General features: G+C 40.3%; 1 long non-coding RNA gene across 1 annotated transcript; it reads left to right on the top strand.

Annotated features, from left to right (window-relative positions):
* The first annotated feature begins 38,092 nt into the window (after positions 1-38,092).
* LOC108399467 (uncharacterized) lies at positions 38,093-61,134 on the top strand. The gene is made up of 3 exons (XR_012121734.1): positions 38,093-38,193; positions 58,529-58,704; positions 60,969-61,134. It is a non-coding gene; the product is annotated as an uncharacterized lncRNA (long non-coding RNA).
* Positions 61,135-72,089: the final 10,955 nt, after the last annotated feature.

Raw genomic sequence — 72,089 nt, 5'->3', positions numbered from 1 at the left:
TGATCACCTATTTTAATATTTGTGAAAAGAAGTTCACAAACAGGAAGAGGGGGCATGGCTGAGCAGAGGCTGTGCAGGATAGGAGGTCAGGACGTGGGCATCTGTTCCCCCCCTTGGTTGGATGATTACAGGATGGAGCTATTTCCCTTTGTTGTGCTTTTTGGGGCTCCAACTGGGGACTATGTTGATTCAGAAACCACCCCTTGTACATGGGAGGCTGGGAGAGATTGCAGAAATGGGTAGGCCACTCCAGTAGGTGGCAGGTTTAATAAGCAAGGGAACTTACATGTAACGCTTATCTTAGGCACTGGCAAGATGAGTAGATCTCTGCACCTGCCCACCAGAATCTTAAAAATTTATTTAAAGGCCTTAACATATTCAGTATTGAATTGGATGCCTTAATGTACACAGTCCAGATGGTCTCAGTGACAGCTTCATCTCTCAAGGCTGCATCCTTGGAACAGCTCCCTCTGTGGGAACGGTGGGCAGAACATACAGTGCAAGGACAGGGGAGGGGGGTCTAGGAGCCTCTGATTGTCTGGGTCCAGCTCTTGGGTCACCCGGCAGGCACACCCTCTCAATGACCTCCTCCAGTGGACTGCCATTGTCCTTAAACTGTGTGAACTCAGTCTGCATCATGAGGACAAGTGCAGCAGAGAGGAGAGGACTGGCAGCCATGCACTCCCAGGTGATGCCCATGCTCTTGGGATCCAGGAGCAGAAGAGCAATACATCCCCATAAACAGCGTATCGACCACCGAGGAGCTTGGTGCGCCTGGGTGCTCTTCCCTCAGCTTTCTCCTTCACACAGGTTACAGCTGGGCTCTATTTATTTCCTCTGTCTTGGCTTCTTGCAGAATCCATAGCCAGCAATGATTTCCTCCGACCAGTGTAAATTATACACTGGCAATTGTGTGTGTGGGGGCTGCTGTGGCAATGGGGCCAGCAGTTCCCAGGCATTCTGCCCCAGAGGCACCTTCATTACTCCACCCTTCCAGGGGGCTGATAATCAGACCCCAGTGCATAGGAAGTGGTGGCATGTTTGCAGATGAACAGGGAGTCAGAAATTCTTCTCTTGCAGAATTCTGTAGTGACCATAGGAAGAAAAATCACACCAGAAAGCATGAGTGTTGCCTTGCAGAAGGAGAGAGCCCACAGTGTTGATAGCACAGATGTTGGTGCCAGGCCAGTCTTGGTTCAAGTCCAGGCTCTGTCTCCTAATGCCTGTGTGAACTTGGTGAATTCCTTAACCTCTTAAACCACGTTTCCTTCATTTGGTATCAAAAATACCTCACTGGCTTGTCATGGGGATTAAATGAGATAAAAGATAAAATATTTCTTATACTGTTTTTAACACAATTCCTGGCAAGTTGTCCATAAATGATGGTCATATACATTGTTATTCCATGTACTTTCTTCTTTGTATTATTTTTAAGTTTTTTTTTCTCTCATGGATAAAGTTCTAGGAGAGCAAAGTGGGGCTTTTTGCATATCAAGAAAGTAAGATTAAGTCAAAGATGCTTGTGTTATTCCTTCTGCCTGTACACGTTCATTTATTCTGCAAGAATGAGCTTGTCACTTCAATCATTGTACTAAAGAGGGATAAAATAAAGCCCCAGAGGTGTCCCTGTTAAAGCATTGACACTGGCTACTTCTTGACTTTGTTCTGGAGCCAACCATCTACTGGGAACATTGATCTTGACATCTATCCAGGCAGGGCCTCAGAGCCTGACTGTTAGATGTGTAGGACTGAGTCTCCGAGAAAGGATTAAGCTGGAGACCTCTGTTGAGGAGTTCATCAGTGCAAGACCTAAACCATGGCTATAGGTGAGAGCAGAAACAGGACCACAGGGAGATCATGGACAGCACCAACATTTAAGAAATCCCTGGGGAATAAAGTCTTGTGATGGAGAATGAGGCACACTGGTCAGAGAGGGAAAGAGAACTAGAGACAGGAATGTCATGGGCTCTGTAGTTGGCAGAATAGTGACCCCCAAAGATGCCCACATCCCAATCTCAGAACCTGTGGATATGTCACCTTACATGGCAAACAGGAATTTGCAGATGTGATTCAATTAACCCTTTAGAGATGAGATTATCCTGGATGGGCCCCGTGTAATCATAAGGGTCCTCATGGGGAAAGAGGGATGCAGGAGAGGGAAAAGGATGTTAGGATGGAAGCCGTGGTCAGAGAGATGCGATCGTTGGCTTTGAAGTTGGAATAGGGACACAAATGAAGGGATGTGGACAGTCTGGAATAGGCAAGGAGTGGATTCTCTCTAGAGCCTCCGGAGAGAACTGCCTGACACCTTGATTTTAGACCAGTGAGACTCTACTCTACAGACAGTAAAGATTTGTTTTTAAGTGAAGATAACAAATTTGTATTATTTAGACTACTAAGTTTGTAGTAACTTATTATAGCAACAAAAGGAAACTAACACAACCTCCAGGGAATAATGTATTCAATGGAAGCAGGAGTGTTCAACAGGGTCCAAAGCCCCAGGTGCATGGGTGACAGCAGAGTGAGTGTCACTCTAAGTCTAGGTGGCGCATACACTGTCCGAAGGGGAAGGAGCAAACAGGTTGGGGACCTGGCTCAGGATGAGGGGCAGGTCTTCATTTACCTGGGATGTGAGTGGTAAGCCAGGCCAGGAGGGGTTGGGACGTGGCACCAAGCCTCCCTCCTGGGGCACACCAGGCTCTGGGGCAATCAGCCAGCTGCAGGGGCTCAGGGGCAGATGGAGGAAGGGCAGGGCAATCCTAGTTGCTTCCCAGGCGGCGCTGGCAGATGGGACAGCTGGGAGCTCTTTCAGTAGGAAACAGGCCAAGTGACTGACTAGGTTGGAGTTTAGAGCTTCAGTTGAAGATGGGGCCCGGAATATGACACAAGATTCCAATAGCTGGACTAAACCAGAAACCCAAGGACAGGGAAGAGCCCAGATGGGTACTTGTTTGGGTGAACCAGGTGCTAGTCTAGGTTTGAGAATAGGCTCCAGACTGGGACAAGCAGAGGATATTGACATGGGAGTCGAAGATGGATGTCAGCATGCTGGCCTGGAGGGGCTGGTTCTCCTCTTGCTTGAGCTCAGGTCTGGGGTTGGCAGGAGGGGATCCAACAGAGGGTGGCAGAGGTTGGGGCCAGGCAGGGCCTGCTAGAGTGGTAGAAATGAGGTAAAAAAAAAAACTGGGGATAAATAGACAGCAACCAGGGGCAAACCTCTGCCTCATCTACCAGCTCTTCAGCTGCTCCTGGCTGAGGCTCCCGTCAGAGGAAGGAGCAGATTGGAAAGTGAGGTGGGGAGGAGGGAAGGTGAGGGCGTGAATGTCCAGCCAGCTACTTCTGTTACAACCATGTTTCTCTGGTAAAGACACTGAGGCTCCAAGACAAGGTGATTTTCCCAGAGTCTGGAAGCTACTAAGCTGCAAAAGGAAGACACAGACTGTAGTCTCTGAACCCTTCAGCCTGGGCTTTCTCCCACACACAGCCAGCTCTCCAGATCGGGCCAGGGCATGATTTACATTTGGCTGAGACCAATGTGCACGTAATTTACAAGGATCCTACAATCTTGGCTCCACTTTGGTAGGGAAAATTCTATTTATTTGACGACCTGAGACCTGGACACTCGATTTGGTAAAGCTCTCTTGCCTTTTCCATATTGGCAATGAGTCACCTGAAGTTAGGATGAGGTGGGAAAGGGCTGGTAATTGAGCTAACACATTCCATATGGAGATATGACCTTGTTCTTTCTCTCTTATTTATAATTAGATGTCATCCCATGAAATATTTCTGTGATGAAAATCTCTCCAAAGAAGAAATCACTCATTATCACAGACAGTAGGATGAGATGTAAAAATAAATGAATCTGCAAAACAATATTTGCTGAGGAGCTGTTGTTCTGAGTGGGGTCAGTGGGAAAGACACAGCTAATTCGTGTATGGTGCTGTCAACATCGCGCAGGCCCAGGTGGCATCCTCCGAGATTGTGACTGGGTAGATTTGCAGGGGGCCCAGGATCCAAAAGCAGATCTCATGTATCAAAGATGGAGGACCCTGAATTTAATCTGTTCCCTGCAGCAATTTCACTTTAGGGGCTTTGATTATTCTCACAGGGCCCCTGTGAGCTCCATGGCTCACAGAAATGTGTGTAGAGGCAGAAACTGGAAACCAGTCCTGTGTGAGACCTACAGTGAGGGCAGTAACATGAGAGAGCCTGGCATTTCCCAGTCTGAGCACTGCTCTGTTAGACTCTGTTTACCTGCCTCATGAAGAGTCTAGCATTAGGCACACTTTTCTGGAGAAATGATATGACAGTGTAGTATTCATGAGTTTGAGGACTTGAATGTTTCTCTTGACAATGTCAAAAGCCTATCACCTAGTCTTTCCAAGTCCTCTCCTTGCTTACATGCCACATGCAGATTTCCCTTTCAGAACAAGTCACACGTGTTTTTAGAACATGTGATTCCCATTATCCTGCTGGCTTTCTCTGAGGGAGCTGCTTCGGTGGGTGTGCAAACATATCCTTCTTTCTTATTCTACCTGCTTGGCACAAGAAGGAAGAGGCAGGATATAAATTCTAGTCTATGATGATAGTGGAATATTTCCAGATGCTTAATGTATAATCCCTTTGGTTCTGCTGTGCCTGCCAAGCGAGAGCATAACAACTGAGTGCTACAGAATAGAGCAGAGAGTAAAACAAAGGTGTAACGCGATTCTGCCAGCATGCTGTGCTTGAGAGGAAATGAACACAATGTCATTAGCAGGCAAGCAGACCCACTTTTCTCCCTTTGCATGTACTTTCAAAGAATTTTGAATGGAAAGATTGTTGAGGGGAAAAGGTAAAAATGCTCTGATCGAGCAAAAAGTATCTATTAATGGTGTGTTTCTCCCGGTCTGATTCAAGGAGTTTCTTTGACAACTGTTGATAAGTGAATAGATTTGTGTTGGCCAGAGAGACAAGGTCACCTGGGAGTGTGGTTGGGGAGAAAACCTTAATGACTCACACTCTTCTTTCCCTTCATGGTGTTGGCTTGTTTGGGGAAAACTTTCTCAACCGTGGGGGCGATGGGTCATTCGCACAGGTATTTGGGAGAGAGGAGAAAAGTGTGCATCAGAGTGTATGTGTATAATAGAATCTGTCTGATGTCTGAGTTCTGGCTATGGGTGGTCCTGGAGTTCTGCGAGGTCTCTTGTGCTCAGAACTCTTGTAGCCCTTCTGGAAGTTGGTCCCCATTGCCTCTTGGTGAACATTACGCATCCTGGGCTCTGCCTTTCTCCAAGGCTGCTGAGAGGCCATTGCCAGAATTCCTGCATGGAATGTTGCATTCCTTCCAACTACTACTGCCACTGTCTGTCTATGGCCCCTGGGTCTTGATCAGTCCTACTCCCAACAGACAGCCCATCGTATGCCAGCATCCCAAACACAAACTTATTTTGCATCCTGTTACACTACCCCTGTACTTCGTTAATGCTTGACTTACATGATTTCTAGCTATCTTCATGGACAGTCACAAAAAGTCCTGGGAACTTGGATTCCCATTTTGGAGCCTCGGGTAACTTCTCTCTGTGTTGGTGACTTCATCCCCCTAAAAAGGACAGTAGAAGCCAAGCACAGTACACCTTTGCAACTTGATAGGCTACATAGTCAAAAGGCGCTTGATAAAAATGAGCTGCATGAGTGTCTTGGTGTGTTTATGGCATCTGCTTGCTCTTCTTTCAGAGTGTATTTCACCTCTCTGAGATGGCAGGCATCCTCAGACTGGGACTCGAGCCTGTGACTCAGCTTGGAGAGCGCTTAGGATAATTCAAAGTATCATCAGGCATTAATTTTTTCTAGTGAAATAATTTCATTAAAACTTTTCACTTCCATTTGCAATATCATAGTCTTTAAATGATAAATCTACTTTTTGGGTCTTTTAACAAAAAATTTCAGAGTCCATTATCACTTTTGTCCAAATCTTGATAACTGCTATTTGATAGTGATGGTGGCTCAGGGGCAGGGATATAGCAAGCATTTTTGGGAAGTGTAAATTCAGAAAATGCAGCGTGAAATGCATGGATAAATTCTTACCTAAGTTGTGAGTATAGTAAGTTTGGGGTTAAAATAAAGTACCAATGGTACCATGTTAATAAACTAGGACATCTTCTGTATTTATTGCTCTTAGGCAGGCATGAGATGAGGTGATGATGAAATCGCCTGTGTTAAATTCTTTGGCAGAATTACAGCGTATTTTTTAAAATTCTGTTGTATTTTAACCTTAGAGAAATTCACCTTGTATGTTAGCCCTCACTATCAGTGAAGATAAAACTGGCCACTTATAGTGTTTATCCATTAGTATTCAATTATATTTCCCAGATAAACAGCTGGAGGCCATCTCTTCAGTGACAAATGTGTTTGATTTGACTTAATCACCACCACAAGGCACATCGTTTACCAACATTTGCTGTAGTACAATTTTAATAAGTAAGGTGATGCACCCTGGGCACAGAGAGGAAAAGAATGCAAAACACAGAGACACAAAGAGCAGAAAAGGCAAGCACAGGGTTAGAAAGGTATCTGTGCCTTTAAAAAGTTCTGCTTTTATTGAACTCATAACCGTCATACAGAAGTGTGCACAAAACACAAGGGTACATACTGAGCCTTGAAACATCACAGTTTGGACATATCCATGTATCAGCTTCCAGGCCAAGAAATAGAACATACCAGCAGCACAGAACCATTTTCTCAAGCCCCTTGTATGCTTTGCTCTCCCAAAGTAATCAATTACCTCTTATGACTTTGTGTATTTCTTTTTAAGGATCTTGGCCCCTTGTGATTCTAGAAGTTTTTTAGCCAGTCCTTGTAAGGAAGTCCTTGGTTTGGAGTCAGGCGCTGGATTTGAGCACTGTGTCCTGAAGTTTGATAGTGGCTGGAAGGGGAGCAGGATATTGCAGTGGAAGAGCTCAATCTACTGTCCTTTGCCCTCCATAGTCTGGGAAGCCCCAGTGCTCTCTTCCTTCTGTACCCACCTCTGCAGAAGGGACACAGGCGGACACTGGGTCTACTTCCTCTCTGATTTGCTGTGGGGCTCTCATTACACGCTAGATGGGAAAATACTCAGGAGGATAAAGTGCTGTACAATTATTACCTCCTTTAATGTGATGGACAGACAATGATAGCATAGTGAGTTATGTTGAATAAAGAGGAAGATAGGTGAAGTGGACATGTATCCAAACCAAAAGAGGTACTGATCCTAGTGGCTTTAAATGGCCCTAAATGTTTCTCTGAATTGGGAGAAGTGCCATTAACTTCACTCTTCAGGGCATCATCCTCATAAAGCCAGAGTCATGTGGCAAATTTCATGTCTTAGACCAGTTAGACGGCTGTGACAAAAATACCATAAACCTGGTGACTTATAACCAACAGGAACTGTGAGAAGTCTGAGATCAAGGCACTGGAAGATTTGGTGTCTGCTGAGTATTAATGATTATTAATCTGATAGATTATGATTAGATTATCAGTGTTTCAGAGTGAAAAATCAAGATATATCTCCTACTAATAGGGAACTATTTTTACATGAAGAGCAGCTATTCTATCATTCATCATGTATGGCCCTCTGGTGGTTTGGTTGAACTCTGGCAATTTCTGTAACATACGGATCCTCTGGTAGGCTTTGGTGATAAAATGGTGAACAGAACAGTCATGCTCCTTGCCCAATGACATTTTAAATTCCTCAGCACATTTTTCTTATCTCATTTAGTTTCCTTCTTTTTTTTTGTTGTGCTTTCATTTCAGTCTGATCTCTTCTTCTGGCTTTCCATTTCCGGGTCACAGAGGTCAGAGATGGCCTATCAAGAATAAGTTTTCTAAACTTTCCCTCTTTACTTCAGTGATTGACATTATCTTTTCAATGTAGGTAGTGAAATTCTTCCCCACTTATTCTGCATTTTTGTTTTACTAGGTCTTCTATTGTTTTTATTAGTATTATTAATTTATTTAGTGCACGGTGGTGGTGGTGGTAGTGGTGGTGGTTGTGTCTCCGTATTTGTCCTTGACAAAAGGGATAAATGTTTGGTCTTGGTTCTCACTAACGGTTGGATATATGCACTGCCTGCTGGGTTCACTTATACTCTGGGTCAAATATCTTTCTCAGAGATTCAGTGAAAACAGCCCCCACGATCAATCCCCAGTGCACAACAGGTTTACTCTAGGGAGGTCTTGCTAACTAAGAAGGGGCCTTTCATTCCCACAGACTAGGATTTCAATAAATGTAGGAAGGGAAACCCTACCTACAGCTCCCAGAATATGCTGCTCCAGTAGCTCCCCTGTGCACCTCCTATCCCAAGGAGTCACCCTCTTGCTGTATCACATATCACACTCCTTTACTCCCAACACCTCTTCCATCCACAGGGCCCAGTTATTTTCTGAGAGTGCCAGGCTCTGACTCAATGTTGCAAAGAGCCCCTGATCTGAGCATAGACAGAGTTTGGAGGAAGAGGAATTGTGTTCTGATGGCCTCAAAAATCAGCCTTCTTGCAGGAGAAGGGATATTGCTTAGGTTTCTGATGATACATGCCTTGAACCAGGGAACAAATATGGGAGAAGGGAGGGATGATCTATGCCTGCTTTCAGCCCAAGCAAACCAGCAATTGTGTTTTTGCTTCCAGTTCCATTGCCTTGTAAAGGAAAATCTTTCCGGTTCTACCTAGAAGCAGGTCCTGGCTTTTCATGGAGTTGTGAATTTTATCTTTCCTGTTTTTTTTTTAAGGCATTTTACTTAAAAATTGGGAAAGGCTGTTTCAGAGCTGTTAAGTAGATGATACTTAAAACTTGAAACTTATAACTGTATTTATCATTTTCCCCCTGTACCTGTCTTCTTTTCCACTTAATAAGTTCTTTATTTTCTCCCATCACAAGTATTATTTCTGTTAAATACATTGAGCTTTTCTACTTCTATTTAAATACAGTCAGAAGGAAACTTTTTCTACTAGTCTAATATTGCTTCAAAATTAAACCTATTTAATGGAATCATTTTTTTTTCTATTCTTGATATAGTTGAACCTACAACTGTGTTTTTGAATCCTGATGGTAGAAAGGATGGGAGCTGTACAAATGGCTCCCTCCCCTCTTTCTAATCCCTACTTTTTGTTATACTTTTGTGTCTTGGAAACTACCTTAATTTTTTTCTTCTTTCCCCCTTATCCCTTCAGGTTTTCATGGTAATATGATACAGTTAATATTTAAGTTATTTATTTTAGGTAACCTTCATCCTTTTAATGTGTGATCAGGTATGACGGGTTAAAGAACACACTTCCAACATACTCTTTGATAAGTGATGTGAACAGGATTTGTCTTCCATCCTTAGAGATTTCCCCAGCACCCCAGTATTCAGTGGCATCCATGCATGTTGAGAAGCACCTGAACCCAGCCTTACCCCTAAAACCAGGCTTGCATATCCAACTGTCAGGCTTATATCTCCTCTTCTAGGTCAAAGAGATATCTCATAACAAAAGGCACCAAAGAAGAACTCTTTTCTTTTCTTTTCTTTTATTGAAGTATATACAATAAAATGCACAAATCTTAGCATACAGCTTGATGAATTTTGACATGTGAATATACTCATGTAACCATCACCCAGAGCAAGATATCAAACATTCTCACTAATTTTTCCTCCTTCACCTATTTCACCCATCCTCCCATGTGCTTCCCATATGGCAACCACCAGTCTGTATCTGTGTCTATGAGTCGATTTCTTTTTTACTTGTTTGTTCATTTTGGTTTTAGATTCCACATATAAATGAAATCATGTGGTATTTGTCTTTCTCTGTGGGACTTATTTCACTTAGCATAACATGCTGTGTAGGTCTATCTATGTTGTTGCAAAGGCCAGGATTTCATTCTCTTTTATGGCTTTATATTTATGTGCCACATATTTTTTATCTATTCATCTATTGATGGACATTTAGGTCAAAGGAAAGCTCTTAATTCTTCTTTCCCCACTTACATTCCCCTGTATTACATCTCTCTTGTTCTCAGCAACTCCATTTCACCAGTCATCTAGCTAAAAATATCAGAGCCACCTTGGATTCTTCTTTATGCAGCATATTCTATCCAGCCACAAATCCTGCCAGCTCTACTTTTAAAATCCATCTTAAATCTGAGCACCACTCATCACCAACACCTCTGCTTCTGTCTCTACCATTACCTCTTAACTGATTTTCCTATTTTTACTCTGATTCTCTGTAGGCTAATCTGTCCCCAATAGACAGAATGATCCAAATTTGACCTCAGATGCAAACTGGATCATGTCCCTCCTCTGTTTCAGCCCTGGGGAGCTCCCCATCTTGCTCAGGCTGAAATGCATAGTCTTCTCCATGGCTGTCCAGGCCCTATGTGATTTTGCCCCTGGCTCCCCCTGTCTCTCCCAAATCCCTTCCTATTCTCTGTGCTTGGGATATTCTTCTACCAGATGCACTTTCGATGCATGGCTCAGTCCCTCTGTCTTTTAGGTCTGTTCACATACCACTTTATCAGCAAAGTCTTTTCTAACCACCCTGTTAAAACAACACCTTCAGTCCCAATCCTGAGACCTTGCTTTGTGTTTCTTTGGAGCAGTCAACACGTTAAGTATTTATTACTTTGTGTGTTTACTGTCTTTCTTCCCCATTATTTTGCCCCCTGCTCTATCTTTAGTGCATAGAATAGCTCCAGGCACAGTCCATATTTGATAAATATATGAATGAATAGATTTTAAAAGATTAGGTTTGCACTTTCCAGTTTATCATATACTTTCAGTCTGGTTAGTGGTTTTCAAACTGTTTTTCCACTTTAGAGCATTCTCTGCAAGCAAAGTCTTGTGAAGAAGATGAATATGAGAAACTGATAGGATTGGAGTGACTTGACTGAGTGAGAGGGTGAGAGCTGGGATGGAAAAGTACCCCTGTCTCTGAGCTCCTTTTAACCCTTCACCCCTCATGGCAGTCCCTGGGTATGTTTGAAAACCACCAACAGAGGTCATGGTACTCAATCCCCGTAAGTCCTGTAGGAGGCAGATGTAATTACCCCCATTTCATAGATGAGGTGAATTTTCTTGGAATAAACTGACCAAGACAACAGGTGACTGAATAGGCGAGGCCAGCTGGCTGCCAACTGGCAGTGCCCAGTCCCAAGTCTGCTGACTCCAAATCCTGGTTCCTTCCCTCAGTACTACTTGGTAGGTCCCTGAACTCTCAGCAGTTAATTATCCCTTATTCTTGACATCCTGTTTTCTTTTTCTTTCTGTTTGCACTGTTTGTAATTACATGCTTTGGGGCTTTTCTTTTCGGGATATTTCTGACTAGAATCCTGAGAATTCCTTCAATTTGTCTACTGAAGTCTTTTTATAGAGGTGGGAAATGTTTTTCCAATTATTCCCTTAATTATGATTTCAAGGCTACCTACCTTCCCTATTCCTCCAGGGAGTCTTGTTACGTAGAGTTTGGATACTCTTGATCTATTTTTAGGGCCTTCACTTTCTTTCCCCTTGAAAATGGAGAGCTGTTTGTTAAAATCTGTTGTTTTGACATGGAAAGTGTTATTTGCTCTTTAGCATTAGGTTTCTTGGGTGTATTCATTATTCTCTTCTCTACTCACAGCATGGCCTTGAACCTGGACCTCTGCCCTTGGTTTCTCCTGACTAGCTCCTGGGGGGCATGTCAGTTTGTGTGACTGCTATGTCTGTGTGTGTAGGAAATTGCACTTCAGATAGAAAGTATCAACACAAACCTGCAAAAATGTTCTTTTTCTTCAAAAAAGAGTTATTTTCTAGATTCTACACTTGGTTCTTTTGTCTAGGAATTGCAGCTTTTCTAAAATTTCTCATGCAATTCTTCCATAAACACATTCTTTCAAAAGTGTTTCCACATTTCTTTCAGTAGTTTTGGCTTCTAAGAGATGTATAGCTACCACACACTCTACTATCTTCTTGAATGTCCTGAGTAAAAATCATAAATCTACCCCCAGCATAACACGATTTAGAAATAAATATTAAACAGCATTAAGTTGATAAATTTTAAACTTGAGACCATTTTACCTTCTAGAAACGTGATTGGCATCTTGACCATGAAGGCTTAGGCTTTTCTTCCAAATATTCCCCAACATTCTGTGATAGAAATTTTTGCCAGTTGCAAGAATTTTACAGTGAACACTCATATACCCACTACTTAGATTCTACCATTAACAATTTATTTTACGTGCTTTATTTCTTATCTGCTCATCCTCCAGATGAGTTTTTAAGTATCAGGAGCGGCTGACTTTCAACAGAGGAGAAACTTCATATGGAGTCTGAATAAATTACTTCTCTCTGAACCTCATTTTCCTCATCTGTAGAATAAACACTGGAGTAGGCGGTGGTTTTCTATCTGTGTTTCATGGAGCCCTTCAGTTCTGTGGAGGGGTCAGAGGGCTGCTGTGTGGGGCACAAAGGAGAACATACAGCGGTGTGGGTCACTTGAGCATGCCAGGCTTCAGGCTCCCGCATAGCTTCAGCCAGAGCACCTTGGCCTGATTTGTTTTATATTTTGAGTTTCCATGTGTTTGCACAGCTGAATCCATTTTTAAAACTCCTGGATAGCATAATTTTAAAACTCCTTTTCAGCTCACAGAGAGGATGTGTCTGTTCTTTCTAACTAGCTTATAAAATTTTAGAGAGGATAAATGAACAATCATTTTTCAGACTCTCCTGTGTGCCAGGCACTTTGCCAGATACTTTCCTATGTTATTGCATTTACTTCTCATAACAACCCTATAAGCCAGGGATTGTTAACCTTCCTTTATAGGTGCAAAGATCCAGGGCTTAGAAGTTGACTTTTTCAAACTTGCCTGCCCTGTAATTGGAGGAATTTAGGGTAGAACTGACACACTGGGCATCCACCTTATGGCAAGAAGGCATTTACCCTTTGGTATAATTGTAACCCAGTGGGCATCTCACAATGCTTTCTTCGAGGTAGACCATGAAACTCGGGGTCCAAAGATCTTCCATGATGTTACCTCAAAAGGCTGTGAATACAGAATTCTGCTTTCAGCCACAAAGGATGTTACAGAGACACCCTCTTATAGGAGAATGTGAGGCTGAAAATTCCAACTAAAAAAGTAGAGCAGGGTAAGATGGGGGCAGGGTCAAGATCAACATAGGCCTATAGTATCCCTTTGTAGAGGTGTTTGTCATCTTTATTTTTGCTTTCTAGAAACCAGCCTCCTTACCTTTCCTGGGGAACCATCGCACTGAGTGTGATGTTGACCTGTACTGTCTACAGAAAATGTAGATCCTGTATTGTGGCCCCATGTGACTCTAGCTCAGCCAGTTGGATGCCCTTTTCTGAGTCTCTGTCTCTAGAAACAAGTGAAACATATGTAAGGATCAATTAGAATTCATGCTTGGAAGCAGCTATGGAGGTGTCTAAAAATAGTGACAGCTAGAATGTCGTGGTCTCCTGGGTCACATTATGCTGTTCAAAGATGATCGTTTTACCCATTTCTTGATCCTCAAGGATACGATTTTCCTTCCATTCTGCTAGATATGGTGGCCACTGTCACTGTTTTGTGTCTTCTGCAGAATTGCTACTGTTGCTGTGTTTTGATGTGAAAATGGAGACAGTGCTCATTCATCTACTCTGTACTGTATTTTGTCACCTGCTGTGAAAACACGCATTTTTATCCTACAGTTGCATAAGGACCGTTGTATTGGTCAGGCTAGGTTAGTTTCTGCTGGCAATTAAAAACAACTCCAGAATCCCAGAGGCCCCAAACAACAAAGGTTAATTGCTCCATTACTACATGTCCATTGCTGATCATTACTGATGCTTTGCTCATCATAACCAGGCAGGGGCCCAGGCAGAGGGAATGGCCACCATCTGGAATAGTGCAGGCTACTGTGGCAAAGGGAAAGGGGGCCTGGGCAGATCAGCATGAGAAATTAAATGCTCAGCCTGAAATCGACATACATCAGTTCTACTCCCAGTTCACTGGTCAAAACTAGTTACACTGCTCCACTCACATAAAAAGGATCCAGGAAATGCTATCCTATCCTGTGTTTGTGAAACACAACTTTTATGGAAACAGCTTCTTCAGCTTTTTGTCCTGTGTCATCTCTGTCTAGGAGTTAAAAATGTGTTTACATAGCCTGATCAAGTCAGTTTCTATATCATCCTCTTTATTATTCTCCTTTCCATCTACTTCTACACTTGAACAAAGTTTCTCCCTCCTTTTTTACAAAATGACAACTCAAATCCCTTATACAACGACAAGGCAAGTCATGTATGTATGGAAGCCTGGAGGGGTAGTCCAGTGAGCCAGTTCCAGAAATTGCCAGACTCTGAATTCCAGTTTGAGCTCATTTGGAAGAGTGCTACAAACCTGCACACACAAATACATCTAAGAGGTGTGTGCTGTACACATGTGGAAGACAGATGTCAGCTATTATCTTGTTTCTTGGCCCCTTAGACAAACTGATTTTCTCACCCCACTCCAGTCACAGAATTTCAAGTTCTTTCCAAGTAATCCAACTTCTCAGAAGTTTAAGAAGCAATATAGACTTCAATGACAATTTTGTAGGAGGAATGGGGGAAAGGATATTATGGAGATATCTATACATTGCAATTTTGCCTCCTTATCACATTCGGTAGGTTTTTCAAAGAACCTGACCTTTACAAGCTCACTTGAATCCAGGGTGTCCCATGTGACTTCTTGATGACAAAGGAATGTGGGTAGAGTGATGTGTACTGTTTCTGAGCATGAGCTTTTAAGAAATGGATGTGCCTTCTCCAATGCCTGGTTCATTTCCCCCCAGCTGGAAGCCTTAGTGAGTGGCAGACCCACAAGGTAGGCAGAACCAGAGTCCCTGAATCACCGTATGGAGAAAAGCTATCCACTGACAAAGACCATCTGCATTAGAGTTTTATTTATTTTTTATTTCTTATTTTTTTAAAATTTTTATTAAGATATGATTGATATACACTCTTATGAAGGTTTCACATGAAAAAAATAATGTAGTTACTACATTTACCCATATTATCAAGTCCCCATCCATACCCCAGTACAGTCACTGTCCATCAGTGCAGCAAGATGCCACAGATTCACTATGTGCCTTCTCTGTGCTACACTGTTCCCCCCATGATCCCCAACACCATGTGTACTAAACATAATACCCTTCAATCCCCTTCTCCCTCCCTCCCCACCCACCCTCCCACACCCCTCCCCTTTGGTAACCACTAGTTTATTCTTGGAGTCTCTGAGTCTGCTGTTATTTTGTTCCTTCAGTTTTGCTTCATTGTTATACTCCACAAATGAGGGAAATCATTTGGCATTTGTCTTTCTCCACCTGGCTTATTTGACTGAGCATAATGTCCTCCAGCTCCATCCATGTTGTTGCAAATGGTAGGATTTGTTTCTTTCTTATGGCTGAATAGTATTCCATTGTGTATATGTACCACATCTTCTTTATGCATTCATCTACTGATGGACACTTAGGTTGCTTCCATATCTTGGCTATTATAAAAAGTGCTACGATAAACATATGGGGTGCATATGTCTTTTTGAATCTGAGAAGTTGTATTCTTTGGGTAAATTGCAAGGAGTGGGATTCCTGGGTCAAATGGTATTTCTATTTTTAGTTTTTTGAGGAACCTCCATATTGCTTTCCACAATGGTTGAACTAGCTTACATTCCCACTAGCAGTGTAGGAGGGTTCCCCTTTCTCTGCATTTCTCACTAGCATTTGTTGTTGTTTGTCTTTTCGATGCTGGCCATCCTTACTGGTGTGAGGTGGTATCTCATTGTGGTTTTAATTTGCATTTCCCTGATGATTAGTGATGTGGAACATCTTTTCATGTGTCTGTTGGCCATCTGAATTTCTTCTTTGGAGAACTGTCTCTTCATATCCTCTGCCTATTTGTTAATTGGGTTATTTGCTTTTTGGGTGTTGAGGTGTGTACATTCTTTATATATTTTGGAGGTTAACCCCTTGTCAGATATGTCATTTACAAATATATGTGCTCATACTGTAGGATGCCTTTTTGTTCTGTTGATGGTGTCTTTTGCCATACAGAAACTTTTTAGTTTGATGTAGTCTCATGAGTTCATTTTTGCTTTTGTTTCCTTTGCTTGAGGAGATGTGTTCAGGAAGAATTTGTTCATGCTTATATTCAGGAGATGTTTGCCTATTTTTTTCTTCTAAAGAGTTTTATGGTTTCATGACTTAAATTCAAGTCTTTAATCCATTTCAAGTTTATTTTTGTGCATTGAGTTAAATAATAACCCAGTTTCATTTTCTTGCATGTAGCTGTCCAGTTTTGCCAACACCAGCTGTTGAAGAGGCTGTCATTTCCCCATTGTATGTCCATGACTCCTTTATCATATATTAATTGACCATATATGGTTGGGTTTATATCAGGGCTCTCTGGTCTGTTCCATTGGTCTATGAGTCTGTTATTTTGCCAGTACCAAATTGTCTTGATTACTGTGGCTTTGTAGTAGAACTTGAAGTTGGGGAGCATAATGCCGCCAGCTTAATCTTCCTTCTCAGGATTGCTTTGACTATTCAAAGTCTTTTGTGGTTCAATATGAATTTTAGAATGATTTTCTCTAGTTCATTGAAGAATGCTGTTGGTATTTTGATAGGAAATGCATTGAATCTTCAGATTGCTTTAGGCAGGATGGCCATTTTGACAATATTAATTCTTCCTAGCCAAGAGCATGGGATGAATTTCCATTTATTAGTGTCCTCTTTAATTTCTCTTAAGAGTGTCCTGTAGTTTTCAGGGTATAGGTCTGTTACTTCCTTGGTTAGGTTTATTCCTAAGTATTTTATTTTTTGATGCAATTGTGAATGAAATTGTTTTCCTGATTTCCCTTTCTGCTAGTTCATCATTAGTGTATAGGAATGCAACAGACTTCTATGTATTACTTTTGTATCCCGCAACTTTGCTGAATTCAGATATTAAATCTAGTAATTTTGGAGTGGATTCTTTAGGGTTTTTATGTACAATATCATGTCATCTGCAAACAGGGACAGTTTGACTACATCTTTGCCTATCTGGATGCCTTTTATCTTTTTGTGTTGTCTGATTGCCGTGGCTAGGTCCTCCAGAACTATGTTAAATAAAAGTGGGGAGAGTGGGCATCCTTGTCTTGTTCCCAATCTTAAAGGAATAGCTTTCAGCTTCTCACTGTTAAGTATGATGTTGGCTGTGGGTTTGTCATATATGGCCTTTATTATGTGTACTTGCACTCTATACCCGTTTTGTTGAGAGTTTTTATCATGAATGGATGTTGAATTTTGTCAAATGCTTTTTCAGCATCTATGGAGATGATCATGTGGTTTTTGTCCTTCTTTTTCTTGATGTGGTGGATGATGTTGATGGATTTTTGAATATTGTACCATCCTTGCATCCCTGGGATGAATCCCACTTGATCATGATGGATGATCTTTTTCATGTATTTTGAGTTCGGTTTGCTAATACTTTGTTGAGTATTTTTTCATCTATGTTCATCAGAGATATTGGTCTGTAATTTTCATTTTTTGTGGTGCCTTTCCCTGGTTTTGGTATTAGAGTGATGTTGGCCTCGTAGAATGAGTTTGGGAGTATTCCCTCCTCATCTACTTTTTGGAACACTTTAAGGAGGATGGGTATTAGGTCTTCACTAAATGATTGATGAAATTCAGCAGTGAAACCATCTGGTCCAGGGGTTTTGTTCTTAGATAGTTTTCTGATTACCAATTCAATTTTTTTGCTGGTAATTGGTCTGTTCAGATTTTCTGTTTCTTTCTGGGTCAGCCTTGGACAGTTGTGTTTTTCTAGAAAGTTGTCCATTTCTTTTAGATTATCCAGTTTGTTACCATATAATTTTTCATAGTATTCTCTTATAATTCTTTGTATTTCTGTGGTGTCTGTAGTGATTTTTCCTTTCTCATTTCTGATTCTGGTTATATGAGTAGACTCTCTTTATTTCTTCATAAGTCTGACTAGGGGTTTATCTATTTTGTTTATTTTCTCAAAGAACCAGCTTCTACTTTCATTAATTCTTTCTATTGTTTTATTCTTCTCAATTTTATTTATTTCTTCTTTAATCTTTATTATGTCCCTCCTTCTACTGACTTTGGGCCTCATTTGTTCTTCCTTTTCTAGTTTCATTAATTGTGCATTTAGACTGTTCATTTGGTATTGTTCTTCTTTCCTGAGGTAGGCCTGTATTGCAATATATTTCCCTCTTAGCATGGCCTTCACTGCATCCCACAGTTTTTGTGTTGTTGAATCATTGTTGTCCTTTGCCTCCATATATTGCTTGATCTCTGTTTTTATTTGGTCATTGATCCATTGATTATTTAGGAGCATGTTATTAAGCCTCCATGTGTTTGTGGGATTTTTCATTTTCTTTGTGTAATTTATTTCTAGTTTCATACCTTTGTGATCTGGAAGCTGGTTGGTACAATTTCAACCTTTTGAATTAACTGAAGTTCTTTTTGTAGCCTAGTATATGTTCTATTCTTGAAAATGTTCCATGGAACATTTTCAAGAATAGATCACATACTTGAGAAGAATGTGTATCCTGTTGCTTTTGGATGGAGTGTTCTGTATATGTCCAGTAGGTCCATCTGTTCTAATACAGTGTTCAGTGCCTCTGTCTCTTTACTTATTTTCTGTCTGGTTGATCTGTTCTTTGGAGTGAGTAGTGTGTTGAAGTCTCCTAAAATGAATGCTTTGCATTCTATTTCCCCCTTTAATTCTGTTAATATTTGTTTCACATATGTGGGTGCTCCTGTGTTGGGGGCATTGATATTTATAATGGTTATATCCTCTTGTTGGACTGACCCCTTTACATTATGTAATGTCCTTCTTTGTCTCTTGTTACTTTGTTTTGAAGTCTATTTTGTCTGATGTAAGTACTGCAGCTCCTGCTTTTTTTTCCCTGTTAGTTGCATGAAATATCTTTTTCCATCCCTTTACTTTCAGTCTGTATATGTCTTTGGGTTTGAAGTGAGTCTCTTGTAGGCAGCATATAGATGGGTCTTGTTTTTTAATCCATTCAGTGACTCTCTGTCTTTTGATTGGTGCATTCAGACCATTTACATTTAGTGTGATTATCGATAGGTATGTACTTATTGCCATGGCCAGCTTTAGATTCGTGATTACCGAAGGTTCAAGGGTAATTCCCTTACTATCTAACAGTCTGATTTAACTCACTTTGTGTGCTATTACAAACACAACTGAAAGGTTCTCTCTTTTTTTTCCTCCTTTTTCTTCCTCCTCCATTCTTTGTATGTCATGAATCATATTCTGTACTCTTTGTCTATCCCTTGGGTGGCAACTATTTATCCTTAGGAACACTTCCATCTATAGGAGTCCCTTCAAAATGCACTGTAGATGTGGTTTGTGAGAGGTAAATTCTCTCAACTTTTCTTATCTGTAAATTGTTTAATCCCTCCTTCAAATTTAAATGATAGCCTTGCTGGGTATAGTATTCTAGGTTCAAGGCCCTTCTGCTTCATTGCATTAAATATATCATGCCACTCCCTTCTGGCCTGTAAGGTTTCTGTTGAGAAGCCTGATGGGTTTTCCTTTATATGTGATCTTTTTTCTCTCTCTAGCTGGTTTTAAAAGTCTGTCTTTATCCTTGATCTTTCCCATTTTAATTATTATATGTCTTGATGTTGTCTTCCTTGGGTCCCTTGTATTAGGAGATCTGTGTACCTCTGTGGCTTGAGAGACTATCTCCTTCCCCAGATTGGGAAAGTTTTCAGCAATTACCACTTCAATGACATTTTCTATCCCTTTTTCTCTCTCTTCTTCTTCTGTTTCCCCTTAATATGAATATTGTTCTGTTTGGATTCATCACATCAGTTCTCTCAATATTCTTTCATTCTTAGAGATTCTTTTTTCTCTTTGTGCCTCAGCTTCTTTGTATTCCTCTTCTCTAATTCCTATTCCATTTACTGTCTCTTCTACTACATCTAATCTGCTTTTAAATCCCTGCATTGTATGTTTCATTCAGATATGGAATTTCTTAATGATTGAATCTCTGACTTAAATTCACTCCTGAGTTCTTGAATATTTTTCTGTACCTCCATAAGCATGTTTATGATTTTTATTTTGAACTCTCTTTCAGGCAGATTGGTGAGTTCTGTTTCATTTGACTCTTTTTCTGGGGTTTGTGAGATTTTGTTTTGAACCATATTCTTTTGACATTTCATATTTCTCTGTGGTGCCCACTAGTGCCCAGAAGCTCCGGTCTCTGGAGCTGCTCAGCCCCTAGAGTGAGGTTGGGGGTCATAGGGGAGCAAAGCTGGTGCCTGGGGTGAGGAAAGATCTGTTTGCTGATTCCTGTCTGTGGTGCTTGTCTCCTGTGTCAGAGCCAGTGGACCAAGCACACAGGTGTAAGCCTCTGTGCTTTGCCTCTCTAGCTGTTGTAGGCAGGGCCTCCCTCTGGCTGGCCTGATGCCAGCACAGTGACTGCAGTTTTGTGAACCGGTGTTGGCAGGCTAGGAGGAAGGTGAAGCAGGCTGTGTGTCACAGTGGAGGGCCTCAGAGCTGAGTAGGCAGCCGGGGGGATGGGGCACCTGAAGCTCCTCAAAGTTCCCAACCAGCTGGGCAGAGCACACCCAGACAACCTTGTCCAGCTCTCCCCTCCCCCAAACAGCAAGCTCTGTGCAAACCCCACTCCTTCTGCAGCCCTCTCGCTGCTAGGAAGCCTCTTAGACTGCCTGCTTTTCCCTTCTTTCAGAGTGGCTGGGTGTGGATCCCCTCTTCCACAAATGGCCAGAATCTGTCTCTCAAGCACTCCACCTGTCTGAGCTCCCCAACGTCCAGAGCACCACACAGTGTAGGTTTCTGCTCCCAAAGGAGACCTCCAGTGCTGGGTGTTCAGCAGTCCCAGACTTCTACCCACTCTTCTACTCCATTTCTCTTCCTCCCTCCAGTGAGCTGGGGTGGGGGAAGGGCTTGTGTCCTGCCTGATTAAGGCTTTTGAACGTTACTCTGTTTCTTGAGGTCTGCTCTGTTGGTGAGGTCTGTGTGCAGTCTGGTTCAGCCTTCTTTCTTGCTGTTGTTTCAGGGTTAGTTGTATCAGTTAAATACATTTTCACACTATCTGTGGTTTTGGGAGGAATTCTCCATCTCACCTCTCACACCACCATCTTGAATGTCCAGAGAATTATTTGGAAGCATAGACATTTATAATGGTTATATCTTCTTGTTGGATTGACCCCTTTATCATTATGGAATGTCCTTCTTTGTCTCTTGTTGTGACTTTCTTTGTTTTGAAGTCCATTTTGTCTGATACAAGTACTGCAACTCCTGCTTTTTTCCCTCTACTAATTGCATGAAATATCTTTTCTATCCCTTCACTTTTAGTCTGTGTATGTCTTTGGGTTTAAAGTGAGTCTCTTGTAGGCAGCATATAGATGGGTCTTGTATTTTTTATCCATTCAGAGACTCTATGTCTTTTGATTGGTGCATTCAGTCCATTTACATTTAGGGTGATTATCGATAAGTATGTACTTATTGCCATTGCAAACTTCAGATTTGTGGTTACCAAAGTTTCAAGGTTAACTTCCTTACTATCTAAGAGTCTAACTTAACTCACTTAATATGCTGTTACAAACACAATCTAAACGTTCTTTTCTTTTCCTCCTCCTTTTTCTTCATCCTCCATTCTTTACATATTAGGTATCATATTCTGTACTTTTTGTCTATCCCTTGATTGACTTTGGGGATAGTTAGTTTAATTTTGCATTTGCTTAGTAATTAGCTGTTCTACTTTACTGTGGTTTTAGTACCTCTGGGGACAGCTATTAAACCTTAGGAACACTTCCATCTATAGCAGTCCCTCTGAAATAGACTGTAGAGATGGGTTGTGGGAGGTAAATTCTCTCAGCTTTTGCTTATCTGGGAATTGTTTAATCCCTCCTTCAAATTTAAATGATAATCTTTCTGGATAAAGTAATCTTGGTTCCAGGCCCTTCTGCTTCATTGTATTAAATACATCATGCCACTCCCTTCTAGCCTGTAAGGTTTATGCTGAGAAGTCTGATGTTAGCCTGATGGGCTTTCCTTTGTATATGATCTTATTTCTCTCTCTAACTGCATTTAATAGTCTGTCCTTATGATCTTTGCTATTTTAATTACTATATGTCTTGGTGTTGTCTTCCTTGGGTCCCTTGTGCTGGGAGATCTGTGGATCTCCATGGCCTGGTAGACTACCTCCTTCCCGAGATTGGGAAACTTTTCAGCAATTACCTCCTCAAAGACTCTTTCTATCCCTTTCTCTCTCTCTTCTTCTTTTGGTACCCCTATAATGCAAATATTGTTCCTTTTGGATTGGTCACATAGTTCTCTCAATATTCTTTCATTCTTAGAGATCCTTTTTTCTCTCCGTACCTCAGCTTCTTTGTATTCCTCTTCTCTAGTTTCTATTTATCGTCTCCTCCACCATATCTAATCTGCTTTTAATACCCTCCATTGTGCTCTTCAACGATTGGATCTCTGACCAGAATTCATTCCTGAGTTCTTGAATATCTTTCTGTGCCTCCATGACCATGTTAATGATTTTCATTTTGAATTCCCTTTCAGGAAGAGTCATGAGGTCTATGTCATCTTTCCCAGGAGTTATATTAATTTTATTCTGAACCAGGTTCCTTTGGCATTTCATATTTTTATATGGTGCCCTGTAGTGTCCAGAACCTCTACTCTCTGGAGCTGCTCAGCCCCTGAAGCAATGTTGGGGGTCTCAGGGAAGTGGTATTGGTGCCTGGAGGGAGGAAAGAGCTGTTTCCTGCTTCCCAGCCACTATGCCTATCTCCACTGCCTGAACCAGTGGTCTGAGCACACAGATATAAGCCTCTATGTTTTGTAGTTGCTTTAGACAGATATTCCCTCTGGCTGGCCTAACACTACGGTAGGGTTTGCTGATTTGTGAGCCAGGTGGGGCTGTCTGGGAAAAAGGTGCAGAAGGGTGCGTATCATGGAGGGGGTAGTTGGAGCTGTGTAGCCAGCCAAGGAGCTGGAGCACCTGAAGATCATGAAAGCTCCCAACCTGCTGGGCAGAGTGCACCTTGACAATTTTGTCTACCTGTCCTTTCTCCTGAGCAGTAAGCTCTGTGCAGTCCTTGCCCCTTTAGCAGCCTTCTTGCTAAGGGCTTCCTTGTTAGGAAGTCTCTCAGGCTGCCCACCTTTCTTTTGTCCCAGAGCCACTGGATATGAATCCCTGCTTTCCACAAGTGGCTGGAATCTCAGTCTCTCCAGGAATTCTGCCTGTATTAGCTTTCCAATCCCCTAATCATGAGAGTATCATGAAAGCACCGTGAAATGTATGTTTGTGCTCCCAGAGCAGATCTCTGGAGTTAGGTATTCAGCAGTCCCAGGCCTCCACTCCCTCCCCACTCTGTTTATCTTCCTTCTGCTGGTGAGCTGGGGTGGGGGAAGGGCTTGGGTCTTGCTGGACTACAGCTTTGGTATGTTACCCTGTTCTGTGAGGTCTGCTCTTGTCTCCAGGTGTATGCAGTCTGGTGCAGTCCTTTTTCCTGTTGCTCTTTCAGGATTAGTTGTATTAATTATATCTTCATATTATATGTGGTTTTAGGAGGAAGCCTCTGTCTCATCTCTCACACCACCATCTTTAATCCTTGTCTCTACCTCTGCATTAAAGTTTTACTTAAGTGAGAAATTGTGTTCAGCACTGAATTTTTGGAATTTATTTGTTTTACCTGATAACATTGCTCTAACTAGCATAGGGTTTATATCCAATGCAACTCAGCCAACAATTGAAGAATCCTTAGACATTTTTCTTCTCTGAAGTCCATTATTGGCCACACTGCTAAGCTTCCCCTGCACTCCTGTTCTTTCTCAAATAATGCATAGTTTTACTAGTTTCTCTCCCTTTCTCCAGGATTATGACCCGCTAATCTGAATTTTATGCTTCTGACCACTCTGTTAAGCAGAGATGTTCTATCACATTTCCTGACCCTGAACTCTATTCTCATACTCAAGAAGTAAGTCAGAAAAACTCCATATAACAGGATCTATTCTTTGAAAATAGCTGAGAAACTATCTTTAATTCCTTGAACTTACCTTTTGGGTTTTCGACTCTATCTTAAATGGATCAACTTTCTTTCTAACACATGATGTACTGTTCCCAAGGGATTGATTCCAGAGAACATTTTATATTCTCCTTCTTGTTACATATGCACTCCCTGATATGTGAAAGCACTGTGGGGTGACAGACACAGCTCAGCCAGGGAACTAGGAGACCTGGGTTCTTGTCCTAGCTCAGTATCTTAGCAGCTGTATGACTCTGCATAAGTTATTCATTTCTCTGGATATCAGTTTGCGAAGCTTAGTCCAAGAGGGTGACTATGGAAGAAGCAACGGTGCTCCTCCCACTCCGGCCCTTCCTAGTTCTTCATTGGTTCTGTGCTTGGGGAGGTGGATGACACTAGGTTTTCTACCACCCTGCTTTTGGAACAATCAAATGGACATAACACCGGACTGAAATTCAAGGTGCTGACTCATACAATTGCATTATTTTGATGCATATCAGCTTTGCTTTAAGGGAAATTCGTAAAAGCTGTTTTATCTTTTTAAAGTACCAGCTGCTTTTTCAGGTGTCTTGAAAAAACACAACTGTAAACCTTGTCTTTAACTTCCCCACTTCCCCCCTTTCACCACACATGGACACACACAAACACACACACACACACACACACACACACACACACACACACACACACACACACACCATAAGCCTTTAACCCTAGTATGAAAAGGCAGGTTGGCTGCTTTGAATCTTTAATTGATTTAGACATGCTTTTGGTGAGTGACTGACAGTGATACTGAATGAAGCTTTCTGAGATAATAGAATAAATGAAATTGAAACATGAAGAGGAAAAAAACTTCTCAGGAAACGTTTACGGAAACAGTTTCTGTCTCATTTGGGTTGTATACCCTTGTCTATGGGGGACAATGCAGAGGGTAATCTTAAAGACTGGAGAGACAGAGCCTCCTGAGCATGGTGGCATCAATGAGACCTCATTTCACTGCTTGATAAAAGTTAAACGTAAAAGACTTCCTGCTCTACAGAAATGGAAATACAAGCTTTTTTGAACTGAGAAATGCTACCTCTCGTAATTGAGCCTCTAGATTACTGTCCCGCCTTGCTTCGGGATAATGGTCCATGGCTTCAGAGGCATTTGTTCATCATTGAAGGTAATTGCTCATTATATCTCAGAGGGTTTGCAAACACATCTGCCCAGAGTCTTAAAGCCTTGTCAACAGGATTTCAGGAAAACCCTTTACCATTGGAATTCTCTTTGCATGGAGTCATTGACTCCAGTATTTAGTCTGCTTTGTGATCTTGGAGCAGGAGCTCTGAAAATAACATTTGCTTCATTAGGCTCTGCCAAAGCTGAGCTAGACAGAGACTGCAAGGGGAGGAAGAGCCAGAGAACTACTTTTTCCTGTCTGTTTCCTGTGGTCTTCCTATCTGTTTCCTGTGGGCTTCCTCTCTCTTTCCTTGGACTTCCTGTTCTTGTTTGTGTCACCCCAACAGTGGTGGTTTCTTCCTGTAGTAGGAACTGAATCCAGTTTGCAGTTTTCTCACTCTTGCAGAAAAGCTTCATTGTGCCTCTTGGTGTCACCAACATCAGCTGGCCATTCCTCAGAGGTTGTGAGCCTCAAAGCCTCTTCTTTGTGTTCTCTAAGTTTTAATAATTCCAGTGTCTTCTCTTTGTTCCTCTGGCTCTAGAGGTGGTAGCTACTTCCTGGAGTTGCTACTTTTGTGATAAAGAACTTCCAGTTATCTAGGTAACACCTCTATATATAGTTAACCATTTCTTTTTATTAAATTTCCTGTGTTGAAATAATTGTTGTGATTTTTGAGTCCTGTCTGGTCTCTGATACACCAGTATGAACCTGTTGATTTTTAAGTTGCTGATTTTTTACTGTGCATTTATGCATACACATGCATACACCTATGTATTACATGTCTTCATTATAAGGACATGACAATTTTTACAAAAGTGACATTATATTCTTTGCCCACTGTTCTGCAGCTTTTTCTTTTCACCTAATTTTAAATATGAAGAAATAATAAGAAAAAATATAATCTGAAGAACTTTTCATGTCAGTACATATGAAGCTTCTTTATAACATTTTATGTCTGCATAGTGTTTCATAATTTGTTTAATGATGATGACTCATAGGCCCTTTTGTTGTTTCTAATTTTTTGCAATTATAGGAAAATGTTTTAGTGAATATACTTATACACAAACCCACACAGATAAATTTTTAGTGTATGTTTTAGTATTTATCTTTAAGATAGATTTTTAGTATTAGAATTACAAAGCAGGCACTCTAATATTTTTTTTGATTCTTAAATTGAATTATAGTTATATTGGTTTCAAGTATACAATATAGTAATTAAACAGTTATATTATTAAATGCTCACACCAACAAGTAGTTACTGTCAACAGTCTTTTCTATTGACTGTATTCTCTATGCTGTACTTTCATCATCATGACTAATTTATGTTATGATTATGATTTTGTGCCTCTTTATCTCCTTCACTTATTTCACCCACCTACCCCAACTTCTCCTCCATGGTAACCACCAGTCACTTCTCAGTGTCTATGAGTCTCTATTCCTGTTTTGTTCATTTTGTTTTGGTTTTAGATTCCACATATAAGTGAAATCATATGGTATTTGTCTTTCCCCACTTGGCTTATTTCACTGAGCATAATGTCCTCTAACTCCATCCATGTTGTCACAAATGGCAGGATTTCTTTCTTTTTTATGGCTGAATAATATTCTATTGTATATATGTACCACATCTTGTTTATCCATTCATCAATTGACAGACACTTTGGTTGCTTCCATACCTTGGCTATTGTAAATGATGTGACAATAAACATAGGAGTGCATGAATCTTTTCAACTCAGAGATTTTGTTTTTTGGATTGTACGGTATTTCTATTTTTAGTTTTTTGAGGAACCTCCATACTGCTTTACATAGTGGCTGCACCAATTTACATTCCTACCATCAGTGTAGAAGGGTTCTCGTTTCTCCACATTTTTGCCAATACTTGTTATTTCTTGTCTTTTGGATAGTGGCAAATCTGACTGGTGTGAGGTGATATCTCATTGTGGTTTTGATTTACATTTCCATGATGATTAGCAGTATGGAGCATCTTTTTAATGTGCTTGTTGGCCATCTGCATGTCGTCTTCAGAAAAATGTTGATTCAGGTCCTCTGTCCATTTTTTAGTTGGTTTATTTGTTTTTTGGTATTGAGTCATGTGAGCTCTTTATATTTTTGGATGTCAACTCCTTATCATATATGTCATTTATGAATATGTTTTCCCATTCTGTAGGTTGTTTTTCCTTTTGTTGTTGATTTCCTTTGCTATATACATAAGCTTTTTAGGTTTATGTAGTCTCATTTGTTTATTTTTGCTTTTGTTTCCCTTCCATTAGAAGATGTGTCCAGAATATTAGTCACACAAAAATCAAGAGATTTTTTCCCTATGTTTTCTTCTGAGAGTTTTATGGTTTTGTGTCTTCCATTTAGGTCTCTCCTTCTCTTGCATGTGGCTGTCCAGTTTCCCCAAAACTGGTTGTTAAAGAGGCTGTCTTTTCCCCATTGTATATTCTTGCCTCCTTTGTCCTATATTAATTGATCATACATGCACGGGTTTATTTCTGGGCTCTCTATTCTATTCCATTGATCTATGGGTCTTCTTGTGCCAGGACTATACTGTTTAGATTATGGTAGCTTTGTAGTATAGCTTGAAGTCAGGGAGCATAATTCCCCTAGCTTTGTTATTTTATCTCAAGATTGCTTTGGCTGCTTGGGGTCTTTTGTGGTTCCATAAAAAACTTTAGGATTATTTGCCCTAGGTCATTGAAAAATACCATTGATATTTGATAGGGATTGCACTGAATCTGTAAATTGGTTTGGGCAGGATATCCATTTTGACAATATTAGTTCTTCCTGTCCATGAGCATGGGATAGATTTCCATCTATTTGTGTCTTCTTTAATTTCTGTCACCAGTGTCTTACAGTTTTCTGAGCACAGGTCTTTCACCTCCTTGGTTAGGTTTATGCTTAGGTATTTTATTCTTTTTGATGTAATTGTAAATGGAGTTGTTTCCCTGGTTCCTCTTTCTGCTAGTTCATTGTTAGTATGTAGGCACATGACAGATTTCTCTGTATTAATTTTGTTACCCACAATTGCTGAATTCAGTTATTAGTTCTAATAGTTTATTGTAGGAGTTTTTCTATATATAGTATCATGTTATTTGCAAATAGTGACAGTTTAATTTTTCCTTGCCAACTGGATACCTTTTATCTTTTTGTCTTGTTTGATTGCCATGATTGGGACCTCCAGTACTATGTTGAATAAGCGTGATGAGAGTGGACGTCCTTGTCTTGTTCCTGATTTAGAGGAAAAGCTTTCAATTTTTTGACATTGAGTATGATGTTAGCTGTGTGTCTTTATTACATCGAGGTACATAACCTCTATTCCATTTTGTTGAAAGTTTTTATCATGAATGGATATTGAATTTTGTCAAATGCTTTTTCAGCATCTTTTGAGGTGATCATTTGGTTTTATTCTTCTTTTTGTTAATGTGGTGTATATTACACTGATTGATTTAAAAATATTGTACCATCCTTGCATCCCTGGAATAAATCCCACTTGGATATGATTGATGATTTTCTTGATGTACTTTTGAATTTGGTTTGCTAATATTTTGTTGCAGATTTTCACATTGATGTTCCTCAGGGATATTGGTCTGTAATTTTATTCTTTTTGTATTGTTTTTGTCTGGTTTTGGTATTAGAGTGATGCTAGCCTCATAGAATGATTTTGGAAGTATTCCCTCTTTTACTTCTTGGAATACTTTAAGAAGGATGGGTATTATCTCTTCTTTAAATGTTTTGTAGAATTCAGCTGTGAAGCCATTTGGACCTGGAATTTTGTTTGTTGGGAGTTTTTTTTTATTACAAATCAAATTTGTTGCTGGTAATCGGTCTGTTTCGATTTTCTGTTTCTTTCTTGGTCAGTCTTGGAAGATTGTATGTTTCTAGAAATTTTCCTGTTTCTTCTAGGTTGTCCAATTTATTCAGACATACTTTTTCATAGAGCCCTCTTATAATTCTTTGAATTTCTGTGGTATCATTTATAACTTCTCCTTTTTTGTTTATTTGTGTCCTCTCTTTTTTCTTGGTAAGCCTGGCTAAGGGTTTGTCTATTTTATTTATTTTCTTGAAGAATGAGATCTTGGTTACACTGATTTTTTTCTATTGTTTTATTATTCTCTATTTTATTTATTTCTTATCTGATCTTTATTATCCCCTTCCTTCTACTATCTTTGGGATTTGTTTGTTCCTTCAATTGTGAGTTTAAATTGTTTACTTGAGATTGTTCTTATTTCTTGAGTTAGGCCTGTATTGCTATGTACTTCCCCTTTACCACCACTTTTGCTGCAAAACAGATTATTTTGAACTACTGTGTTACTGTTTTCACTTCTTTCCAAGTATTGTTTGATGTCCTCCTTGACATGTACCATTGATAATTTAGAAGCATATTGTTTATCAGTGACAAAATTGAACTGGTAGTCAAACAATTCATAACAAACAAAAACCCAGGGCCAAATGGCTTCACATATGTTTATGGGTATATTTTTGTTTTTTTCAAGCAACTGATTTCTAGTTTCATACCACTGTGATCTGAAAAGATGCTTTATACAATTTCAATATTTTTTAGTTTACGGAGGCTCTTTTTGTGTCCTAATATGTAATCTATTCTGGAGAATGTTCCATGTGGATTTGAAAAGAATGCATATCCTGCTGCTTTTGGGTGGAGAGTTCTTTATATATCTCTTAAATTTATCTGCTGTATTATGTCATTCAATGCCTCTGTTTCCTTATTTATTTTCTGTCTGGATGATTTATACATTGATGTAAGTGGGGTATTAAAATTCCTTAATATGATTATGTTGCTGTCTATTTCTCCTTTTAGGTCTTTTATTATTTGTTTTATAAATTTAGGTCCTCCTAATCAACAAGTTAAAAAAGAAATTAAACAATAAATGGAGACAAGTGAAGACAAAAATTCAACATTCCGAAATTTGTGGGATACCACAAAAGCTGTACTGAGAGGGAAGTACATAGCAACACAGGCCTAACTCAAGAAACAAGAACAATACCAAACAAACAGTCTAAACTCACAGTTAAAGAAACTAGAAAAAGAACAAATGAAGCTCAAAGTTAGTAGAATGAGGGACATAATAAAGATCAGAGAAGAAATAAAAAAAGTAAAGAAGAAAAAAAAATAGAAAAAAATCGATACCAAGAGCTTGTTCTTTGAGAAAATAAACAAAACAGATGAACTCCTAGCCAGACTTCTCAACAAAAAGAGAGAGAGTGTACAAATAAACAAAACCAGAATAAAAAATGGAATAGTCACAAGACGTAGCACAGAAATACAAAGAATTTTAGAGGGTACTATGCAAAATCATATGCCAATAAATTGGACAAGCTAAAAGAAATGGACAAATTACTAGAAAAATACAACAAAAAGTATGACCTAGGAAGAAACAGAAAATCTGAACAGAACAATTATCAGGAACAAAATTGAATTGGTAATCAAATAACTCACAACAAACAAAAGTCCAGGGTCAAATGGCTTCATATTTGAATTCCACCAAACATTTAAAGAAGCACTAATACCCATTCCTCTTAAAGTATTCCAAAAACCAGAAGAAGGAATACTTCCAAACTCATTCTATGAGGCTAACTTTACTCTAATACCAAAATCAGGCAAAGACACTATAAAAAAAGAAAATTACAGACTAATATCCCTGACGAACATAGATGCAAAAAAGCAAATTCAAAAATACATCAAGAAAATCATCAATCATATCCAAGTGGGATTTATTCCAGGGATGCAAGGATGGATACAGCATTCTTAAGTAAATCAATATACCAAATTAATAAAAAGATGGATGAAAATCACATGAGCATCTCAATAGATGCTGAAAAAGCATTTGACAAAATTCAATATCCATTCATGATAAAAACTTTCAACAAAATGGAATAGAGGTTATGTACCTCGATGTAATAAAGACACACAGCTAACATCATACTCAATGTCGAAAAATTGAAAGCTTTTCCTCTAAATCAGGAACAAGACAAGGACGTCCACTCTCATCACGCTTATTCAACATAGTACTGGAGGTCCCAATCATGGCAATCAAACAAGACAAAAAGATAAAAGGTATCCAGTTGGCAAGGAAAAATTAAACTGTCACTATTTGCAAATAACATGATACTATATATAGAAAAACTCCTACAATAAACTATTAGAACTAATAACTGAATTCAGCAAAGTTGTGGGTAACAAAATTAATACAGAGAAATCTGTCATGTGCCTACATACTAACAATGAACTAGCAGAAAGAGGAATCAGGGAAACAACTCCATTTACAATTACATCAAAAAGAATAAAATACCTAAGCATAAACCTAACCAAGGAGGTGAAAGACCTGTGCTCAGAAAACTGTAAGACACTGGTGACAGAAATTAAAGAAGACACAAATAGATGGAAATCTATCCCATGCTCATGGACAGGAAGAACTAATATTGTCAAAATGGATATCCTGCCCAAACCAATTTACAGATTCAGTGCAATCCCTATCAAATATCAATGGTATTTTTCAATGACCTAGGGCAAATAATCCTAAAGTTTTTTATGGAACCACAAAAGACCCCAAGCAGCCAAAGCAATCTTGAGATAAAATAACAAAGCTAGGGGAATTATGCTCCCTGACTTCAAGCTATACTACAAAGCCACCATAATCTAAACAGTATGGTCCTGGCACAAGAAGACCCATAGATCAATGGAATAGAATAGAGAGCCCAGAAATAAACCCGTGCATGTATGATCAATTAATATAGGACAAAGGAGGCAAGAATATACAATGGGGAAAAGACAGCCTCTTTAACAACCAGTTTTGGGGAAACTGGACAGCCAGAGAATTATACTGTGTTATTGTCTAACTCCATAAACAAAAGTAAACTCAAAATGGATCAAAGACCTGAATGTAGAACATGATACCATAAAACTCTTAGAAGACATAGGCAAAAGTCCCTTGAACATATGAGCAATTTTTTTCTGGGTTACATCTCCTCAGGAAGGGAAACAATAGCAAAAATGAACAAGTGAGACTGCATCAAACTCAAAAGTTTCTGTACCACAAAGCACATCATCTTCAGAACAAAAAGGAAACTTGCAGTGTGGGAGAATGTATTCATAAATGATTTATCTAATAAGGGCTTAATATCCAAAATATACAAATAACACATATGCCTCAACACCAAACAAACCAAATAACCTGATTGAAAAATGAGTGGAGGACCTGAACAGATATTTCTCCAAAGAAGACATACAGAAGACATGAAAAGATGCTCCATATTGCTTATCATCAGAGAAATTCAAGTCAGAACAACAATAAAATATCACCTCACACCATTAGAATGGCTGCTATCCAAAAGACAAGAAATAAAAAGTATCATGCTATTTGCAAATAGTGACAGTTTAATTTTTCCTTACCAATTGGATACCTTTTATCTCTTTGTCTTGTTTGGTGAGGATGTGGAGAAAATGGCACCCTCCTATACTGGTGGGAATGTCAACTGGTACAACCACTGTGGAAAGCAGTATGGAGGTTCCTCAAAAAACTAAATATAGAAATACCAATTGATCCAGTAATTCCAGTTCTAGGAATTTACCAAAGAAAACTAAGTCCCTGATTTGAAAAGACATATGCACTCCTATGTTTATCACTGCATTATTTACAATAGCCAAGATATGGAAACAACATAAGTGTCCATTAACAGATGAATGGATAAAGAACATATGGAACATATACATAATGGACTATTATTCAGCCATGAAAACAAAAGAAATAGTCTCATTTTTACCAATATGGATGGATCTAGAGGTATTATGCTCAGTGAAATAAACCAGGCCAAGAAAGACAAATACTACTCACTTCTTTGTGTAATATAAAAACAAAGCAAGACAAAAGTAACAAAACAGCCATAGACTCATATATACTGAGAAGTGACTAATGGTTACCATGGAGGAGAGGTTGAGGGGGTTGGGTGGGAGGGTGAGGGAGATAAAGGGGCACAAAATTTCTCAATCATAATATAAGTTGGTCATGGGGATAGTAGTACAACATGGAGAATATAGTCAGTGATTCTGTAACATCTTTCTAGGTTGATAGATAGTAACTCTACTAGTGGGGGTGAGGATTTAATAAGATGGGTAACAGTTGAACCACTGTATTGTCTATTTGAAAACAATATATGATTGTATATCAATAATACTTCAAGAAAAATTGAGGTCCTTTTATGTTGGGTGCATAGATATTTACAGGCGTATCTGCGTGGACTGATCCCTTTATCATTATATATTGTCCTTCTTTGTCTCTGTTAGTTTCTTTGTTTTGAAGTCTATTTTATCTGATATAAGTATTGCTACTCCTGCTTTTTTTCCCCTCTTATTTGCATGAAATATCTTTTTCCATTTCTTCACTTTCGTTCTATTTATGTCTTTAGGTCTGAAATGAGTCTCTTGTAGGCAGCGTATAGATGAGTCTTGTTTCTTTATCCATTCTGCCATCCTATGTCTTTTGATTGGTGCGTTCAATCTATTTACATTTCAGGTGTTACTGATAGGTGTGCACTTACTACCATTTTATTGTTTTCTAGTTGTTTTTGTAGCTCCTCTCTGTTCCTTTCTTCCTCACTTATACCCTTGTCTTGTTATTTGATATTTTTCTGTAGTGTTATGCTTAGGTTCCTAAAAAATTTTTTTGTTTCTCTTATAGGCTTTAGGTTTGTGGTTACCATAAGGTTCATAGTTTCCTAAATATATAGTAGTCTATATTAAGCTGATGGTCACTCAATTTTGAACATATTCTAAAAATAACTACTTTTTGTTCTTCCTCCTTCTCCACACTTTATGTGTAAGATGTCATTATACCTTTTGTGCATCTCTTGACTAATTTTTTGTGAAGTTGATTTTACTACCTTTGTTTTTTTAACTTCACAGTTGCTTAGTAAGTGATTGGTCTGCTACCTTTACTGTAGGTTTATTTTCCTGATGAAAAATATTTAGACTTAAGAACATTTCCATCTAAAGAAGTCTCTTTAACATGTCCTGTAAGGCTTGTTTAGTGGTGGTAAATTCTTTTAACCTTTATCTATTTGGGAAATTTTAATCATTCTTCAATTCTGAATGATAACCTTGATGGGTAGAGAATTGTTGGTTGTGGGTTCTTCCCTTTCAGTACTTTGAATATTTCATACTACTCCCCTCTGGCCTGTAGTGTTTCTGCTGAAAAATCTGCTGATAGACTGCTGGAGTTTTCTTTATAGGTAACTACTTCTCTCTTGTTGCTTTTAAGATTCTCTCTTTATCTTTGCTGTGTTAACTACTGTATATCTTTATGTTGTCTTCCTGGGGTTCCTTTTGCTAGTGACCCTGTGCATTTCCCAGGATTGGGGTGTCTATTTTCTTCCCCAGACGGGAAATTTCCAGCTATTATTTTTTAAAATAGACTTTCTACTCCTTTGTCTTTCTCTTTTCCTTCTGGGGCCCCTATTAGGCAAACATTGTTTTATTTGGAGTTGTCACACAGCTGTCTTAGGATGTTTTCATTTTTAGAAATACTTTTTTCTCTCTGGTCCTTGGCTTGTTTACTCTGCTGCTCCCTGTCTTCCTCCACTGATTCTTCCCTTTGCTTCCAGCAGTCTATTCATTCCCTCTATTGTATTTTTCATTTCAGTTATTGTATTCTTCAGGTCTGAGTGGCTCTTTTTCATATTTTCTATCTCCTTGTTGAAGTTCTCACTGAAATCATCAATTATTTTCCCCAGTTTAATGAGCATCTTTACAACTGTTACTTTGAATTCTTCATTTTCATTTCATTTAGCCCTTTACTGGTGTTTTATCTTGTTCTTTTGTTTGGAACATATTTCTCTGCCTCATTTGTCTGGGTTTTTCTGTTTCTTCCTTTGCATTAGATATATCAGCTATGCCTCTTGGTCTTGAAACCAATGGCTTTGGAAGTGAGCATTCTGTGGTTCCCAGAAGCTCAAAACTGCTCACCTGTGCCTGGTTCTCTTCTGTGATGGAGCCACAGTTGCTGGTGGTGGGTTATGGGTGGGGGCAAACGTTCTGCCTGTCTACCAGCAGTGGCTGATCACTAGAGCTCGTCTCCGCCTGCCCTTTGTGTTACATGAGGCACTTCTGTTGTGATTTATTGTGGATGGGGCTATCCTCTGCCTTCTGGTCAGCAGTGCCAGGCTGCTGCTGGGACAAGTGTGCTTGGGAGGGCAGCACACTTTGGGGTGTTTGAGTTGAGGCAGTGGGGCAGGTGGAAGGTTTGTAGCTGGCTCCTGCAAGCATCTGACAGTGGGCTGAGGAAGGGCCAAGAGAACCAGGAGACTGTAGTTCACCCCCTGCCTGAAAGTAAACACAACAGACTGCTGCTGGGCAGGATGGGTGTGCAGGGGAGTTCTGTGCAGGGCTGAGTGGCCATCATGGGACATGGAAAATTTCAGAGCTAGATCCTGCAAGTGCCTGACTGGTTGGGCTAAGGGAGGGCTGAGGAAGCATTGTCTTCCTGCCTTTTCTTCTCTGGAGAAGGCTCTCTCTGACTCCACTTCTCTGGCACACTTTCTGCTTCTGGTAAATCTTTCGAACAGCCACCTCTGTGTTGGGTCTCAGTGGGGATAACAGAGCATTTCTGTCCTCCACCAGGGGCAAGAGTCTCAGCCTCCCAGAGTGCTTCAACTTGCCCCCCTGGTGTCCAGCCCCATTAATCACCATAGTCCAATCCAATGCAGTGTGGCCTTGTATTCCCAGAGCAGATCTTCAGGGCCAGGTGTGCAGGATTCCTGAGTGTTTATCCCATTCCCACTCTATTCCTCTCTCTCTCTTGCTTGTGGGCTGTGAAGGGGGAAGGGTTTTGGTCCCAACTGATCATGGCTCTGCCCCTTTATTCTTCTCTGTGTGGTCTTCTCTTCTTCACCAGGTGTAGATGGGCTGTTCTGCAGTCTTCAGATCATTTTCAGGGTTAGTCTATTTGCCATAGTTGCTTTCTTGGTATGTACATGGTAGGAGGTTTTCATCTTGCCTTCCTAGTTCACCATCTTTAACCTGAAAATCTGGTCTACATTAGCATTTTTTTGGATACATGCATTCAATGCCCTCAAAAAAGGCCACCTGACATTGCCACCAATAATGTACAATTGTGCCTAAAATGAAAAATTCAGTGTTTTCCTCTTGCTGTAGGGAAAAGCCTCAGTTCATTCCATCTCCTGTGTGTTTCTTAGTCCTCACACAAAATTCTTCATTTCTGATACTTCCTGTCACCAAATACGTGGGGGTTCTGCCCATACCAAACAATTCTTTGTGATACTTACCTGGTGTCCAGAATTTAACTCAGTTCTAACACTATCTACCTGGAGATAGCATCAGATCCCACAGGTGAAGGGCTCAGCCCCACAAGACTGCCACACCCAGCCTCCCAATATACTTCAGATGCCAGTTTCAGGCCCACATTACCACCTGTGCTTCTGATCAACCAGCTACAGATCGAGGTTCCAATGACCACCTATTTGGGTTTAATTAAATTGCTAGAGCAGCTCATAGAACTCAGGAAAACATTCACTTATGTTTACCATTTTATAAGGGGTGTATTAAAGATATAATGAACAGCCAGATGAAGAGATACACAAGGTGAGGTCTGGAGGGTCACGAACGCAGCGGTTCCTGTTCCTGTGGAGTTGGGTCATGTGACCCTCCTGGTACATGGATGTGTTCACCAAGATGGATGATTTTGAGCCCCTGCCATTAGGATTTTATGGAGGCTTCCTCACATAGGTTTGATCAATTATTAACTCCATGTCCATTCTCCAGAGGATGTGGCTGGGGCTGAAAACTCCAAGCTTCTGATCACGGCTTGGTTTTTCTGCTGGCCAGCCTCCGCCCAGGAGCCATCTAGGAGCCCACCTGGAGTTGCCTCATTGGAGTAAAACAGATGTTCCTAATGTTCTAATCACTTAGAAATTTACCAGGGTTGTAGGAGCTCTGTGTCAGGAAATGGGGGCAGAGACCAATATATATTTTTTCTGTTTTCTCACAGTACCCATCTGCTTTCTCTCTTACATGAATTCCCAAAAGCTTCTCGTCTGCTGATGACACACCTTCTCGTATTTCAGTGATAGTACTGATTTTCTGTTTCTTCTTGGGTAGAAGGAGTGACCAAAGCATGTGCTCAGCTGCCGTCTTGATCTAATTTTTCCAAATATCAGTTTTCCCCTATGATCTTGATATTATCCTTTCAGTAACTCTTTAAGTATCCAGTTGCCAGCAATCTTGCTTTCAGGGCAGTCTTGAAAATGTTTTGGATTTTTCTCACATATGTACAATGATTTGAAAACTTTTTTCCCACATGAGTGACTTTCTCTTTCCTTGAAGGATGAACCCTTGCAAGGAGTATTAAGAAGGAGACTTATGGCCAAGAATTAATAGTAACTGTAATAAAAAATAGCATTTGTTGAGAAATTTTTTCCTCTACATGATGTTAAGCACTTTTACATTGAATATATAATTTAATACAGCAATTATGTTTTATAGACGTGGAAACTGAGGCTTATGGAGTTGTTACTTGCCATGACCACACAGTTACCAAGTGTTAGAGCCAGAATGTAAATCCAAGCAGTCAGGCTTGTTTTTACTACTGAACCAAAGCTTACTTATCAATATGTGTTAAGTGAGCACTTAGTGGGTTAGCCAGCCTCTAAGATGGCCTCTAAAGATCCCTGCCTACTGGTGTTCACCAGGAGGTAATTTTCTCCCACAGTGAATAAGACTGACCTTTGTAACCAAGGTGATATTGTAGAAATAGCAGTGAGTGGCTTCCAAGTCTACATCATAAATGGCATTGTGACCTCTGCCTGCTCTCCCTTGGCTCAGACCTTCTGCCTGCAGCCATGACAGTGAGCTATCTTGGAGACTGCAGCCCCAGCTGACTTCCTGCCTGTAATCTCACGAGGGCTCTTGAACCAGAACCCCTCAATTGAGCTGCTCTCAAATTCCTGACACACAGAAACTGTGAGATAATTCCTGTTTCATGTCATTTTATGCTTCTAAACTTTGGGGTGGTTTGTTGTACAACAATAGATAACTATTACATTTGCTGTGTGTTAGGCATGGCCCTGGGTGTTGGAGATATAAAAGTCAGTAATACAGACAAGGTTCTTGCTCTCAATGGGACTTAAAGTTCTCTGGAGGAAAAGGATAATAATCCAATTGTGATGCTTAATTTAATTTGTTGATTTGCCACAGAATGCCCAGATTAAATGTAATTTCTAGATATGCCTTTGGTGGTGTTTCTGGATGAGATTAGAATTTGAATTGGTGGACTCAGGAAAGTGCTTTGTCTGCCTTAATGTGAGTAGACATTGTCCAATCCATTGAGGATTTGAAAAGAACGAAAAGCAGAGAAAGGAGGAATTTGTCCCTTCTTCTGTTTCAGTGTTTGGGCTGGGACACCTCACCTCATCTTCTGCTCTAGACTGGGGTTCACACTATTGGTACCCTGATTCTTAGACCTTCAGACTTGGATCAAAGGAAACCACTAGGTGTCCTGGGTCTCCAGCTTGCAGAAGACATATTGTGGAACTTTTCAGCCTCCATGAAATCTCTGTATCTACCTATCTGTCTGTCTATCATCTATCTATCTATCTATCTATCTATCTATCTATCTATCTATCTATCTATCTATCTATCATCTATCTATTGTCTATCTACCATATTTATCTCCTATTGGTTCTATTTCTCTGGAGAACACTGACTAATACACAAACAAATAAATAAAGGATAAATAATCCAATAAATAATAATCTAAGAAAAAAATTTGTTTTGTGCAAATATTCCAAGTACAGTGAGTTGATGAGGTCATTTAGCTTGAATAGGTGGTGGAAATACTCATGGAGATGGTAATATTTAGGTTGAAATCAGCAAATTACAGAGGAGCCTAGAAGGTGGAGAGCGTCTAGAGAGAGAGAATGTCTAGTGTGAGGACCCAGATGAAGGAAGGGGCTCGGCCAGTGTGGCTCATCAGAGAGAAAGGAGGGCAGGGTGGAAATGAGGTCCAAGAAGAGGCACAGACAGGGTTACAAAGGACTTGTGGCATTTTCAGGAGTTTGGATTTTACTGGATGTACAATGGAAAATTGTTGAAGTAAATGCATGATGCAATTAGATTTAATTTTTAAAATAACATTATGACTTCAGTATGGAGAATGAATGGATTGCAGGTAGGCAAGATGGGCATGGATATCATGCTGATAGAGAGGTGAGGTAGAGAACAGTTGAGGATTCAGGGGAATATGAAATTTTATTTTAATCAACTGGGAAAATGGATACCATTTATTAAGATGGGAAAAGAGGGGAGGAGCCGGCTAGTGGAAGAGTCAAGAGTTTCATTTGACCATGTTAATTTTGAGTTGTCTGGCTTCAAGTGAGGCCTGGAGTTTCTAGAAGTCAGGGCTGGAACCAGATTCCAGAACTTCTGATCTCAACCTATATGCTGTGGTATATACAAGGGTTTTAATAAAGTGTACTAAAGGTCATCTCAAAGAGCAGCCTCTGTTCATGAATGGACAATGGAGCAGGGAAGTGGTGAATGACTTGCTTAAAGTCATACCTGGATTAATACTGACAATTGCATTTTATGGTTGTCTCAGCTGTTTTGAAAAAAGCAACTTAGCTGTTTAACTCAAGCAGCCAGCACTTCCAGGAGCAGAGTATAGCTGCAGCATGTTAGGGTGTTAATGAGGGTATTGTTTAAGCAGGAGATGTGAATACAATCTTGAAACTATTCAGAAGTCATATGTGGCTTTAAGCTGCATTTTCTATAAGGTGCATAATTCAATAAACATGCATACCAGGCTCCCCTCTCTCTCCTTTCCTCCTCCCCTCTCCTTCCCTCCCTCCCTCCCTCCCTCCATCCCTCCCTCCATCACCTTCCATCACCCCTAAGGAGACCCCATACCTATCAAGCAGCCATATGCATTCCTCTGTTCTCCCAGCCCCTGGCAACCTCTAACCTGATTTTCCTCTAATCTATGGATTTACCTATTTTGGATATTTTATATAAATGGAGTCATAAAACACGTGGTGTGTTTTGTCTGGCTTCTTTCACCTAGCATGTTTTTAGGGTTCATCTTTGTTGTTCCATGTATCTGTACCTTGTTCATTTCCATGGCTTAATAGTATTCCATTGTATTTTGTTTGTCCATTCATCAGTTAATAGACATTTGGGTTGTTTACACCTTTTGGCTATGGTGAATAGTGATAATATGAATATGTATGTAAAGGTTTTTGTTTGACCACCTGTTTTCAGTCTTTTTGAGCATATACTTAGGAATGGAATTGCTGGGTTACATAGCACTTCTATGTTTAACTTATTGAAGATCTACCAAACTGTTTTGCCCAGTATCACAGTGTTGTTACATTTTTGTGCTTCCTGGCAAGGCCTACCTTAGTTTATGATACTGTGTTTGAAATATCAGTCTTTTAAGGCATATATTTGCTTGAATTTCTGTTTTTCTATATGACCTGTACATATTGAAAGATATGAGTTATAGATCTCTAAAAATTGTGTTTTGATGGTAAATAATAATACATTTGGTGGTGCTTCCAGGTGTTTAAGTCATTCTGATAATAACATTTAATTTGAAATTTAAACAAAATATTTTAAAAAGAAAAAAAAGTCACTGATAATTCTACCATACTTATTTTGGAAACAATTTTCAGTTTTAAATTCTGTTTCAGGTGGTCTCTATGCATATAAGCATATTTTATACTTGTAATAAAAATAAACACATAAATGTAAATTCTATATTTCTTAATGCTTTACTAGAAAATTTCTGTAATGTGACATGTTCTCATAATTATTTTTAATGGCTATATATCATCAAGCTGATTTCTTCTCTTAGCTATTTCCATATTACTAGATATTTATTGTTTGTTATCTCCCAATGTTGAACATAATTCTGAGATCTTTATTCTAATGCATGTAGATTTTTGTTTCTCTTACATTATTTCTTGAGAACAAATCTCTCAAGTGGAATTACTGTGTTAAGAGGTGCATTTATTTGGTTTACTCCTCCCTCCCTCCCTCCGTCTCTCCCTTCCTCCCCCTCTGGTTCTTTCTTTCCCTCTTCCTTTCTCTGCCTTCCTGCTTTCCTGCTTTCCTGCTTTCCTTTCCTTCCAGCTCCACAGGGGTAAAACAGCACTCTGTGGTTGCTTTGATGATCATTTTTCCTTATCTCACCACTGCTTCAGAAATGTCTTTTACTTTGAGGGTAGTTTGAAGAGGTAGACGTTATGAGGCAATGACAAACAACTGGCAGTGCGAGGATTAGCAGGGTGAAGACAAACTGTGTGGAGTCTAAGGGGCTTCAGGAACCAGTTATCGTTCCAGAAGCTAATGAACATGACCCATCCCGGGTGCCCCTCCAGAGCCAGGTCTCATAAGAATTCCCTTTACTCTCCCTGAAAAATACGGAACTAGAAGGAGAGACAGGACTCCTGATATCTTTCAATACCTGATTTTCATTAGGTTTGAAGCAGTTCTTTGTTGTAGTTTAAATTGGTTCTTTTGTTCAGCTTGAAACCTGCCACCCACTCTGCTTTGCAGGATGAGAAGGCCCACAGGGTTCAGTGGTAAGTTATACGTGTGGGATACTTGCTCCCCAACTGGTGCGAATGAAGGATTGGGTGACAGGTGATTAGCCAGCTGCAGCTGCAATTGCCTTTGGACTCGCCTACCTCCTGCCTCCAGGAGAAAGCATTCAGGCCTGGGGAGTGCCGTGCTCCGCCCCGGGACACTGCCCAGGAGAGCACAGGAAAGGAAGCAGAGTGGAGGGTGTGTGATCAGCTTCTACGTTAGAAAGACCCCCTGTTGCTTTCCTATATTCAAAATAAAACACTGTCTACCTACCACCGCAATTCTTTCCTTTTCTTATTGTGTACAATATACAAACAGAAAATATACCATCTTAGCCATTTTTAAGTCATTCAATGGTATTAGGTACATTCACATGGTTGTGTAACCTTTGCCACCATCCATCTCCAGAACTTTTTTCATTTTCCTAAACTGAAACTCAATACCCATTAAACACTACCTCCTCCTTCCCGCTCCCCCAGCCCCCGGCACCCACCATTCTGTTTTTTTTCTCCGTGAATATGACTACTCTAGGTACCTCGTATAAGCAGAATCATACATTCATCCTTTGTCTTTTCTGTGACTGGCTGATTTTACTGAGCATAATTCAAGGTTCCTCGTGCCACAGCATGCGTCAGAATTTTCTCCTTGTTAAGGCTGAATACTATTCATTGTGTGATGTATCCCTTTGCTCTTCATCCACTCAGCTATTGATGGCCCGGAGGGTGGGGGTGTTGCATCTGCCTCTGGCTACTGAGAATAATGCTATTGTGAAAATGGGTATATGAGTATTTCTTTGAGTCCTTGCTTTTAATTCTTTTGGGCATATACCCAGAAATGGAATTTCTGGATCCCATGGTAATTCTATTTTCATTTTTGGAGGAACTCCATACTGTTTTCCATAGCAGCTGCATTGTTTCACTTTCCCACCAGCAATGCACAAGTAACTGCCACCTCAATTCTGAATTACTGGGGTTATATAAACATGGCAAGGTAGAAAGAGGCTGACTTTCCCAGGTATCCTCTGCAGGACAGAGACAGGAGAAATTAAAACACAGCCAGCTATGACAGATCAGATCCACTGGGTCAAAGTTGCTCAGAGTCCTTTCAAAATGCTGGAGCAGTGGCATATCCGATGCAATGTTGTGCCTCTAATTCTGACACGTACAGCCACTTTGGGAGGCCAGAGGGGTCTATTCTTGAATAATATGATTACGGGTTTTTTAAATATTTTAATTAAGTGTAGCAGAAAGGTTTATAGGTTTTCTTTAGACTGTGAAGAATAAAACCTCTCTTTATTCATCTTAAAATTGGGTACTCCAAATTCTAGTGGCTGCCAAAAATATGTTTTCAGTGATTACATATTTAATGAGGTTATTAAAAATAGTGTTCTCTCATCTTCCTAGGTAAAATGTTCCCAAAGTATGTTCCTTTGGACATTAGTTCTTCAGGATATTGGTGGACAGTACATGAAGGAAGGACTTGGGTTTGAGACAGATTTCTATTTAAATCCAGGAGCATTTGTGAGACTTTCCAAGGAGGCTCCACCACACCTTAGCTCTGGCACTTACTTTCCTTGGATCATTATTTTCAAGGATCATCTCAAGGTAGCAGTATTGCCGAGGACATATTTTGAGACACACTTTTCTACACAGATGAAGCCTCATATTTTGACTTTTTCCTTATATGGCAATTTCTGAATTCCACAGGGAAGCAACACTACTGTTTTAGACTCAGGCAGAATTGAGTCCAAATCCTGCCTCTTCTATATGTTAACTCCCTGAGTGTGGCAGAGTTCTTTAATTTCTTCAAGTCTCAGATTCCTCTTTTGTGAAATGGGGAAATTTTAGCTTCTTCAAAGGATTACATAAAATAATGAACATGGGTCACCTTCTTCCACCCACTTCACCTGCTGAGCTGTTGATTCTGTTCATGGCAACCGTCAGATTCCACTGGAAGGGGATGCGTTTTTGTTGTTGTAGATACCATGTTCCTTTCTTGGGTTGTAACAAGATCTTCCAAGGCTATTAATAGGGAGTTTGGGTCAATTTTTGTCAGATGCCGTCATGACAAAATTCATAAGCTTGAGGAGTCAGATCCACCCAGGTCAGCCATCTGGTCTGACCCATGACAATACAATAGAAGGCTGTCCAATTGGCCCATCCAGATGCTGCAGACTCTCACAAAAGTCCATTGTTTTGCCCCCCATCAGCCCCTGCTAGCTCTCATCTGGCACTGACTCATGAAATCTGATTCTTGTACTTGGTGGGAGGAGATGTGGAATTTCTTGTGTAGACCCCATATCTAATCTCCCCCACGTCCCATCCCTGCAGACCTCCATCCCCAAATGACCTCATTGACTATGTTCCAAATTTCTCTCACTTTTCTTTTCTGTGCTTGCCTAAACCTTAAACATTTCTTCTGCTCCACTGGCCCTGTCTTAGTGATGACAGCTCGTGGAGACCTTGCCTCCCTACATAGATAAGCTAGGATGTATCTTTCAAGATCTTGCCTTTAACTTGCTTACTTTTCTTTCTGCTTTTATACTTTGTGAGCCCTCCAGCAAATACTTGCTGTATATTTTAAGTGGTAGATAGCTTCCAAAGATGGCCAGCAGCAATTTCTGCTCTCTCTGTCTCTCTGTACATCTTGTTGCTTCTTTCAACCAGGAGTGGAGAGTCCTCTCTTCTTCAGTCTTGACTGGCCTGTGAGGTGCTCTTACCAATAGAACACCATGGAAGCAATGCTGTGCAGGCTCTGGGCCTGGATAGCTTCAGCTTTTTTACTCCCTTTCTTGGAAGTTTCCATAAAGAAACGTGGGATGGTCTAATGCATGATGAGGGGCCAGAGAGAGAGTCTGCACGGTGGAGAACTGAAATACCCCAGATGTCAGCACTGAGGCCCCAAACATGAGCAGACCATCATGGATGCTCCAGCACTAGCCAAGCTCTCAGATGAGTACAGCTTTATAAGTGACCATGTAGAAGGAAAAACACCTGCTCAGCTGAGCCCAGCCAACCACAGAATTTGGAGAAATGATAAATCACCATTGCATTAAGCCAAGGGCTGGCAAACTTTTTCTGGAGAGGGTGAGACAATAAATATTTTAGGTTTTGCTGGAGGGCTTTATAGTCTCTGTTGGAACTACTCAACTCTGCCATTGTGGAGTGAAAGCAGCTATGGACAAAATGTAAATAAATGAGTGTGGCCACATCCCCACAAAACTTTATTTACAAAAAGAGCTGGCAGGCTGGGTTTGCCTGTGGACCATAATTTGTCAACCCCTGTGTTAAGCCATGAAGTTTTGGGGTGGCTTTGATCATGTGACCGCTAACTGAAACTGCCTCTTCATGGGCTCCAGGTACTGTGGCTCATGCTGAGATATAATTGTCAAATGACAAACTCATTCCTGCCTTCAGGGAGCTTGCAGCTTGTCCTAGCTTTATGATAAAAGGGAGTAGAGCCGGTAATTCCTATCCAGATAACCTCCAAGGCTCCAGGTCAACTAGTAAGAGTTCAGGAAAATGGATAGCTATTGAAGGAATGAGCAGAGTTGAAGCTGAGATCTGTTTTGGTAACTACTGCTGCATAAGGGACTGCTCCAAAACTTAATGACATAAAACAATAATTTGATTATGCTTGTGAATTCTATGGGTCAGGAATTAGACAGGGATGGCTTGTCTTTGACCCATTTCATCTGGGTTTCAGCCAAAAAGACTCAATAGCTGGGGAGGTTTGTCATCTGGAGGCTACAGTTGCACTGAAGCATCCTCACTCAAATGTTGGGTGGTTGATGTAGGCTGTTGGCTGAGCTCTTAGCAATGGCTGTGGACAGGATACCCCCACATGGCCTGAGCTTCCTCTCTCAGGATGGCTCATATGGTGCAGGGCTCAAGGGTGAGCATCCCAGCGAACAAGGCAGAAGAAGCCTTGGAAGTTGTCATGCTTTGTCATTTCCAAGGTGTTCTATTAGTTATATCACTAAGTCCAGCTCACACTCAGAAAGGGGGCACAAGGTGCTGCCTTTCCATGGGAGGGTGTCACAGAATTTATAGATGTGTTTTAAAATTGCTTCAGTATCCTCTATTGGCTATATGAAGAGGATTGAATAATTCAGTTTTGAACAGGCCTGTGAATTTTGAACATTTCTTGTTAAGGCTGATCAGAGTTCACGATGATCTGTTCAAAATGACTTTGGGGAATAAATATCATAGGAAATTATGCCTATTGATGGTCACAGTTTTTGCTGGATAAGACCTGTGTTTTTTGCTTTTTCTGATATCAGCACAGAACAGTGATTGAGAGCCTGAGTTAGTCCTAAACTACTGTCCCAGCTCTGCCATATGCTTGCTATGCGACCTTGGGCTAATTTCTAAAGATTCCTAAGTCTTAGTTGCTTTATTTAAAAAACAGAAATAATATTATCTTTCCAAGAATTGCTGTGAAATTCCAATGAGACAAATCATGTAACTATTAACTGGGGGGTGCCCAATAAATAGAATAATCTTACAGTAGATTATACCATGACTTTTGAGCAGTTAGTAAGTTTTAAGGGCAAGGATAGTGGTAAAATAACATAGAAAAGAACTAAAGAAAAGTAAAAAATAACTGAAAAAATATACTTATTCTGCAAGTAATTTTAATCTTGGTAAATATACATTCAAAAGGCAAAAGGTCTCTATGTCTCTTTATATTTAGAGACATGAAATTACACACACACACACAAATATCTATACAAACAGAATTTTATGCAAATGGCATAATATTCATGGTATCTTATAATCTTAAAAATATTAATTATTAAACTTATTTAAACTAAACTAAAAGAAAAAAAACAGTCCACCCATTCTTCTACTCCCGCCCCACACATCTGTCTTCTGTATGTACAAACTTTTTTTTTCCCTGATAACCTTTTAAAATCACACTATATCATGCATATCTTCCCAGAAAAACAGATAGCTGTCCACCACTATTTGAAGAACCAATAGTAGCCCACTGTCTGGACTTACAGACAGTGGTAAGTGTCTTAGTTACCCCTCATCCTAGTTGATGGACATTTAGGTCACTTCCGTTTGTTTGCATCCAGCAAAGTGGAAATTCTGCAGTGAAAATGGTAATAATGGTGCCCTTAGAAAGTGAAATCTACAAACTAAACTTGGTCACAGCCCAGGGTGTTCAGTGGTGTCCTGATCCCTTCAGTTGACAGCTCTGCCTTTTATTGGGAAGTTAGGATGCAATATAAACAAGCTCTCAGGTACCCTGACCACCCACAGGCCTTGTCATGAGCCCACTATACTCATCCACATTGCTCTCCAGTTCCAACCTCTGATGTCCATGTCTCCTGACTCTTACTCATTCCCTGTCTCTGGAGGTTCCCTTTCTCCTAATATGACTCCTTGAGCAAACACATGCTCCTTGTGGTGCTGGCATGCACAGGCCCCTGGCTTCCAGCAGTTCCAGAGACATCCATCATGAGTCACATGGCGGGCACTTCTACCAGTTGGCCCAGCCTCAAAGAAAGGGGAGCTGCTTATATGAAAACCTATAATGATGTGTATTCCATAAACCCAATTTCACAGAGACAGTGAAATCATTTTAATGGTAGAATCATTGCATATCACTGCAGAAAATGCCCCAGGGCTTTTATGGATTTCTCAAGGGACCTATGGTCCAGTCTTTCTGCCATGAGCAGCTAGCAAAGGGGATATCCCTTAATGCAAATATAATGACAAGACAAAGGGTGATGTATTTTAAAAAGCATAGAAGAGGAGAAATGTGATTGCCTCTGTTTCAGAATCTGGGACTGCAGAGGTCTCAACTGTTGCAGGGAAATGTTTCCAAAAGGATTTCTTCTCTATAAAAATTGGATGAAAACACATCTTAACAATAGATTGGACTATAAGGTCTCCAAGTTGTCTTCTACTTCTGGGATGGGTGATTCTGAATCCTCCAAGCTTATGTTTTCTGTAAAATGAGACTAGCAAGACCGGTTTCATAGTGCTATTATTACATGATAATGTCAAAGTGCTTTGTAAGAGATAATCTTCTTTGCTACCATCATAAATATCCTTAGGAGCTACAACCTTAATATAGCTTCTGTCTGCATGTTGTAGGTTCTCAGTATTTGTTGAATTAGTGTGTTAAACAATGTAAAAAATAAAAATAGTTAGTAAGGAAATTCCTTTGTTCAAAACTTCTTTTTCTCAGACTAGATGACAATTCTAATATTCCCAATTTAATTATTCATAATAGCTAAAAGGTGGAAACAGCCTAATGTCCATCAAGTGATGAATGGAAAAATAAAAGCTGTACATCCATGCAATGGAATATTATTCAGCAATAAAAAGGAATGAAGTGCCTACGGCATGGATGACCCACAAAAACATCATGCTAAGTGAAAGAAGCCAGTTACAAAAGACCACATACTATATGATTCCATTTACACAAAATGTCCAGAACAGGGAAACAAAAAGTAGATCAATGAGACAGAAAGTAGATTAATGGTTTCTTAAGATATGATAGCTGAAGTGTACAGGGTTTCTTTTCAAAGTGGTGAAGAAATGTTCTAAAATTGACTGTGATTATGGTTGTACCCATCTGTGAATACACTAAAACCACTGACTTACACACTTTAAATGGGTGAACTGTATGATATTTGAATTATGTATCCATAAAGCTGTTAAAAAATTCCCAATGCAGAGACCCAGCTAAGCAGTTACAAAGTTAAGGATGAGAGGTCTATTTCAGCTCACAACCTATAAAATATACTGGAAGGAAAATTCCTGCTGTCAGGAGGCAACCCCAGGCACATGGGGCTGCCTGGCCACTCCAACCTGGGAGAAGACAGCCGAGAGCAAGGCAGTAGACTACCAATAACACCAAGCCAGGGGCACCCAACTCCATGAATCAGTGACCCGGGACACACTCCCGTCACTGTCTCATGGGTTGTCAGTCTCTGAAGTTTTCAAGATCTAGCAGTGCACAGCTCCTGTTGCATTCAGAAATAGAAAGCCTCTGACTTGATAGCCTTAGGGGTTCCTGAAGTCTCTGAAGGGGTGTTGAATGATGAGGTGGGACTGAGGCAGGCAGAAATGGAAGAAATGTCCTGGCTACCATCATCTACAGTAGTATTTATGCTGTCTAATTTTCTTGTTGCTTTTGCTATAGTTTCTTGGCACAGATAATGAGGGAGGGGCCCAATGATTTCCCACTTGCATTTATGATGCCTGGGTTTCTATCTCTGTGAAATAGGGTTTATGGAATCCACAGATTATTTCTCTCTACTCAGCTCTATTGGCCTTAACATTTACCAGAAATTTCTCTCAGACTTCTGACACCACAGGCTTTTTAGAGGCAACGGTGAAAAGAAGATACCAGAGGCTGTTGCCTGATGCCTTTTTATTACATTTCTTAATGTCAATATCAATGTTCCAAAGTGTTCTATAATTCTAAAGCAACACTGTTCATTCATATTTGCATTTGGAAACGGCTTAGAGAACAAATTTGCACAAACATTTAACTTTGGCTCTTCAAGATTTGGGATTCAAATTATCTAGGCCCAAGTTGATATTAATATAATGGAACCACTTTTATGCTTTATATGTTTCAGAGGGCTTTACAAACATAATCTTATGAGATGATGTTAGCAGAAAAAGAGCTGGGTCAGGAATTGGGAGTTCTAGCTCCCTCTGTCCCTCCAACCAGAGGTGGGACCTTGGAAGACCCAGTTACTCTTCCTGGAGCTCAGTTTTCCAGTTTATAAAGTGGGTGAGTGGACTTGATGGTCTCTGAGATCCTTTTACATCAGATATTTTATGACTCTCTGTTCACCACTGAGGGTCATTTTGATCTAGCAAAGAGAACTAGATCATTAGTGTCAAAGAAAACAAGCCACAGTTTATGAGTGATGGAAGCTTCCTATTTAATGAAGGCTTTAGTTTTAACTTTTCCTAATAAGTTACACTCGAGCTTTGAGTTTTACTATTATTGCTCCATACTTTGTTTTGAAAGATTGGAATTCCAGGTACTCCTCTAAGGTGTTCTGCTTACAACTACAACTGACATAAGGTACTTTGCTCTGGCCCAGGTCATGGCCAAGCTTTAGTCAGGGCAATGGTTCGCACACTTCAGTGTGTAACATAATCCCTGGAGGGCTTGTTAAAACACAGATTGCTGGCCTCATTCCTAGAATTTCTGATTCATTAGGGCTGGAGTAGAGCCTGAAGATTTGCATTTCTAATGAGATGATGCAGATGCTATTGGCGCAAGGACCACACTTTGAGAACTATTGAGCTAGAGGTATATTAGTTCAGTGAGATTGCTTTGTTCTGCCTCTATTGCCAGAGAAAAGCTAAGCATGTTCCTAAGTAATTAAAGGTAAGGGATTAGTTTATGTTGGACTCTTCTGCCTCCCCTTTTAACTTTCTCTGATTAATTTCTAGCACTAGCTAAGGCTGCTTAGCCTGGTTATAGAGTTTGCATTCCAGAGGCTGAGGTGGGATGGGTGGGCTTTCTACTCAAAATCGTCAGGAAGTAAGAAGACAGAGAAGTCATAGTAGTTGAATATTAAAAATTGTATCTTCTGCAACCAAGAAAGCAATGGGTGACAAGGAGGGAAAGCAGGAAAAGTCTATATAGCTCTGGTGATTCTAGTTTCCAACACTGTGGCTGATTTACTCACAAAAATTGGTGTTCATCTCTTTTTCTTGAAAACACAGATAAATCATTTCTAGCTTCCCTTGCAGCTAGATGTGGTAATTAATTAGTTATTTCTATGAAATATGAATGGATGTGATTTGTACTAGCTCCAGGAAAAGACATTTTAGAGGAGACTGTGCCTCCTCCTTGCTTTCTTTCTCTTCTTCTATCTTCTGGATGGAAATGCAAGGAACCTGACTCCCTGAATCACCATGTGGAAGAGAGCTATGTGTTATCGGGAACTCTTGAATTCTTACGTGATTTAGAAATGCATATCTAAGCTAATGTATTTGAGCCATTATAAGCTTTTGGATCTAATTTTTCCTGCATACACATCCTAATCAATAAACGTATATTATATTACTTCTCAATATTAGAGGACCAAACTGTGGAGATGAGCTAAAACAAAATGTAGGATCAGATAAATGTATATCAGATCCAAAAAATGAGATGAGAATTATACTAACCAGTATCCTCTCTAGGATTAGAGCAAAGAAGGGGATCTCTTGGCACTTAGGAGCTGTGAGTAGAACCCAAAGAAATGCACCTATTGAGAAACCCCAATTATTTGCTTCTATTTTCAAGATAAGACATATGCACCTCTATGTTTATTGCAGCACTATTTACAATAGCCAAGAAATGGAAGCAACCTAAGTGTCCGTCAGTAGATGAATGGAAAAAGAAGATGGGGTATATATACACAGTGGAATATTATTCAGCCATAAGAAGAAAAGAAATCCTACCATTTGCAACAACATGGATGGAGCTAGAGGGTATTATGCTCAGTGAAATAAGCCAGGTGGAGAAAGACAAGTATCAAATGATTTCACTTATATGTGGAGTATAAGAACAAAGAAAAACTGAAGGAACAAAACAGCAGCAGACTCACAGAACCCAAGAATGGACTAACAGTTACCAAAGGGAAAGGGACTGGGGATGATGGGTGGGAAGGGAGGGATAGGAGGGTGAAAAAGAAAGGGGGCATTACCATTAGCAGACATAATATAGCGGGAAGGCATGGGGAGGGCTATACAACATAGAAAGACAAGTAGTGATTCTACAGCATCTTACTACACTGATGGACAGTGACTGTAATGGGGTATGTGTCAGAGACTTGATGATGGGGGGAGTCTAGTAATCACAATGTTGCTCATGTAATTGTAGATTAATGATACCAAAATACAAAAAATACAAAAATACAAAAATAAAAAGAATATTGCAAAAAAAGTTAGCACAGGCTAGTTGGAAAACATGCTGCAGAACAAGGAAAGGGGAGTATCTCTCAGTGTATTCAGTGGAGAAATATATCTGGAATATTTACTGAAAGAACAAAAAGAAACTTTAGAAAACTATTTGGTGACAACAATAGTTGCAAGAAGACATGACCTTGGCAAAGAAAGGTAATGGAAGACCATAAGGAAGTAATGGAAGAGGTGAAGAGTCTAATGGGATGAGGTTCAGATTTAACAAGCTGAGGCAAAAAGAGAGAAAGAAGAATTAAAGGAAGAAATCAAAGGAAGCTGACATATGCATTGTCTAGATTAAAATCCTCAATGATGTGGAAGGTAAACTTGAGAAGCTCTTTCAGAGTTCAGGGAAAAAGAACTAATACATGAAAGCAGAAGAGTTAGATAGATATAGAGGACATAAATCAAGATAAAATTTAAGAATTGTAGAGATTTGTGAGGAACAAACAAAAAATTGTAAAATTTAAAGGATATTGAAGTAATCTATATGAATCTGAAGGAAACATCTGAATTTAAAGATTGAAATGGCTTGCTATATTATAGACAGCACCTGCCCACAGCTACTCATATTCTGGAAAGTCTAAAAAAATTCTAAGTATTAAAATAAGCCATGAAAAATTATTCAAATATCCAGGCAGAAAAAAAAAATCAATTTTAACAGAAGAGAACAAAAAATCAGATTGGCTTCAGATTTCCACTCCATAATGCTAAATGCTAAAAGATGATAGAATAATGTCTCTAGGGCTTTACAGGAAAATATTTAGATTCATGGACTGAAATTCCATTCATGGTTGAAGTTAGAAGCAAAATATTCTAGGAAATGTAAGGGTCTAGGAAATTTACCAACATTTTGTCCTTTGGGAGAAAACATTTTTTTAAAAGACATTGTCCAGTTGATCTAGAACTGAATCAATAATTATGATTTCAAAAAAGTCAGTGCTCTGATACCCATTGTATAAAAAATGGTCTCTGAGTTTCTGCTCCATCCTCCATATATCTGCTAGCCTGGGTAGCCCTTTTGGTCCTCTACTGTGTATCCTATTCGGGAACCTGGGACAGCTCAGAACAGCCAAATCTCAGAGTGTTTCCTTACCTGAATGATGCTCTGCAGCCAAACCCAAAATGGTGCAAGGAAGCCTCAGAGGCAAGTGATTTTCAGAGTCCTCAGTGATAAATGTAGCATAGTGTCTCTTCTACAGACTGAATGTTTGTGTACCCCCAAAATGTATATGTTGAAACCTAATCCCCAGTGTGATGGTATTTAGAGGTGAGGCCTTTGGGAGGTGATGAGGTCATGAAGGTAGAGGCCTCATGAATGGGATTATAAAGGAGACCTTATAGAAGAGACCCAGAGAACCCCCTCATCCCCCTCACCATGTGAAGGCACAGAGAGGCCATCTGTGAACCAGAAAGTGGGCCTCAGTAGACATTGAATCTGCCTGAGCCTTGATCTTGGACTTTGCAGTCCCCAGAACTGTGAGAACTAAATGTGAGCTGTTTACAAACCACACAGTCTATGGGATTTTTGTTATAGCAGCCTGAACAGACTCATATGGTCTCCTTTGCTGTCCATATTACCTTTATCCATTTATATAACTGTCCCTTTCAGGCTGAAGATGGGGAAATAAGCACACATACGTCAGAGGGTGGGATTTCCCCTTTACTCTTTCTATCTGGACCTCTCTTTAATAAATATATTTAATCTAGATCATAAAAACAGTTGGTTTGGGATGTGTTGGGGAAGGGAAAGTTAAGAGATTTAAACAAACCTTTCTTAAGAAATGCCTGGGATTGTAAGGTATGGTCTAATACCAATTCTACTTTTTAAGTACAGAAGCTGAATTTTATGTTAGTTTTCCGTACTGCTTTCTTTTTTTTTAACCAAGCAATTCATACTATTTAATTTAATTTTGTTATTTTTATTTTTTTATTGAAGTATAGTTGATATACAATATTATATTGGTTCCAAGTACACAGCATAGTGATTTGATAGCTATCTGCATTATTAAATGCTCATTCCAATTAGTGTAGTTGCTGTCAACACAGAAAGATACTACACTATTATTGACTTTATCATTTATGCATTCTTTCTCTAATAAACTCCCTCTAGGTAGATGGGAATTATAGGCTGATTAGGGCTGACTAGGATGAAGGCCATTCATAGAAAGAGGCAAAATGTTACTATGCTTCTCATATATTAGATCATCCTACTTTATACATTTTGTATACTGTGTATGTTATACATAACTACATAAAATTCATCAAGTTATGAACCATAATTATTTCTGGGTTGTAGTAATAGATATTTTTTTCTTTATATTGGCCTGAAATTTTGTAGTTTTAAGCTCATCATAATGCACATGCATTGCTTCTGTCATAAAAACACAAAAAATATTGCTTGAAAATATTGTAAAAATAAGAAGTGTAGAGACTTACAATAGCCAAACAGACAATATGTAACAAAATTCAAAATGGCAATAATTACTTTTATGATACAAATGCAAGATTTGATATGTTAGTAAGTCTATATGCTTAAGGTCAAATTATAATTTTGAAGAAAACAAATGTGTTTACTTTTAAATAAGTACAATGTTCAGGTAGAAAAATCTACTTGTTCATGTTGCCATGACTGTTCATGGTGCTTATCATAACAATATGTGAAATAATAAAAGCAACATATTTTATGTAAATAGGCATTGTTTTGTCAATATGCATAGTTTTCCTGAAATTGACCTGAGGGTTTTTATTGAAGGTTCTGGCTGGAAAAAGCTAGAATTCTGTTCCAAAGCCTGGCTTTCATCACCTGTTCCTCTCTCTCTTCAAAGGAGAGAGATGGAAAGGACGTTATAAAACAGGAACCACAGCTTGTTGGGAAAGATGAATTACCAAGTGATGAATCAAACCAGGGTCACTGATGGTGCCCTAAATCATAAGACCAGCCTGTCAAGGGAAACCCCACGGGAGATTTAAAACTTGTCACCACCTATCCATCTCATCAGGGCGCATTAGTGGGCTTACGTGCTGGTGTCACAAGTGATATTTTTGGATAAGGGGCTCCTGGGGTTCTTATCACAAACTTCTCTGACTAATAACAAAGGAATCAGTCTCCCTGCCTTTCCCTCCTGGGGCTGTGTTGCTGTCAAGAAGTGCTAGAAATGGATGTTTGCCTTTATGTCATTCCAACTCCATTCTGGCTGCTTAGAATAGCACCCAACACTTGGCAGACTTCTCTGCCCTTCTCCTGGAGCTAACAAAAGGTCAAGTTGAGCAGTACATCAAGAGTTCTTTTCCTGAAAACTTCTGGATTATTAAAACAGAAATGACATTCCATGTGGAGGAGAGTGCTGACATGTCATTGAATAATAATCCCACCTCACCAAATCCCCACAAGGAAAGATTGGACTTCTTCAGAACTATTTGGTTCCTTCTTCCTATTTGCTATGGGTGCAGCCTGAGCATGGGTGCCTGGGAAAAACTATGCTCCTGTGACATATTTTAGGATGGGATTTTCTAGAATTGCCTGGTTTTCCTTCCGGCAGTTCCACTGTTTCAGTTCAGTGTCTCTCTTAAATTGGAGTTAGCTGTCCACCAGTGGCCATTGTTTGCACCTCTCCTGGCTGCTGGACCTCCTGCTAACTCTCCTTCAAGTGATTTTCTTAACTCATGTTGAGCCTGTAGTTGTCAACTGCCCCACCATTTGAGCTTGGGCAGACAAGTGACTATAACACCCAGCAAATGAGTTTAAAAGCGATGATGTTAAGCAGAGTGTGAATTATTTTCAAAACAAACTAGCTGAATTCAGTCAAGCAACCAAGCTACTAACTGGTTGGTTATGATCCAACCATCAGAAAGCTTGATGTCTGTCAAAGTTACCTGCATTACTTTCCATAAACTGATATCCCTATGATCACGCCTTTTACTTAGCACATTACTACTTTGCACTCTTTAGTTTTTTCATGCTTGATGCTGTGTTTCATTAGGGAGTTAATTTATTCTAATTAATTTTAAGGCACAATATTCCTGTGTTAAACCTGATTCCACTTAGGGAAAGATCCATTCTTTCAGCATGATGGAATTATATAGGAGCAAGCAATTTCAGTTTTAATGATCTTTTGGGTCTGGAAACTAGAAATACACTTTTGCAGTGAGCTCCTTCTGTTCTTCTTCCTCTTCCTCCTTTTTCTCCTCTTTCTCTTCGTTCTTCCACAATCTCCCTGGGCCTCAATATGTAACATTATTAATCTAGATTCTAGAGGTAAAGACACTTTCAGGTGTGGGAAAGAACATGAATCACCTCCTTCCCCACCTTTCTTCTGTGATTGTAAATATGTGAACCACAGTCCTAGGAAAACACACTGGGTAGAGAAAAATAAATATATAGGGAAGGAGGAAAAATACCTGGCCAATTTTCAGCCAGCATCCACAAGGCATCTACCAGACAGGCTAATAACTTTAGACAATGTCTGACAAGTTGATATTTTGAGCTCACTTTCCTAAAAAATATTTTGGGACTCAAAACATTGTAGTGTCTACCTGCCATGTGAAATTCTAAAAAAGAAGATTCAAAAATGCAAAGAAGAGTGCCTAGGAAAAGGATTGCTTCTGATTTTGTCAATAAATGTCTCAGGTTATAGAAGTTGTTGATTTAAATAATCTATTACAAGACTTGCTCTGTGGGGTGTGTTCCCAAGAAACAACTTGCTGGTTGGACTTACTGTTCAATTTTAGTTACTTATCACAATAGACACTGGTTCCACAATTTCATTTCTCTTAAGGCTTGCTTGGGTCTTTATGTCCTCAGGACCCTTAGATAGAGTTGAACTCTGTTAACTCTACTGCACTGGCTTCCTAAACCCAACCCAGTGGGAGAAGAAGTCACACCTCTGACCTCTATCTCACATGCTGGGATCCTACACTTTGTGAATTCCATCCTTTACCTTCTTGGTCCCAGGTGGTTCAAGCAGAGCATCTTCTTAGCCACTGATGTTTTCCTGAATTGCCCACAGCAGCAGCTGCCATGGATACTCTACACCGTTGACCTTAATATCACCATTTGCTCCATGAGCACTGCAATTGTTTTGTTAGGGTCTCCACATGGTGGCCTGTGTTCTTTTCTTTCCTAACCATTCTCACTTTTCATTCCACTGGGGCCAGCAGGAAAGGGCTTACAGTGCCACCATCCTCTTCAGGATCTCCAGATCTTGCTGCTCCTACCTCCATTGCAGGGAAGAAACTCTGGTGTTGAGGGAGTGTTCTCATTCCTCATTCCTAGTTAAAGAGAAGGGCATCAAGTGCTGGCTGCTGCACAGCCACGAAAAAAATGTGGAGACAGGGGACCAGGCAACCTAGAAGGGCCATTCCTTAGAGCTAGTTATGGTGAGTATGCAGCTTTTCAGTGACTTACTGGTTATTTGCCTGGATCTGAGAAACCCTATTCTCCAGAGGCTGCTGCTCCCAGGGCAATGGTTTATTTCCCCTCACAACATCTGTTTTACATTCCTACTCTCCGTATATGTGCATAGTTGGCTATTCGCCTACACTTGCTCCTCCCTCCTCCCCCTGCTCTTTCCCCTCTTCTAGACAGCTTTTCTCCTTGGAAGAACAACAAGATCATTTCTCTCCTGAGCAGGTCTTTCCTTGGAGGAAAATGGTGAACAATACCAAATGTGGTCTTTGGTGTGTTTGTTTCTGTGGCCACACCCAGGATATCGGGCAGAGAAGTGCCTCTGGAATCGTTTCCCATTTTGTGGACACAGTCCTGAATTCCAGCCTTTCCACTAGTGCTTCAAACTGCCTTTGCAACAGCGGTTGAACTGTTATGGCCAATCTGAGCAGCTTCAGATGTAACTCCTAGAGCACTGAGCTCCAGGTTCTTCCTCTCCTGCTCCCTTACGTCCCCACAATCCCTCTTGCCTTCACTTCTAATTGGAAAAATGGGGGAGGGAGGCATGTTTAAAGCAGAGATCCTAAAATAGGTCAAGCCATGTAGGTTCCAAAATAAACACCATTAATGCCAAGTCACTGAACCATCCAGTCCAAGCTGACAGTGCCTTACTTTCCTGCTTATTCTGATATGGGATTTTAAAGAAACAGTGAACATTGATACAAAGGATTTATGAAAGAGCCTCCAAGGAAGGGAGGGCAATTTGGGGTGAGTTGGGAAGAAGACGAGATAAAAGAAATGAGGAAAGAGGCTCCCATACGAAGGTATAAGTGCAAACCGGAATTTGCCCTTTACAATCCAGGTTGCTATTTTTGGTTATTCACATGAGGTTCAGAGGGGAACCGGAACAGAGAGGAATAAATTGCTCCTTGCCCCAGTGAAGGTATGAACTTTATGAGGATGGAATAGCAAGTACACAAGGTAGGATTTTATGCATCAGCAAAACTTTGTGTTAAATTGTTCTCAGTGGGTAACTTGTAGGGGAATGTGAATATGAATGGCCCTGTTGTTCTGGAGGTTGAATTGCAATTACCAAAATGTGATAGGAAACGTGGTCTTAACGCTGCCCAGTAAAACAGTATTCCTCCACTTATGTATGATACCTATGGTCCATTTAGTTTCATATACACAAAGTAATCTCTTTGATAGTTAAACTCCCATGAGCCACTTAGAAAACAGAGAAGAAAGAACTCTGTTGCCTAGTAACCAATGGAACATTACAACACTAGATAAATCGAATCAATATTGCTCTAAATATTGAACCCTTAGATGATGAAAAAAACCCTCGAAGCTACATCCATAACTCCTCTGCTCTTTCCTTTCCTAGGCTCGGCAGCGGAGAAGGACTATCTTGTGTTTTGACAATCTCCAGAGACCTATAGAGAGGGAGAGGACAGAATGCTGAGTTCCACAGGAGTAGTCATTCCAGAAGGGAGACCCTGAAGCCTGGATCCCTTGGCTTTGGAGCCTCTTGCCCTCCATAGCTGCACTGGCTGGCCTAGGGTGAGGTCATTGCCTGAGCTCTGACCTCCTGGCCTCTGGTCAGGGCTCATTCAAGTTGAAGAGATGAAGGTCACTCTGCCAACAGTTTCTTAAGCAGAGCTGAAAGGGGGTGCATGCTGTCCTCCTGTTTGTCCCTAACTCACCAAACCCTGGTGGTGGACTGTTTCCTTGCACCCTTCAGCCCAGTGTAACCTGAAAGTCTCTTTTAGGCTATTTTAACCCAACTCTTGCAAAAGATGTTTGCGCAGGGCCCCACACCTTGGTAGAAACCAATCCAGTTTGGGAGAACTTTGACCAGCATCCAGCTGCCTTGGTCTTCTAACCAGTGACTTTTTTCTTCCTGGCAATAATGCTGGGCTGTATTCCTAGAAACGATTTCCTGGCAGAGTACCCTTTCTGAAGAGGCTCTATTAGGTAGTCTTGTACAAAGCTTTCCCTGGGCACCCCAGCTTTAAGCTTCTGATGTAATGCCATTGAAAGCACTCTTTTTTCACTTGTGAGCTTAGAGGGTTGACCTTGGTGGGAATTACTAAGACATGGAGGAGGGAAACCAACATTAACCCTACCAGGTGCCAGGTACTACATCACTGCTTCAAAAAAACTGGGGTTGCTCATGTAAGCTCAGTGATCCCATATGAGATAGGAGCTCTTATTTCCATTTTACAGTTGGGGAAACTGAGGCTTAGCAAGGTTACAGTGACTCATCTCTGAGAGTTGTGGTATCCTAACAGGTGCTAATTTCAGGCTGCCCTCTGGTCTTTGTGTGGCCACTGAGTGGTCTATGGCTGAGCAATGGGCTCTTCTTACTTCCAGTGGGCCACATGGTACCATTTTGAAAAGAGGGGGTAAAGAATAGAACTTAAAAGTATCCTGCACAATAATGTGGAGGATGGTCTCCACTGTGCAAGAAAAGAACCTCTTAAATTATGAGACAGGAAAATACATTTGTCTTCCTTCTGGATTTTGGTAGTGCTAGCTCTGATAATTCATGTTTGCCCCTGGGAGGTATGTGTGTGTGTAGAGTCCAACATTTACTTCCAGGACAATGCAGGCAGGTCCTGCTTTTCATCAGCCTCCTGACATTCTGTTTTCCATTATATTGCCACCCAAGTTTGGGTTACATTGTTCTCATGGATGTGCGGGAAACTCAGGGGACTGACGTCATTGGAGGAAGAAAGTGAAACTGTCCAATATTTCCAATAGGGCCCAGCAGACTCTTTCTCAGGGGTCCTTGTGGGACATTTTTCTTCCTCCACTGATCTCTACCATCAGGGTCTCTTTCTACCAAGCATCTTCTTCTCCCATCTCCATGAGGTGCATTTGCATTTACCTTTTGGGAAATCTACCTCCTTATTCTCTAGGAAATCGCTGAATCTCAAGATCCATTACCACTCTTCTCTATCTTACTCAAAATTGTACACTTGTCCAAGTCTGAGTCATTAAATTAATGACGATACCCTGGACAAGGTGGGTGAGGGTGTGTAGCAGGGAAATTCTTGTGTTTCCCAAGTCCCAAGACAAGGTACCTGGCAGAGCTGGGAGCTTCCATATCTTTTCTCTTTCAGCAGACTGTCCTGCTGTCCCAGGGAAGAAAAACTACAGAAGCCCGTCCAGGTCTCAGGCAAGGTCCTGCAGAGCTCTCCACCCAGTGCTCTGTGTGAACATACTCCCTGGACAGGCCTCTGAGTCACTTAATGTCACTGTTGTAATGACTATTTGCTGCTCTGCTCCTACACGTCAGCCACTGTGCGATGCATTACGTGACCTGATCCTGTAATAACATTACCAAGTTAGGCATCATTAGCCACAGAGAAACAAATAGAAGCACAGAGAGATCATGCAGTCTGCCCAAGGACACCCAGCAGATAAGTGGGAGTTGTGATTTGAAATGTTTGGTCTGAAGTTGGCTCCTATGTCTGTTTGGAGGGGGTTATTTTTGCACAGGGTGGTGAGAGGAGCTGGCTGACACCAAGGGCTCTCACAGCATCGGAGGGACCTGAGAGCCTAGAGGTGACTGGCAGATTCCTGCCCTCACCTGGGAAATCAGGAGACCTGGATTTTCATCCCAATTTTATTCAAATTTATTTAAGTAAACTCCTGGGCTGCTTTTGTAGCATCTATAAAATGAAGGAAGGCTCAGTGACCTTCCAATTCTCAGGATCCAGTTCATACCAATGGTCAGAGTTCCTGAATCCAGCCTGCAGAGCTTAGAAACTGGATGCAAACCCCTGTGGAGCTCACGTGTCTGTCCTTCCATTCTTCAGCCCTAGCGGATGGAAGACATCAAGTGATCTTCCCTGACACCGCCACTGCCGGGAGACAGCAGAGATGGATGGCCCAGGTCTCCTCCTGCCTGGAGCAGTATCTTTCAGTCCTGTTTCCTTGGGTGTTATTTCTTCACATGTGAATAAAAGTCTCTGTAGGAAAGTATTTCCGCTTTTAAAGAAGTGAATCTATAAAATTAATCAATTGTTTAGTTGCTATGAATGTTTATATTACAAAGACATCTTGAGGAATGCCTTCATTTGTGTTATTGTATAATTATGATTATTAACAAAGCAAATAATGGAAGGGTAGTTTAACATTAGAGATAGAGAATCGGCTAAATACAGCCAGCCTACTGACTGGTGGGACATGACCATTTATACCTCCTCACCTTAGAAACATTGGGGTGACATCTGTCTAAGGCAAAGCTCATTCCCATGTAGAACCTTTTCCTCCCTCTTTCCTTCTTCTTTTGAAAATGCCCGTGCCGATGTCTATCAACATTCTGCCTGCCTAATCCTACTCTTGCTCTTAATCGTACATTGTTTTGCATTATCAACCAACCGAACCAGGCATGTTTGTGCCAGTTGTTGCCATTACTAATTTTTCTTCAGAGCAGCACCCCTGTCTAAGTCCCCCACCCCGTGACTAGTAGGATATTTCACAGGCATTCAGTGTATGCGGCCTGACAAATGAACAAAGTCAGTCCCCAGAGAAACTAAGCCTCTTTGCAAAACTGTGATATGCAAACTGCTTATGGGAGAGCAGGTAATTCCAAAACGGAAGTGTATCTCGCGAACGGATCGTTGTTTGCAATTCAAGCCTTCCCCGGATTAGAATTATTTTCATTCACGCCCTTTGTCCCATGAGACTTGGAATATTTTCCACTGGAGGCAGGAGAGCATATTTCCCTCCTCAAGGTCTAGCTAATACAAAGAGCACATATGAACGCAGGCCAAACCGGCACGGTCCTTGATTGTTTCTGCTTGTCCTTTTGCAGCGAAGTCTGCACTGATACGTAGCTGCTGCTCCAAAGAGAGGTAGAGACCCCTGGAACTCTGCCAGAACTCTGCAGCCAAGCTAAGCTGACCCACATCCTGAAACTCCGCAGACCTGGGAGCTAGAAAAAGGAATGCTTGCAGCTGTAAGGCAAAGAGTTTTAGGGAAGGTAGTTTAGCTGCATTATTGCAGCAATAGCTGATTAATATTTTTTTTTATATAACGCAAAGTGGGGAAAGAGGCAGGGTGAGGGGGGCAGATGAGACAGGTTTGCAGGTTCCCCGGGAAGGACAGGACGCTGCTGTTTGTCTATCACAGGTCCTGAAGGACCTTGTAGCAAGAATTTCTCTGAACTTTCCAGACCCATCAGTGTGCCAGACAGGCCATTATACTAAAATTATTTTTAAGGCAGGAATTCAATGGTGACCTGTACAGAATGAAAGGGCAAAGCTGAAAGGCAGTAAGAGGATAACCTTTACATCAGGTGAAATTGATGGCCTGATTCCACAGCCCTGAAGGCTGGGACAGCTCAGCAACTTAGAGCGACCTTCATTCTTGTTCACTTAGGTGAAGTGTATGCATTCTAAGAGCCAGGGTCCCTTACTCTGCCCAGGTGCAGGAGGAGACTCAGAACAGTTAAACAAATGCAGGCCTAATATAATTCAACCCCGATGATGATAGACATTTCCAGAGAAATGCCAATAATATTCAAATCAGTATTATGATCATGATTTGGAATTGGTCACATGATGCTTTAAACCACTGTAATGGGGTTCTCCTGGGGTAGAACGACAGAATTAAAAGAAAATGGAACACTTAAAAAACCACTTGGTACCAGCAATGTTATTCCAGAGGGCTTTGAAGAGTATTGGACTAAGCTGAGAAAAGTGGTAATTATCTGTTACCTAGAAAAAGCAGGTAGGTCACTGCAGAGAGAGCAGTTTAATTTTAGTCCATGTTATTTCAACACAGATTTAAGCCTCCTGTGCAATTAGCTAAAATAACTGAAAGAGAGGAGTGTACAAAGGTCGTGCTCATGTACACTAATTAATGATTCAAATTAAGCAGAATTTATAAACCTTTTGACAGTGACTTGTCTGACCTGACTTCTCTTTCTGTGATGCTGAGCCCTTCTGTGGAAATGGACAGCCCAGACCACGGTGATGCCTGCCTCTGCCAGGACCAGAGCTGCTTAGCTTCTGAACCAGTACTTGACTAGAGGAGAACGCACCTGGAATGTTAGCTATATTTCTATGTATGTTGGTCTTGTCTTCCAAAAATTTCTGAGGGCAAGCCCTGAGCCTTAAACCAGTCTGTTTTCATTTCTGCGTCACTGTGCTGAGCATAGCATGGTGTCTTGAACATTGGAGTGCCGTAAATATAATTTTACTGGGATGGGTTTAGTTGGTCTTCACCCATGATTCCTTTGTGGCTAGCCATCTTTACTCTAGGCACATGTGACACAATTCTGGCCAGTGGGTTGTAAACAGAAGCCACTGGGTGGGACTTTAGGGAAGTGTTTTTCAAAAACTGGCATGCCACTTTAGCTTTTTCTTCCTCCTGCCTGACACGCACTTGTGAGCCTTAAAATGGCAGAAGCCATCTTGCAACCACGAGGCAACAAGCATGTGGATGAGGGTCTACGCATTGAACGTGGCAGAGCAAAATTATGTTAAGATCTTGCATTCGGTGGTGTGTTGGAAATGTCTCATAACAGTTGGCAAGAGTTGACTTAAATTTTCAGGAAATTTGCAAGCCTGTTGTTCAGCACAGTGATTATTTAACATTGCCTGCTAGATGCTTACAATTAAGTAGATTATGTTAAAACAAAGATAATACCCCAAACTCATAATTTCCTAATTCTTCTTTTACATCTTACTATTATCTAATGCTGTTTAGGTTATTTACATTTATTATGTGTGTGGTAGAAATACTTTGTAATGGTGAGCTACTAAATATATCTCTGCATCCAGTTATATCACCTTGGCATCTTAAAATCAAACCATGGTGGAAGTACATACACTATGGGAACTGGCAAGCATGGTAAATCAGTTTGAACTTCAGAAAGATCATTAAACATTTAACACTTCTTGGTGCATGAGTTACCATATTAGTTTTTGACTACCTTCTCCTAGACATCGGATTAGACATATATCAGATGAGACAAATAAGCCCAAATGTCTTTAAGCCAATTAGTCAAGTTTTTTGGTATTTGCTGCAAAAAAGCAAGTCTAACTTATATAACGATTCAGTCGTTTATCGTAACTCTACCAAACACAGGTGGAAAATATTCAGTGTAATACCATGGAAGTGCAACTGAAGAAAGAAATCCTTCTTGGAACTTAAATCAGGCAAATGGAATTTGCAGAAGAAAATCTTGGCAGCCTGTAGTGTTTGAGGCATTACATAAACATCTGATACTTGACTTAATAACTATCAGCACTTGGTGTCAGCACATAAGTGTTGGGTTGGAAAAGTAGATAAACTGATTTTCCATTCCTCTCATTCTAGCGTCTTCCTTTATCACTGATGTAGCTACAGATCCTATTACTAGTGTTACAGTCCATAATGTAAACATGTGATTTCTCTGGTTAAAGAACAGTTCTTTTGAAAGTTATACAATGTGATAAACTCTCTCTGAATTATGACCATAAAAATAATAATTCACTCTTTTCTCCAAAGCTATAAAAAATTTCACAAGCTCTATAACTTATAAAATCTCTAACCTTAACCCATGGTTGTATATTTTTCATGTTTTTTATCAGTCAAAATATACTTGGGAACTAAGAATAGGCTGGTATTGGTATACCTAGTTTACATTTGGGGATATTAAGGCTCAGAGGGTTTAAGTCATCTGTTTAATGTAAAAAAATAAAAAGTGAAATTAGATTGTGTGAATTGCTATCTTCCTGTTACTTTTTTACTCTCAGCATCACATTTCTGTATTTCAGGATAAATATTGAGTTTAAATGCATGAAAATCATCTTTCTGGTATCAGAAAAGGATGGGTGGATTTTTGGTTTGGCATGACTCTTGAGGCTGTTAAGAAGAGCCAGCGATCAAGTACTTGGGTCTTTGAATGCAAAATAAAATATCGCAAATGGAACTAGATTCTCAATTGGGGATTCTTGGTGGAGTAAAACATATTTTGGTAAAAAGTGAGCAGGCTGATTGCCTCATCCTCCTATGATAAAGTTTCCTTTTAGTTTCTTATATTCTATTTATTCATCTTTTATTGAATTAAAATTTACTGAATGCCTGCTATGTGCCAGGCAGTCTTATAGATTCTGGAAAATACAGTAGTGGGGAAAATAATGTTCCTGCTGTCATGGAATGGGTGTTGTGGAGATGTGGAGTAAAGAGGGCGATTATCAAGTTAACAAATAAGAGTGTTGTGCAGAAAATAGAATAAGGTGATGTGTTACAGTGTAGCTATAGTTGGGTTTGGGTAATTTGGTAGAGTCCTTAGAGGTGGTTAGGAGGAGGCCTTTGAATGGCAGTCCTACAAAGATTGGGATAGAGTATAGGGGCAGAAGGATTAGCAAGTGCCAAGTCTCTGAGGAAGAAATAAGCTTGGTATGTTTATACAGGAGAAAGAAAGCCAGTGTGGCTGGGTCACAGTCGGGAGCAAGTTGGATTATTCAGGACTAGTTTGTGTGTAACTTTTAGGCCATGGTGAGGATGTTGTGTTTTATCCTAGATGCAGAGGAAAACCACTAAATGTTATTAGGCAGGGGGGTGACATGAATTCATGTATATTTTTACAAGAATAGTGGCACCAGTGACATAATTAACAGGATCATCTATAACACAAGAAATACTGGTGGCTCGGCTAAGAATAGTCAAGACAGAGGGAGGTTTATGGATTTGAGAACGATTTTTGAGATAGAGTCACAGCAGGAAGTGATGGACTTGATGTAGTGGAGGAGGCATGTGAAGAAGTTGGAAGAATTAGGGGTGATGCTCTGGTTTTTGGCTTGAACAGCTGAAGTACCATTGACTGAGCTGAAGAGACTCAGGAAGGAAAAGGCTTTGAAGGGGCAAATCAAGAGTTGTGTTTTGAACATGTTATATTAGGGAGCTCTATCAGACATCTCATTATATAGAAGGCAAATAGTCACTTGGATATAGAAGTTAGGATTAGTGGAGTTTTTATAAATTATCTTTAAAACCAGTGGTGTAGATAATCTATGGGGAGTAGAGAGAGGGGATAGGCTAGAACTTGGGGTTTCATTACATGGTCCTCAGCCTTAGTCAGTCTTCTTCTCTGACTACCTTTCCGATGTCCCAGTAACTCGTCTTCCTCTTCTAGCTCCTTCTTATGGGAGGTCTCCAAGTTACTGCCATTGGCTTCCCTCCCCCATTCTCTACAGTATATTATTTCTGGATGATCTCATCATTCACTTGGCTTCAACTGACCTATATACTGGTGACTTCCCAGGTCTATGAGCCTGTCCTTATCTCTCTCTCCCAACCTTAATTAAATTAAATCCATTCAATCCATATCCATTTAAGTCAAGAAGCATTTGTTGGACAACTTCTCCATACCAGGTGCTATGCTACCAGGCTGGTTGGTCATCAAATAGCTGTACAGGATGGTATTACTTTGGTGAACCTAACCCTCCACCTTGGGGGCTTGAAAGCTTAATTCTCTCAGCATGTTAAGTGGGCTGATTTCTCAAGGTGCAAATTGACCCAGCTCACAAGAATCTCATGTATATAAATCAAAATGTCAATTCACTAATTTACAATGAGTAATACAACTTACGAGAGGAGCAGACATTCACATTAGGTTGATCTGCAGATTTTCTGTCTTGGAAAACTACACATAAAGCCAAATTATCAGAAGGTTGCCTGGGTTATAAGAGATCAGAGCAAGGGGCCTTGGTGGCAGATTTGAATGTTTAATATCATCAGGCTTTGATAGTCTGGTGCCTCTATGTCCACAGACAAATCAAACAAATCATGTGTTCCTGTGGACTTCCCAGGAAACCAGAAGAATACCTTGATGGATGCTGCCAGGATGAATCTCTCATTTTCCCTTTTATATGCTCTATGATCACATCCTACTTCTGTTCGATACAGTTTTTTCTCTGGATAAGTTAATGCAATCAGTTAACTAATCACTAGGTTTTGCTCTTACCTAGGAACCCTTCTATTTCAGTAAGGGTAAAGCACATGTTTTGGATTTATTTCTTTATGTGTTGAAGGTTTTTCTTAGCTCTTAAAGAGCAGATTTATTTTCTTCACTTCAAATTCTGTAGCCTCAAGTTCCTAGAATAATAACTTGCAAAATAAACATCTCATAAAATGTTTGTTGAATGACTGAATGAGTCACCTAGATCAACTTTTGCCTTTATGTAGCTTGGATGATTAGCAAGAAAAATAGATTTTATTTAACATATTTAATTGACCTTAATAAAAACTGAATGGCTGATGAAAGACTTTTATTAGCCCACAAGAGCAGGTGTATAGCCATATTGTACTGCTCAGGGCAACTTCATGCCAAGATGGGGTCCAGCTCCATTCTACATAAATACTCAAAGAAGGAAAAGATTTTGCTCTGCTTTCTTATCTAGTTACTCAACTTTAGCTCTTCTAAGACTGAGTGGCAGAAATCACTTTTAGTCTGTCATCTATCATTTCTCCCCAGTCCTAATATTCTATTTTTCTGTCTGGATGAATAAAAGATTCAGACTCTCTGCATGGTCAGGGTCAGGTGAGACCCAGATCAGACCTAGTGGGTGGTACAATAACTCAGTGTTTTTCTGGAAGTCAGGTTGTATCAACATAATAAGATACTGTGGCCCAATAATTCCACTTCTAGGAATTTACCCTGAGGAAATAAAGAAGGAGTTAAAGATTTATATGCAAGGATACTTAAATAATTATGTCAGAGCAGTGCAAAACAAACACTAAACTAAAAAACATCCAACAATGACTGGTTAATATGGCTAATACAGAGTATTAGCACAGCCATTAAAAATCATGTTTTCAAAGAATGTGTAGAGATATGAGGAAATACTCACTGTACACATGTTATTTTTGTTCCCAAACATCCTTTCCATTCCTTTTTATTGTTGTGCTGAGAGCCCTGTTATGTTCTACATGGTCCCAGTATTCACATGCCTAGAACATATAAATTTTAAAATGTAGTGAGCTCAGCTTCTCAAACACCAAAAGTCCAAGCTTATTATTCCTATAAACTTCTCTATGGTCCCACAAATAGGCTACAGGAATAGGAACATTGAAGGAAGAATAACACAATGACTGATGAGGAACTATTCTGAGCCAAGGCTCCTTATGGGTGGCACCCATGGCTGTGTCAGAGGGGGAGCTAGGCATGGATCTCACGAAGTACCACAAAGCAAGTGGAATTAGGTGGGTATTTAGCCTGGCATTTGGAATTTCAGGCTCAGAATAAGAGAGTCAGTTACTATTCTATAAGTCTTTTACTACAAATAGCCAATGAAGCATGTGAAAAAATCAAGGTATCAGATTCACCTAAAGGTGGAAATTCACATGATATGTTTCTCTCCTCCTATTCATGTCTCAGCATTGGCATCAATGGAGATGAGAGTCAGAGGACAGCAGGAATCCTTAACACATGTGACAACAGCAAGGACAAAAGTAGACAGTATCACTGACACTAATTCCACTAGAACATTCTCAGTCCATTAAGTTTGGAGGTGGAGACTATTCTTATTGACTCCAGGAGAGGGTATGTGACAAAAGTTTGGCCAATCAGAGATCATATTCCTGTTGGCTCAGAGATGAGCAGGTGACTGAATGAGATCAAATGATAAGGGACATTTCTCAGAAGTTGCTGCAAAGCTGGGAAGACAAATCACAGAGCTGTTAACCATTTTGCCAAAATGAGAAGAAAGCCAAGCAGAAACAGAGAACATATTGGGGAACAGAGCAGAAGTGAGAAGGTCAGGCCTTAGGGGACATAGTTTGGATCTCTGGATTCCCCCATGTCTGACCCATGCTTATCCCTGTTCAGCTCTGTGAGCCAATAAATACCTATTTCTGCTTAAGACACTTGGTGTTGTATTTTCTGTCACATCCAGAAGAGTACTAACTAACAGGCTGCTTATGAAAATGAGTTGATGAAAATAGCAGGAAAAAGTCATAAATTGCAAATTACTGTGTGTGTAAAGAAATGGACTAAAATGTTAATGATGATTACCTCTGAATTGTGGGTTTGCAAGTGTGCATATTTTTTAAATTTTATTTTCAGTGCTGTCTGGAATATATCAGATTTTCCAAAAAGCTCATATATTAATATTAATGTTAACAATAAGGAAACAAAAAGACCTCCAGGTCTGTAGGTTTTCCTTCCTCAATGGCCAGGCAGAAGGTCTATGGCTGCCTTTATAATGTCAACACACATTTCCCATTTTCCCAACCCAATTTCAGATGAAGATCAGTAAGCCTGACTTGTAGGTTAACTTCATGTTTGGTTAGATACTAGAAAAGAAACTGTACTGACTAACATTCAAAGACTAACTTAAATTCTTGACTCAGTCTCAAAAAAGATAGTCAAAAGGCTGGCCAAAAGACCCAATGACAGGACTGAACACTAGTCCCAAGGAAGGAATTCAGTGGCTGCTGATGGAAAGAAATTGTTGGGAAGCCTAAACAACAGAAAGATCTGCAATAAGCCCTTCTACATAGTCTAAGGGTCTCATGTGTTTTGTATGGCACATTTGCCCCCCAGGCTTTGAGGAGAGGAGAAGGAGGAAATGGGTAGAGAAGAGACGGGGCAGGAAGGAAGCACTGGAGAAACCCCCTTGGGGGCCATGGCCGGTGCTGAGGAAAGCACCACCTCCTTCCTTACCCTGCAGTGCCCACTGAGGACTTCATGGTCCATAATAGGCAATGAAGTGAATTAAGAGCCTGAGTTTTTAAAAGGGGCTGCAAAACTTGACAGCGGGGACTATGATAACATTTATAGGTCTCCACCAAAAGGAAGTTAAATAAATCTCCTGCCTGCAGACACAAAATAATCACCTGCCACCTTTATGTGGTCAGGAGGGAATTGCCTGCTCCAGAGGCCCATCCCCTGCCAGCAACTCTCACACAGGCTGAGGCCACAGGGATGCAGTGTTCTCATCCTTCGAGGGTCAGCTTTCCCTATACCTCTTTGCGCACAAGAACTAATTGCCCTTGTGGACTGAGCCCATATTTTAAGCACATTTCTAGTTATCAGAATACAGCCAGACTCCCGCTTATTGTAATTCCACGAATGTAAGCCTACTATCTTCCTATCTCCTCAAGGGCAAACTTTGTCTTGCTCTTCTTTTGAATTTCCTCCATTTCACCCCCTCCCTGACCCCTTAATATAGATTTGATTTTTAATTTTCATAGCTGGCTCTTTCCACATTATCCTCCCAACTGAAGAAATCTCCTCACTGCAGAGGTCCAGGAAGACTGCGCTTCTCCAGCTAGTAGCTCAAAAGGGGTTCTTGGCCCTGCACCCTTCTATAGCCCACACTTCTGGGGACCCTGAGGTCTTCAGCTGCCCCAGGGCTGGTAATGTGTCCTCCATATACAGCAGTCCCTTCTTATTTACAGTTTCAGTTTTTGTGGTTTCAGTTACCTGAGGTCAACTGTGGTCTGGAAGCAGATGGCCCACATTCTGATGTATTGCCAGAAGGTCAGGAGTAGCCTAATGCTAAGTCACAATGTCTCCATCATTCAGTTCACTTCATCTCATCATGTAGGCATTTTATCATCTCATATTATTGCAAGAAGAAGGGTGAATACAATACAATAAGATATTTTGAGGAACAGACTGCATTCACATCACTCTTATTACAGTAGATTAATACTAACTTACTACCAAATTTGTAAATTAAACTTTATCATAGGTATGTATGTATAGGAAAAAACACCCTATATATAGGGCAAGGTACTCTCCATGGCTTCAGATATCCCCTGGGGGTCTTGGACCATATCTCCTGTGGGTAAGGGGGAGCTACTATATTGCCTTTTTCTTTATAGATTAATATATACAGTAGGTACATGAGGACTCAAAGATTTTTACTTCACTGCTGGAGAAAGGACTGTATAATGACTGAAGTATGGAAACAATGGAAATAATTGAAGGCTTTGGAGTCAGATAGCCATGGCTTTGATTTCTATTCAAAATTGAACAAGTAACTCAACCCACAAAATCCTGTTTCCTCACCCATTTTATAAGGTGGTTGTGGACATTAAAAGGAATGAAATGTATTTAGCCTTAGGCAAGTAGCAAAGGTTCAATAACTATAAGTTATCATCTTCATTTTTTTACTTTTTTGGGTTTTCTTAGTTTTCCTAGGTTTGCCTCGAGTTGTCTTGGCAGTAACACAATGGCTAGTGATGACTTAGCTAACAGTCTCTCCCTAAAAGCCCTGCATGTTGTTTCTCTCAGGAAGGTAAGGTATACAAGTCAGGAAGCCCATGGCTGATATGTGAGGTGGCCCTTCAGTTACATGGCAGGCAGCCAAGAAGGAGTTTCAGGTAGGCAGCTAATTCTACATACCTCAAGTCAACAATGCACAGATGTTGCCCCAGTCCTGAATGGTAGGGAGGCCAGTCCCTTGCACAAAGACACCAAGAGTTTCAGATGTGAACTTAGCAACCATTCTCACAGACACATTGAGACACAAATTTCCCCTCTATACACTGGTCGTCACAGGGCAAGGTTTGCATGCAGTGGGGATTTTGATGAACTGATGATGAAGTCCTAATCAGCTGAAGTCTTATATTCTCAACAGTATCAAAGCTTGAGAATGAGACTGTATTCTCTAAATAAAACCAGGAAGGGAAGTCAATTTGGGAGCCACAGCCAATACCCTCATGATGCCAGCCCTCCAGAAAAGAGGCCAAAGCAGTTTAGTGGATCCCCAAAGGTCTCCCAGTAGCTAGACAAAAGAAGAGAGGGCTGGATTTCCAGAGACTTCCTTGGATGCTCAGCAGCAGTTCCTGTGGCTGCACCAGCTGAGGACCAGGTCTGCACATGCACCACCTGGCCATCCTTTTTCCTTTCTTGCATCTAGAGCCCATGGGAAAGGGCAGACACCTGGCAGTCAGAATGCTCAGGGCTTGGAGCCTAGAAGGCAAAGCACATT

This window comes from Manis javanica, chromosome 10, assembly GCF_040802235.1.
Source record: "Manis javanica isolate MJ-LG chromosome 10, MJ_LKY, whole genome shotgun sequence".
NCBI lineage: Eukaryota > Metazoa > Chordata > Mammalia > Pholidota > Manidae > Manis > Manis javanica.
Note: the sequence above shows the minus strand (reverse complement) of the source record. Positions and strands in the feature narration are given on the sequence as shown.